The sequence below is a fragment of the Gobio gobio genome (genome assembly GCF_949357685.1).
Source record: "Gobio gobio genome assembly, chromosome: 7".
Classification (NCBI taxonomy): Eukaryota; Metazoa; Chordata; class Actinopteri; order Cypriniformes; family Gobionidae; genus Gobio; species Gobio gobio.
The window spans coordinates 32,216,095-32,288,183 of record NC_137103.1 but is presented as its reverse complement, the minus strand read 5'-3'; the positions used below and the strand labels follow the sequence as shown (position 1 = coordinate 32,288,183).

Genomic DNA, 72,089 nt, shown 5'->3' with positions numbered 1-72,089 from the left:
TCCCAGGCTGTAAACATGTTTTATTCTGCTGTTAAGTTGGGCATGTTAACATGGGGCTCAATGAGATTCTGCTCGTTATGGAGCATGTCCCTAGCGGCCAGTCGATGAACTGCTGTTTAATCCGCTTCCGTATCGTCTTCAAGAGAGATCGCGGGAGGAGCCGCTTGGGCAGGAGCAGCAGGGGCGCCGCTAGCAATTTTGGGCCCTATGAAAGAAAATGATGTTGGGCCCTCCACCACACCAACCTAGCTGTCCAAAATCTTTGTCTGCAATTTAATAATACTGACCAATTAAGCTCCGCTCGCTCAACCCAGAATGCCCCAATTGGCTGATGAAACATTGATTAAAATTAAGATACAATTGATCCAAAACAAAACTTAATGAAGTGGTCAATGAATCATGTCTGATCAACTCCATTCATCTTATGATGTGTCCTATCTCATGCTGTTCACTTTTCATAATCGACATAGATAGACATATCGACAACATAGACATAAAAAACCCACATTATAATATTTAAACATAAATATAAAAATAAATACCTTAATGGCTGCAACAATTATAGCACGTCATGTCGGAGTGGGATATGAGTGAACGTAGTTTTACCGGTGAGTGTGAGCGGTTCATGAGTGGAGCGTTTTGCTGGATTTTGCCGGAAATGCGGCATCATTTTTTTATATTTGTAAAGGCCTTTGCACACTGAGTCCGAAATTCGCATGCAAAATTTTCGCACGTCAAAAAATACATTCGCCCTCACGTTATAACGTCAATTACGCTTGCACACTGCCTCCGAAACTTTTGTCCGTCAAAAAAAAAAAACGGAACAGGTTCGATTTTCTGCGTTTTTCGCATCCGTTTTTCCATCTACAGTGCTGATGCCCAACCTAAAACTGCTGGCAATGGTGGTGAATGAATCGCCAGTGCTCAGATACCTATATAGGCTACAAATATTATTGTATCAAAAATACTACAAATATTATTATATCACAGCTATAATTATAGCACACCAAGTCCCTGTAAACCATTGTGTGTGTGTGTGTGTGTGTGTGCGCACGCGCGGATCCCTTTAGACATTGGCTGTCAGTCTCTGTTCAGGATAAATTGATTCACGGAAATTTGTGGTCTTCTTTTTAATATGTGGCTCCAGTATCGCTAGCAAAGCATCAAACGGAGCCACTGACATTCTAAAGTAAACTTTGAATCGGCCTGGATAATCCCGCAGCTCCTTGATAAGAGGAAACTCTCCTTCCTCTCTACGCGATCGCAGAAGTGGATGGACCCAATATTTCCTCTTTTTCATTTTTTAAGAGAGAGGACAAAAAAAATCATCCTCACTACTTGAAGACGGCATTTTGTGTTGTTTTGCGTTTTTTTCCGTTACGCATTCATTAATACACATCGGACTCAGTGTGCAAGGTCTGTGCGTGACGAATTTTTCGGATCACGAAAACGAAAAAACGCATGCGAAAATTTCGGACTCAGTGTGCAAAGGCCTTAACTCTTTGGTAGATTATACATTTATAATACATTACAACTAGTACTGTTACTACTAATAAAACCGATCTCTGGGGGCCCCAAAAGTGTGTGGGCCCTTAGAATCGTCCTAACTTTCCCCCCCTTAGCTACGCCCCTGAGGAGCAGTGTAGGGGGACAGAATGTACAGTATAAAAACCATTACGCCTATGGAGAGTCCCCACAAAGATAGTGAACCAGACACGTGTGTGTGTGTACGTATAACGTTATGGGGCGGGCAGACTATTTTAACCTCGAACCGCTGTGTGTGCTAGGGTGTTAGGGTTGTCTCTTTGACACACTTTCCATCCACAAACTTAAAAAATAAGGTTGAGATTTCACATTCTTCTTCCTTCTCTTTTCCAGAGATTTTGAACTCTGCAAGTCTCCTTCAACGGTGAGTTGTCCCCATACCTAAGCCAACCATATATTTGAATTTGAAAGCAACTGTAACCCTTAATTTTTTTTAACCATTTTTGTCAAATTTAAATACAGGTTGATGTGGAAGATATTATTTAACCCTTGTGCAGCCTTCAAATTCACTACCCTTTTGTTACCCTCGTGGCTGAAAACAGCCCCTAAATTAAACTGCTGTAAAAATTTATCAGATAAATATTTATTTCAATTTTTTGAAGGGTTAATGGTGCCACCTTGTTATCAACTGTAAAATTACAAATTTCATCTCTTCCCAACAGGGAAAACCCATGGGTTTCCCAAAAATGCATGGGTATATGGTAGGGATGGGCATGATTAATCGACGATCGATAATTGATCGTTAAGAATTTCGTCGATTACGTTAATTTGTTATCGATTAATCCAATGCATTTTTTTTATTTTATCTAATGCAGGTTGCGTTGCGTTGCGTAGTGTGAGTCAGCAATTAAATGAATTTCACTGTGTGGCAGCAATTAAACATTTTACCACTAGGGTGCAATACCACTCAATGCGAGGCTGGCATCGAAGCAGAACTTCAGAACTTTCTGAGGGAGACTTCCCCACCCCTGAACTGCACATCTACAGACTGGTGAAAAGTGAACGGAATAAGGTTGCCCGGGCTGGCCAAGTTAGCGCGGAGGTCTGTGCATCTCGGTAACGTCAGTCCCCTCAGAGCGGGTGTTTTCGGCGGCTGGACTGACTGTCACCAGGTTGCGGCCGGTCGCGTCTGACAGATCATGTCAACGTGCTTATATTTAGCACAAAACATGCGTGATGGTGGCATTTTTTTTTACCACAGCGGTGGCCTGGGTCTGTGCCGGTGAACGTGACATCCACTCCACTGCGGTGGTAGAGCTCCAACGCGGTGGCTGTGTAGCACCGGCGTTGGTCGGCCAAACAATAATTTTTTTTTGTATGTGAATGCTGTTTTACGTGAATATTATGACAGGAGTGGAGCACAATGCTTTATTTAAAAAATAAATAATAGGTTCGCAATTAAATATTACCTCGCAGCCATGGAAACATAACATTAACGTAGTTTAACTGTCTGCCACAAGTTGATCTTGTAATAAAGGTCTCATCGAGGAAAAACACAATGTATTTTTGTATTCATTGCAATTTTTTATTACAAAAGTTAAATAATTAATTTTACTATAAAAAATATTAATGATTAATCGATAGTCGATCGTTAATTCTCCCGACGATCGACTAAGAAAATTTAATCGAATGCCCATCCCTAGTATATGGTGTCATGGCGTTGCAATCAAAAAATGTGGTTATAATGGAAGTCAATGGGGCAAAAACAGCCACGAGGAGTAAAAGGGAGGAAAAAATTAATCTGATGCTGCACAAAAACTAACAATGCATCAAAGCCAATGTTGTTTCTGATCTTTGACATGTCCAAGACTGTGATAAGAGGTTAAAAAAAAAAAAATCCAGTCCACAATTACATTTTATATTGAAAATAAGTCATTTTTTGTGTGCTTTTTCCACCCAAATCAGTGACATCATTTATGAAAATGGCAATTAAAGAGTTAAAATCCAGATTTTTTTTATTTTTTAACATTTAGTAGTTTTGCTTAAGGCTGAGGTTGATTAATATATTTATGCAAAAAAAAAAAATGAAGGAAAAATTGATCCGATACATTTTTATAGCAGTTTACACAGTTTGACCACAGTGTATCGTTGAGTGTAACGAAAATTTTCAAAGCATTTTCCCAAAATATGTGTAAAAATAAGATTTGTCACCAAAAATCATTCCATTTGCTGAAACAGAGAAAGCTATGGCCAAAGTAAGACTAAAAAAAGACCCCATAGTGGATGAAAACGTCCCCAGGGACACATAAGGGTTAAAAAATGAGGCTACCACAGCCTACCTCATTTGATTGTATGTTTTTATGCCTTATTTTCAAATTGAATGATTTTCTTTATAAAACAGGCTTAAAATATTTAGTTTTTATTTTTAATCCCAGATGTATCACAAAAAATGGAGACGACAACATTCACAGTTACGCGCATTGATGGAATCTAGTGACTCAGATGAGAATCCAGGCCCCTCAAATGAGAATCCAGGCCCCTCAAATGAGAATCCAGGCCCCTCAAATGAGAATCCAGGCCCCTCAAATGAGAATCCAGGCCCCTCAAATGAGAATCCAGGCCCCTCTTTTGCTGATTGCCCGACAGACATACACACACAGGAGCAGTCTGATAAAGGAGAAGACGAGTATCAAGATGATCACCACCTGCCAGACAGTGATAGTGAAAGTGATTCAGAAATTGGAACTTTGTCCAAGGAGGAATCAAGTGATCTAAGAAGTGATTTGGCAAAATGGGCTGTAAAAAATAAGGCAACGCGCACATCGGTTGATGAGCTGCTCTTGGTGTTACGTAAGCATGGCCATCGGCTGCCGAAAGATGCCAGAACCCTGTTAGGAACTCCACCTCAAATAGAAGTCGAGGATCTATGTGGTGGCCAGTTCCTCTACTTCGGTGTGGAGACGGGACTTTTGAAAATATGCTCACAGTATCCCGATTTCTTTTCAACAGAAAATGAGATGCTGCTAAATTTCAGTGTAGATGGTGTGCCATTGTTTAAGTCATCCAATGTACAAATGTGGCCCATTCTTTGTAGTGTGAAAAAGTTTGAGCCATTTATCGTTGCACTATTTTGTGGAACTGCAAAGCCTAACAGCGTTACCGAGTACACATCAAGTTTTTTAACAGAAATGAAGGCACTCCAACAACATGGGGTTGAGTTCCAAAATGGAACATTAAATGTAAAAGTGAATGCTTTCATTTGTGATGCCCCAGCGAGAGCATTCCTAAAATGCATCAAGTCCCACAATGCCTACAGTAGCTGTGAGCGGTGCACCATTGAAGGACATTATGTAAGTCACAGGGTGGTATTCAACTACCAGTCACAGGAGAAGATTGATGCAAGAACAGAAGATGACTTCATTAAACAGGCATATCCCATCCACCAAACTGGTTGCTCACCCCTGATCGCTGCAGGCTTGCAGTGCATAAAACCGTTTGTGCTGGACTATATGCATGTTGTCTGCCTAGGGGTTGTCAGACGATTGCTGAACTTTCTAAAACAGGGACCTAGAGAGTGTAGGCTGTCCCCAAAGCAAATTGGAGAAATTTCAGCAAAACTCTTGTCCCTCAGTGGAAAGCTGCCAAGAGAATTTGCCCGACAGCCACGAAGTCTAACTGATCTAGACAGATGGAAAGCAACGGAATTCAGGCAATTTTTACTCTATACTGGACCTGTTGTTCTTCGAGGCATTCTGCAAGACAATTTTTACCATCACTTTTTGACACTGTCAGTTGCCATGTCTGTACTGTTGGACTCCAATGGCATTACACGGATGTCATCTATTGACTACGCTGAAGAGCTTCTAGTATATTTTTATAGAACATCTACCAAGCTCTACAGCCCAGTCTTTCCATCCTATAATGTCCATGCCCTGATCCACTTGGCTGAAGATGCAAGGCACTTTGAAACATCTTTGAATGACATCTCTGCCTTTAAGTTTGAAAACCACCTGCAAAAACTAAAAAAATGTGTCAGAAATGCAAAAAACCCAATTGCACAACTATCGAAGAGGATAGCAGAAATGGACAATGCAAAAATTCATGTCTCACCAGCAGTACTTGGGACATCACTGTCAACTAAGACAAAGGACTCCTGTTTCTTTTTGGGACATGCCTTTGCCTTGGTAAAGGAAAAAAGGCCAGAAAAGACATATGTGTGTGATGTGTACAGTCTCAAAGCTTTGGACAGTTTCTTCACCAGTCCATGTGACTCAAAACTGATTAACATTGCTGTACTGCGCAATGAAAGAGGGAACCAAAATCGACAGCTGATTGAGGAGAAAAATCTGAAGCACAAGGCAGTTTGTCTACCACACAAAAGTGGCTACGTATTTATGCCATTGCTTCATGGCAGTGAAAGGAACTAACCAGCCTAGGATAAGAGAAGTGAGAGAAGATGAGAGTAACTCCACTTATAGCTGTTAATCTTTTAATGTTAGAAGTTTTTTTGTTATAATGTAATGATGGTTATTCACTTTCTGTTGGATACCATTGTTTTGAGTTTTCTCATTTGTTTTTTCTATAGACCAGAACAATGTGGACCAGAGCGGTGTGGAGAGAGGAGACCATGGAGATGGAGGAAGTGATACCATCAAGATGGGTTAGGGATGGTGGTGTATTGTGGCCTACACAAGGAGTTGCAAAAGCGTTGAAGGCCTGCAAAGAACCAGAAGATTCATGGGCGAAATTCCCATTAATAAAAATTAAGTTTGAGTCAGGTATGTGTTTTGTTATGTCATATATGAATGTATTGCAAATTTCAAATCGTCAACACACACACACATTATATATATATATATGTGTGTGTGGACATTTCTTAATTTTTCTCTTTTACATTAACTTTTAAGTATCTCTATCTGTCTCTTATGTTTGGTAATTTCTACCCTGCTATAATGTCAGTTTTGCTTGTGTATGTATTTTGGGGAGACTGTCTTATTGTATGGTTTTATCTCAGACAACAACAAATAACCATACAATTAAAAAGTAACTAAATGTCAGAAGCACAACACAAACAGTCTCATTCAGAAAAAAAAAAAAAAAAAAATTTTATATATATATATATATATATATATTCATATTCATATTCATATTCATATTCATATTCATATTCGAGAGGGAACAGGAAGAAGTAAAAAGCTTATTTAGTCCTGCCCCTTCCTCACAAAATCATATATACAATAAAAATAATATTGTCCTTCAGTAGCCGTTTTATTGTTGACTGCTGGCATGCAAGATGATATCTGCTTATATAAAAATGAAACGAGTATTTTATAATAGGCAAACCTGCATTTTTACCCAGTTGCTGTTGTATATTAATACTTGCTCATTTGTATGCATTTTACCACTGCTGTATGTACTTTCAGATGACAAGAATGAATGCGAGAAGTATGATTTTACTACAACTGCTGAATTGAGTGGCTCAGAAGAGGAGATACCGACGAAGAGGAGGCCAAAAAAAAAAATTTACCCAGACTACCAAATGGGTATGTAGTGCACTTTTACTAATTTGATCATTTGTAAGACTTTTTCAATGTTGTAGAATATTACATTTGTAATTGTCTATCAAAGATTTATTGACTTTGCTTTTTTTAGGTGAACCATCTGTCAATGAAGACAATCAAAAAGAATCTTCTCCGGGTCTTATGAGAAAGAGTAAAGGTATGTAATAAATAAAACATTTTGGTTTTCACATTTATTTTCATACCTCTGTCACAACAATTATGTTGGAGTAGGGTTTTCTAACCTTTTTAAATTCAATCAATGTCAATTCTAAGACAGTCAACACAGGTATGCCTAATCATTTGAAAGATTACTACTGTCTTACAGAATGCTTATTACTAATTTTAGGTGAAACAGCTTCCAAGAAGATTCGAAAATTTATTCCTTGTGAAGGTATGTGCACTGAAGGAAATGTCTACATGGCCCCAAGGCCTACATCATTGTAACATTTTATTTTTAGAGTAAACCAACAAAATTATCTCTTTGTGCACAGCCAGTGTGATTGTCAGGTGCAGATTGGTAGCAGGAACATTTAAAGTAAAACAGTAAAATAGACCACCACATGTGAGCAAGCAACATGTTTAACCTGTAGCTCCCTCTGATTGTTGCTCACTCAGAACAAAGATGCAGTGAAGTTTTTCAGTGTCCGGTGGTCAAATTTACCAGGCTGTTTTGCTTTCATTGTATTTTTAGAGTTTATAATAACATAATAGCCTTTGTTGGAGCCACAATGGGTGCTTTTTGTTTTTGAACACTGGTTCATTTTGGGGTAACCACACCAAAAGGGGGCAGTGACTACTTGGGGGTGGGTCATGTCACACAATCATGTCATATGAAGACGGGGGTGGGCTCAGTATGTTTGAATTATAGGAGAGATGCAATGGTTCTTACTGCAAACTCACAACTAAGTCACACTTTTCGGTAAATAACACAATAAAAAGAAGCCCTGCAAATACAAGTACTGAGAATCAAGCCAAGAAAAGAATAACAAAAGTTATGCGCCTTAAGAACACATCATTGTAGCATTTCAATCACCACCGTGGCTATGTCAGTATTGGGCCAATAAGTCACTACAGTTTGGAAAGTACTTTTTTATTACTGTTTACTGACAGTGAACTATTTTTATTACTATTACTATTATTGACTATTTATTACAGATGACGTTGTTCTTCCAACTCCTCCCAAAATGACGAATGCACAGTCTGGTAAATATGGCACAACAACCAACACAATGAAAAGACACCGCTTTCTGCATCCTGCAAATACAACTAATGAGAATCAAGCCAAGAAAAGACTAACAAAAGGTATGCACATCCAGAACACATCATTGTAGCATTTGTGGCTATGTCAGTATCAGGCCAATTAGTCACGGCAGTTACTAGTTAAGTACTTCTTTTATGTCTGTCGCCTATTTAATACAGATGACTGTTTTGTTCCAACTCCTCCCAAAATGAAAGATACACAGTTTGGTAGGTGTTTGTGTGAAATCAGTTTTGTCTTTGATTCAGTATCAAATATTTTGTAGTTTAGTATGCCATACCAGAACTAAAAGGTTACAAATTGAATTGAATGCCACAAAATATATAACATAAATTGACTTTTATGTTAATGCAAACTGTTAATGTTGCTTATGTTGACTAACCAAATATGTGTAAAGTAATTTTGAATTATTGACATTCCCAGTGTCTAAACCCTTTAAAAACACAGAAAGAACCCAAATGGACATCCCCTCAGGCCCTCAATCTCGATCCTTGGCACACAGTCCTTCTGAGTCTCTTTCTAATGGTCGAAGGTATTTAATTTAAATATGATCACAAGTGCAATATTGCCAGTATAGATGAAGCACTATTGTTATTGTTATTGTTGTTATTATTATTATTATTATTATTATTAGATTTTATTTAGTATGGACATCACAATTACACTGGACAAACCAGATGCACTGATTGAGTGCTTTAGCAGATCCAGATGTAAGAAAATGTTTGATGTACTGACCCAGTAAAAATAGAAATTGCGAAAAAAAATGATGATTCCCACTACTTTGAATTATACTTAATTTGCAATACCTGCTGTACAAAATTCTTAATTCTTTATTTTTTATTTTATTTTTAAACCAGATCATTCAGCCCTGGCCAAGAGAGTCTGTCCAGATCCCTTTCTCAGAGACAGCGTGAGGGTTCCTCAGGGTCTTCCACTCATGGACGGAGGTATTAAATTTAAATATGATCAAAAGTACAATACTGTCACTATAAAAGAAGCACTGTAAAGCTGAAGAGTCTGAACTACACATCTTCCAGATGTAAGAAAATGTTTAATGTTCTGACCCAGTAAAAATAGAAAGTGTGACACAAAATGATAATTCCCACTACTTTGAATTATACTTCACTTGCTATACCTGCTGTAGAAAATTCTTTATTTTTTATTTTAAACCAGATCATCCAGCCCTGGCCAAGAGAGTCTGTCCAGATCCCTTTCTCAGAGACAGCGTGAGGGTTCCTCAGGGTCTTCCACTCATGGACGGAGGTATTAAATTTAAATATGATCAAAAGTACAATACTGTCACTATAAAGCTGCAGAGTCTGAACTTCCAGATCAAATCTTCCAGATGTACGAAAATGTTTGGCACAGACCTCAACAAATGTCACGTTCTTAATATTCCTTTTTTTTTCTTCTAGTAAAAATAGAAATTGTGACACAAAATGATAATTCCTACTACTTAGAATTGCAATACCTGCAGTAGCAATTTCCCTTCTTAATTTTATTTTTAAACCAGATCATTCAGCCCTGACCAAGAGAGTCTGCCCAGATCCCTTTCTCAGAGACAGCGTGAGGGTTCCTCAGGGTCTTCCACTCATGGACGGAGGTATTAAATTTAAATATGATCAAAAGTATAATACTGTCACTATAAAGCTGCAGAGTCTGAACTTCCAGATCAAATCTTCCAGATGTAAGAAAATGTTTGGCACAGACCTCAACAAATGTCACATGAGATATATTTTTTTAAATAAAACCTACAATGCAAAATGATCATTGCCACTAATTTGAGAATTTAGACTTCATTTGCAATAACGGTCATAGCAATATTTTTAATTTATGTATGTTTTTTATCCATATAATTAAGCCGAAGGAGTCGGTTCAAGTCACCTGTGCAGAAACGGTGGCGGAGTTCCTCAGAGTCCTTCTCAAGGTCTCAGAATGCTTCTGAACCCACAAGGAGCAGTAAGAGGTGAGGGTGTTGTTAGGAACATATTCTGGCATGTGGGGAAAAAAATACTGGATCTCTTTAAGATACTTGTACACTGCAAAAAATGCTCTTCTTACTTAATAGGTGCCCTTTAAATCAAGATGCATTTACTAGATAAGTAAAATGACATGATATTTTTTTTGTTTTCTTGAAAATAAAATCAAAATGGCAGATCATTTTGCTTGTTTTAAGCAAAAACTCACTTCATTTTGATTTTATTTTCAAGAAAACAAGAAAAAATATCATGTCATTTTACTTATCTAGTAAATGCATCTTGATTTAAGCATTTTTTTATTTATTTGGACTGGAAACAAGAATAAAATACTAAATAAGGAGCATTTTTTGCAGTGTATCTGTCTGGGGTGTGCTTGTACATGACCATTATGGGTTGCAACCCATAAAGTACACATTTTCTCCATCAGTGACACCCCAAGAACGACTATCGACCGAAGCCTTAGGCAGCCTCCTGAGAAGTCTATGAGAGCTGAAAGGGATCCCCCAAATGCAGCCAAGGCGATGTCGACGCATGCACACTCAAACAAGTTGAGGAAGGAAGACTTCCCGATGTCTGAAAAAAGTAATGTTATTCTTTTTTTTTGTGCTGATGAATAATTAGGAGTCTTCCAGTGTCCCTAATTGTCCCCAAAGTTTCAGTTAAATCAGACTCAATAGCAGTTCAATATGACACTGTACTGATTCTTCAAACTAACCTGATTTTTCAGATTGGCACATGGTAACACATGTAAGGTTTTTTGTAAATTATTATTACAAGCAAAAATAAATAAATTGCTCCACTGGCAGATTTGTATATTTATTTTAAGTGAAAATTTGCATGAAAAGTGAAAATTGTCTAAATACAAGTTGCTTTTTAGGTGTCTTGTGTATGATAGTGTATGAGATTTATTTTGAATAGAAATTAGACATTTGACTAGAAATATCACAAATATTCTTGATAAAATGTTGAGTTGTTGCAGTGCATTTTTATTGGGCATATGAAAAAATTATGATTATAAAAATAATAATCGGTCACTTCTTTTTTGGCTAGAATTCCAGAAGAGAGTTCTTCAGCTCCTTATCGAAATCAAGGATACAATTCACGTTGCCACCTCATCTGCTGGAACAAGTTATGAAGTGAAGCGGGCAAACACTGAAGAAGAGCTTGAAGCTTTAGAGAATCACCTGGAGGACAAGAATGAGGGAGCAAAACTGGTAAGTTTTAACCCTCAGGTGGTATTGGGGTCAAGTATCAGGCTAGTGAAACATGGTTTTACAACTCTAATGTACAGGGCTTAAAGTTCTCAAGCACCATTCCTGATTTCAGGCAAAGAGCACTTTTAAATTAATTCAATACATTGCACACTTCCTCCCTGACAACTTTTCAGGCCTCAAATATTTTCTTGCTTTAAGCCTTGAATTTCAATTCTAAAGATTTGTAGAGATATTCTTATGCCTCTCCCTGATTGAGTACAAGACACAAACACTCAAACTGATCTAAGTACAGCTTCATCAGGGTTCCTGGGGGTCTTAAAAAGCCTTAAAAGCATTTAATTTATTAATTTGGAAATAATACCTTAACGAGACTTTAAAAAGTCTTGAATTTTGATGTCTGGGTCTTAAAAATTGTGCTGTATGTAACTTCTCCGTATTGTATTTTTCCTCAAAAGTTTAATTTGTCAACCACGATTATTTTGATTAAATAATGTAGTACAAACAAAGAGTGGTGGAACCAATAATTGAGAACGCATCACAGCCCCGGGTCAGAGTACAAAATACTGCGAACACGTGATCTGATGCCTTCGGTAAATGAAGATCACGCGCTAAAGCACCACAACAATAGACTGCAACACAACTAGGGGTATGCACTATCGTCTGCAATAATATCGTAATTGTTGTTTTAATGATGTGCGATCTGACATTATTCGAGTATATCCCTCACACACACCCAGAGAGTGCACACACTGTAGTTCTGTTGATTAGACTAGTGTGGGTGCGCATTAGAGTACACTGCATGCTATATTTATATTATATAAGATCTCACACAAAGATTGTAGTTTTTCAAATGTGATCTTGATTTTATGCAAGTTTACTAAACAAAACGTTAATATTCCATATTGCCGTTTTTTGCTCTTTCGCCACCGAAATATAGTTGAAAACAAAGACACAGCACTGTATCTGCATCTCTGAGCAACACACAGCAGTGTTTTCATACTGAACGAATCAATGACTTAATGACTTAGATTACGTTAGCCTGGTGCCAGAGTGCTCGACTCCTAATTTTGCCTGGTTTCCAGCTTTACACTGGGAGGCCGAGTGATTGGCACGGCATAGTCGGTATTACGTTCCCCTAGTGTCGTCACGATGACAACGCAGTGCGAGTTCCCTCGAAAGGGAACGTCTCGGGTTACGTCTGTAACCCTTGTTCCCTGAGAAGGGAACGAGACACTGCATCTCGTAGCCACGCCGATCACATCAGAGCGCGCCGCTTCATCGTGGAAGGCTAATGCTACTATGTTCCGGCGTCCCTTCGTAGCTTCCGGGTATGCCGTCACATACTACGTCATGGCGTACACCAATAGGATTGGGCTGATTTCATTCACGGAACAAGGGTTACAGACGTAACCCGAGACGTTTTTCTTTGCTGGTTGGGACGTGAAATGGGTATTATTTTTTTATATAAAAAGGTCTTTAAAAGACTTGAATTTCACTTGAAGAAACCTGTAGGAACCCTGTTCATATGGGGCATTTCACATTTTGATCAGAGACAGACAAGATGAAGAGGTGTACATGTTTTATGGGCGCATGGGGCCTATAGAGCGTGCACAGTATGTTTTCATCTGGGTAATGTCTTTGATGCAGGAAGTGCCTTTTCCAGCTTCATGCAATTCTGAGGTGTGTGTGTTATGCTCGTAGTAGCTAATGTACCCCGGTAGACAACAAGTGCTATAAAAAAACGAAGACAACAAAAGGGTTAAGTAATTAATCTTGTAAAGTGCTGGCAAAGTTTCATTATGACAATTGGCTTGTTCACCTTGGTAACCACTACAAACTCCTTGTTCTCATCATGTGCCTGCTTTGTGGAGGTCTGGACTCTACTGACCACTTTTTCTGGTTATATTTTTAATTTCTTGTTGCTCGTTTTCAGAGTAAACATCTGAAGAGATTGGGAGGTGTTGATGCTGCAGACCATGTGAAAAAGTCAATGGCTGCGTAAGTAACTTTTTTTTTTTTGCATTAGTTTATAGTGATTGTTCCCTGTCATATACTGTCATGCACTCCCCCTACACACCCACTTGCTTGCTCTGCTACATTTTCATAATGAATTTGTTTGCAATATAATATTCTAATTTAAATATGTTTTACCACGGCAGAACTATGACAAATAAAATGATGGCCAAATTAAGCCTCAGAGGAAGAAGTGGGAAGGTTGCCTTCATGAAGACCCATCTCTATAAGATAATCTGTGGTGAGTTTGCTTTAAAATAGTAGTAACAATGTGTTAAATAATTGAATATAGAAAGCAGAATAATTCATTGAAAAAATAATTTTAGAGCATGCTCTAATATCACTCCATTCTGGGCTCAAGACTAACTTCTCTGCCAGCATGGCTGGTTACTACCAACTGCCTTTTGTTGCTCACCCAAGCACATGATTATCAATGACCTTGCATGTTGATTAATACTATATATACTTGGTACATTGGCAATGCCACAAAAGTTGATATTTGCAAAATATTTCAATTTGAGAGGTTAGAGTTTGCTAATACTGATCTGTTTTTTTGTTTTTGTTTTTTTTCTCATCAGATGCTGTCCTGAGTGTGTTTGACACTACAACAACAAAAATAGATATATATATAGCAAAATACCTCAAATATGCACCGGAGAGGATGGGTGGCGGTGGTAGAAAGAAGTAGAAGGGAAGATTTAAACAGCCAATGTTCAATGTTGCCCAATGTTTGGGCCGTTTTTCTAATGGTTGACACGTAAAATTGTTGTGTGAAATGTTGGCACATGCAGCCATGCAATAAAAATATGTTTCTTACGTCAGTGAAATGTCTTTATTAATCTTCTGGTCTTGCTTTGACCAAATGGCTTCTTCCTAGCTGACTGTGCATGTCCGCAAACTTAGTGTTTATGTATACATTTCAAGGTGTTTGGTGTACTGTTGAACACATCAATACTTTAGTGAAAACAGACAAAATAAACTGTTGAAAAGCAGGACTTTATAGTGACGTTGAAATTTCAACGTTGATTGGATTTGCAAAATCTAAACTAAAATCAATATTGATTCAATGTTGGCAAATTCACCTATGTTGAGAAACGTGACATTGGAATGACGTTGCTATTTCAACGTTGAATAGATTTGCAAAATCTAAACAAAATTCAACGGTTATCCAACACTGGCACCTGACATTGATTCAACAGTGACTAAACGTTAAAATGCCAGCTGGGGAGTTTCAGGGGTCGCAGACCCTTTTTGCTATTAATCATGAGTCTGCTGCTAAAAACAGAAACCTTATCTTGCACTTCTCATACCCATGTGCTTACGCGATCATAATACACTGCTGGATTTCATTCTGAAGGGGGGAAAATGCCCTGCTGGGGAAAAATATATTAAACTCTAGAGTGCTAGTCTTAACTAACCTCAGCATGACCAAGTGTCCGATATAGGTGGTCTCAAGCACACCATCAATTCTAAACAAAAGACCCAAAACTACACCAAGACGGGGAGACCAAAAAGTTTTTTCCCCCAGAAGAAAATTGCAGTCAAAATTACAACCTGGAAATTATAAAAATGTTCAAGAAAAACAGCTCATTAAACCGAGTCACCCAATTCATTTTTGTATATTTAATCATTAGCCTATATTTTATTTTTATCATTATGTATTTTATTTGTATGGCTGTATAGACATCTATAGCTCCAGTTGCTGGTGCATGTTGACATCTTGTGGTAAAGGTAAACTTACCAGTCATATAGCAAGTTGTTTATTTATCTGTTTTTTTAAATTATTATTATTGATCATTGATATCGCTTTCAATCCAGTTAAAAATCACTTTTGTTGAACTTTGTTTCATAATAATAATAACAACATATATATATATATATATATATATATATATATATATATATATATATATATATATATTATTATTTATTTTATTTTTTTGGGGGTGGCCTGCCAGCACTAATTGACTAGTGAACTCAGCTGTGCACAGGTAGGCCTAATTGTGTGGTCTTAAAAGAAGCTCACAAAGCTGTTGGTGTTTAGTAGATGCTTTGAGACCTGTGGGTGAAAAAAAAAAAACATGGGTAGGTTACATTCTTTTGTTGCAATTTTTACGTGTTTGTTTATTTATCTTCTGAATTTTTTTCAGCCGCAAAGACAGTGTTGATCGTGTACGCCCACCAGAGTGCTGGATCTTTCAATGCGGCCGCTAAAGATGCTGCCGTTGATGTGCTGAAGAAACAGGGCTGCAATGTGTTTGTGTCTGACCTGTATGAAATGAAATTCAAGGCCACAGCAACTGAGGAGGATATTACTGGTGTGGAGGCAGTATGATGTTTTTTTGGAAAATATTAAACTTCACTTGTGCCCTTATCAGAGCATAATGGAGATTATTGCACAACTTTCTGTTCAGGAGCAGTGAAGGACCCAGAACATTTTTGCTATGGAAAGGAGACCATGCTGGCTTGGCAGGAGGGACGACTAGCTTCTGACATTGTAGAGGAGCACAAGAAACTAAAAGAAGCAGATATTGTTATTTTTCAGGTATAACTTTTATATATCAGAAGTTCCTTTATTTGGGGTAATTGGTTCTTTACTAAGTTTTATTGTCTTTTTGTTGCAGTTTCCCATGTACTGGTTCTCTGTTCCTGCCATCATGAAAGGCTGGATGGATCGCATTCTTACCCTTGGTTTTGCTTACACCTTGGAAAAGCGCTACAGTGAGGGCATCTTCAGGGTGAGGCCTGAGGAAAAACAAATGTTTCCTTTGCATGCACCGCAATAATAAATGTTGTTGGAGTTTTTTTTTTAGCAAAGAGTGGGTGGTGAATATTGGCATAATTTGAATTTAATTCATGTCAGGAAAAGAGAGCCATGTTGTCCTTCACCACTGGTTCCCATGAGACTATGTTCAGCTCCAATGGGATCAATGGAGATATGAATGTTACTCTGTGGCCAGTTCAGGTAAGAAACGTCATCCCTAGGCTTATTACCTCAACTAGGCATAATTTTGCACTTTTTGCGTTTGCATGTAAGCCTAACCTGAAACCGCTGTGCTGATGTTTTCTCTTTTTTAGAATGGTGTCCTCAACTACTGTGGCTTCCAGGTCCTCGCACCACAGATCTTCTGGGCACCCACGCATCTCTCTTCTGAGGCTCGTGACGGCCTGTTGGAAGGCTGGCGTACTCGTCTTCAAGGTCTCTTAAGTGAAGCGCCTCTCACCTTTCCACCCATAGACAGTTTTGACGCGGGGAAAGGCTTTCAGCTGAAGCCTGAAGTCCAGGAGAAGCAGGCTGATTCCCCCTTCGGTCTCACTGTCGGTCACCACCTGGAGAAACCTCTGCCACCGCACAGCCAGATGAAAGCTGGGGTGTGAGATGGAGCAACACTGTCCCCATGTGGCCATGTCACGAGGCTTAATCTTTTAAATAAATGGTTCGTTTTGAGTATTGGAATTCATTGCAAGTCATGTGGAACCCACAACTACTCATTGGCTGTATCTTAAAGTTGATGCCAGAATGGGGCATTTAGAAACCAAAATGCACAGATTTGTGCTCCCTAGTCAAATATTTCCCTACTTTCTCTTTTGTTGCTGGTCTAGTGGTCTTGACAGTGAAAAGTCTGAATTTCACATATTTAATGGCAGGTACACGGGCAGCTCCAAATAATTCACATGGTTACATGGTCCAAATATTAATTATTTTCAGAATAAGCAGCACCTTAATTTTGTGCACTTCTGTGCCCATAAATTTGATTAATTTACACTCTGGAAGGTATCTGTCCTAGATGTGCAAAGCTTCACCATTTCCTGTGTAAATTCCTTTACATGTCCTTTTTTGCAGCAAAGTATCTTGCAGATGTCTAAAAATAACGCTTTGAATTGCATTTGGATTCTTATACTGTAAATCTAAAACAAAAATACTAAAAGGTTATCGCTGCTAGAACCTGGAGTTGCAGTATCAAATTTGGAATATATTGCACACTTTTATTTCTATATAATATGGGTGTGAGCTCCACTTTTGCTTTCTGTGTGACTGAACCAAATTGGGGGGAAAAAATTATATTTAAATGGAAGTTAATAAATTGGATGCAAACTAGAGTTTGAGGTAATGAACTTGACACCAATGTAGCATATTGCTTTTTTAAATCGTGTGCTGTTTGAAATGTTGATGTATACAGCATTGTAAGCAGATCATCTCAAGAGAAGTGCTGCACGGAGTGTGAATTCCTTATGTCGATGCTCTTTGGATGTAAGGGATGTTTCAACTCAAAAATTAAAGAATTTCCAAGGCACTCTGTGTAGAAAAAGTTAAAAAGCTTTTAATTCATCATGGCTTATTCTTTTAAAAACAGGGGACAAGTACACCTGTGTTGTGGCTTACAAGCCTTCATCAGGGTGTAGGAACTGCTCAGACCTGCATAGATATTTGAGTATATGCTCAAACACCCAAGTGTGCCAGGTTTAACTGGTTTAACCCCTGGTGGTGCAGGAAGTAAGTATCGGCTTACATCCTGCTGCATCCCAATTCCCATACTATCCATCGTAAATAGTATTCAAAATGAGAAATTTTTCCAAAATCATATTCGTATCACGGTTTTGGAGCCTCGGTTTGGTTCTTTTTGCTGTGGAGGCAGGGTTCATGGCAGGGCACAAGCAATAATAACACTAGATTCATTTTTAACTTAACAATTTAACTTATTAACTTTATACGTTGGCTTCACATTTTCTTTAGAGCATTTAGCATCCAATGTGCTGTGGCGTGCACGGAGTGGGAGGGGGTGTCATGGAGCAAGGACTCAAATGCAGATCGGAATGAGTATTTATTGTAAATAATAAAAATAAACATAACTTGAAACATAAACTTAAAATAAACTAAATACAAGGAGCAGGAAACAGATGACATAAGACACACCATGACAATGAACCAGCACAGGACTGTAGACACAATGAGATAAAGGGTGACAAATCAAGCAGGAAATGAAGGAGAACAGTTGGGGCAAATAAACCAATAATGAGATAACAAGAAGGGCGGGGTGACAAGGGACCAGAGACATGACATGACATCAAAACATGACAAAACCACCACATGTGCTGCACAGACCAAGACAGACATTTGACAGGGGGGGCTTGAGCCCCTGCCCCTTTCGCGGAAGTGTGAAAGTGCCCTTTTTCGATCGCACCGCAGTGCCCCTGCTAACGCAATTCATACCGAGGGGGAGGTCTGTGCACGCCACTGCCGGGTGGTCTACTTCTTCTGTCATAGTATGTTGAAATGAGTATTCCAAAGATACACCGGTGGTCTACTTTTTCCAGGTAGAATCCGAAGTGCAGATATGTGCACATTATATAAAAAAAGCACAGAAATCTCAAATTTGTGTGGTTGTTTCTATCTTCATTTTACAGTGCATTCAGAAAGTATTCACAACGCTTCACTTATTCCAAATTTTATGTTACAGCCTTATTCCAAAATGGATTAAATTCATTATTTTCCTCAATTCTACAAACAATAAACATACAAACATAATGACAACGTGAATGAAGTTCACAATCTTTGCAAATGTATTAAATAAAAAAACGAAGAAAATCACATATAGGCCTACATAAATATTCACAGCCTCAATACTTTGTTGAAGCCCCTTTAGCATCACTTACAGCCTCATGTATTTTTGAGTATAATGCTACAAGCTCGGCACACCTATTTTTGGGCAGTTTCTCCCATTCTTCTTTGCAGGACCTCTCAAGCTCCATCAGCTTGTATGGGGAGCGGCGGTGCACAGCCATTTTCAGATCTCAAGTCGGGTTCAAGTATGGGCCACTCAAGGACATTCAGAGTTGTCCCATAGCCACTCCTTTGTTATAGGCTGTGTGCTTGGGGTCGTTGTCCTGTTGGAAGATGAACCTTCACCCCAGTCTGAGGTCCAGAGCGCTCTGGAGCAGGTTGTCATCAAGGATGCCTCTGTATATTGTTGCATTCATCTTTCCCTCGGTCCTGACTAGTCTCCCAGTTCCTGCCGCTGAAAAGCATCTCCACAGCATGATGCTGACACCACCATGCTTCACTTTAGGGATGGTATTGGCCAGGTGAAGCGCTGTGCCTGGTTTCCTCCAGACATGACGCTTGCCATTCAGGCCAAAGAGTTCAATCTTTGTTTCATCAGACTAGAGATTTTTGTTTTGGAGGAGACCCCTTCAGGTGCCTTTTGGCAAACTCCAGATGGGCTGTCATGTGCCTTTTACAGAGGAGTGGCTTCCGTCTGCCACTCTATACAGGCCTGATTGGTGGAGTGATGCCGAGATGGTTGTTCTTTGATCAGAGAAAACAGGATGCACCAGAGCTCAATTGAGTGTCGTGGCAAAGGCTGTGAATACTCATGTACAAGGTTTTTTTTTTATTTTTATTTTTTTATAAATTTGCAAAGATTTCAAACAAACGTCTTTCACGTTGTCATTATGGTGTATTGTTTGTAGAATTGAGAAATACATTTAATACATTTTTGAGTAAGCCTGTAACATTACACAATGTGAAAAAAGAGAAGCACTGTGAATACTTTCAGGATGCACTGTAGTAGCTACTGCGCGCCTCTGATCTGCATGCGCGGGTCCGTGTAATTCAAAAATGAAAGGTAATTTCGTTTTACTGGCTGACTAATATTCATTTATCTCTTATTTACTTACTTTCGCTGTAATAATTATAATTAATATAGATATGAGAGTATGATTTCGGAGAGTTTTACACGCCTAATTGGAGAGTAAATCACAAAGGTTTTGTTTAGGAACCGAAAGAATGTCCCGCTAAACTACAATTCAGTGGTAAAAAATAAATGTAGCTACCTTCGGATAATTTGTTTTCTCATTTTGTCAGAAAAACAAAGAAACAGTTCATTATCAAGCATTCAACCCTATTCATGAACATATAAACTAATCTCATGTGGGTTTTTTAATAAAAAATATATATATATATTTTCGTTTTCATTGCACTTGTTCTAAGTCGCCAAATGGAAACACAATAAAACTAAAATGAATAAACAGCTTGAATATTCTCTACATGGGTGGGAAATGAGAATTTTAGAATAACGTTACGGCAATTTTAGAATGACATTAGAATAACGTGGTGTTTGCCTACAAGACAACCACTGGCTCTGCACCAATATACCTAAACTTGCTTGTTCAGACTTATGTGTCGTCAAGAAGCTTGCGTTCTGCAAATGAACAACGTACGCCTCGTGGTGCCATCCAAAAGAGGCACAAAATCGCTCTCACAGACCTTTTCCTGGACCGCTCCCACCAAGTGGAACGACCTGCCAATCTCAATTCGAGTAGCCGAGTCTAGCCATTTTCAGAAAATGTCTAAAGACACATCTTTTCCAGCAACACCTGGCCTGGCCATTTAAGACTAGCACTTACCTAATCTATTTGTTTTTCTTTTATTAAAAAAACCCAAAACAAAATCCTTGAGTGTACTGTGCTAGACTAATTGAGACTTGCACTTCATGCTGTTGCCCCTTCATTGTCTTTTTTTGCACTCTTCCTAGTGTAGTACTGTGAAAGACTGAAGAGTCACCGGTGTAGAGAGCACAAACGCCTTTTCATGACACACGTGTCGCCTCTGAGGAGCTGACAAAAGCAGCCAAAGCTGCCAGCACTAATTGAATAGTGAAATGACTCAGCTGTGCACAGGTAGGCCTAATTGTGTGGTCTTAAAAGAAGCTCACAAAGCTGTTGGTGTTTAGTAGATGCTTTGACTTGAGACCTGTGGGTGGAAAAACATGGGTAGGTTACATTCTTTTGTTGCAATTTTTATGTGTTTGTTTGTTTATTTATCTTCTGAATTTTTTCAGCTGCAAAGACAGTGTTGATTGTGTACGCCCACCAGAGTGCTGGATCTTTCAATGCGGCCGCTAAAGATGCTGCCGTTGATGTGCTGAAAAAACAGGGCTGCAATGTGTTTGTGTCTGACCTATATGAAATGAAATTCAAGGCCACAGCAACCGAGAAGGATATTACTGGTGTGGAGGCAGTATGATGTTTTTTTTGGAAAATATTAAACTTCACTTGTGCCTTTTATCAGCGTTATTGCACAACTTTCTGTTCAGGAGCAGTGAAGGACCCAGAACACTTTTGCTATGGAAAGGAGACCATGCTGGCTTGGCAGGAGGGACGACTAGCTTCTGACATTGTAGAGGAGCACAAGAAACTAAAAGAAGCAGATATTGTTATTTTTCAGGTATGATTTTTTTTTTTTATATATATCAGAAGTTACTTATTTGGGCTAATTGGTTCTTTACTAAGTTTTATTGTCTTTTTGTTGCAGTTTCCCATGTACTGGTTCTCTGTTCCTGCCATCATGAAAGGCTGGATGGATCGCATTCTTACCCTTGGTTTTGCTTACACCTTGGAAAAGCGCTACAGTGAGGGCATCTTCAGGGTGAGGCCTGAGGAAAAACAAATTTTTCCTTTGTATGCTCCGCAATAAATGTTGTTGGGTGTGTGTGTTTTTTTTTGGAAAAAGTGGGTGGTTAAAATTGGCATAATTTGACTTTAATTCATGTCAGGAAAAGAAAGCCATGTTGTCCTTCACCACTGGTTCCCATGAGACTATGTTCAGCTCCAATGGGATCAATGGAGATATGAATGTTACTCTGTGGCCAGTTCAGGTAAGAAACATCATCCCTTTTACCTCAACTAGGCTTAATTTTGCACTTTTTGCGTTTGCATGTAAGCCTAACCTGAAACCGCTGTGCTGATGTTTTCTCTTTTGTAGAATGGTGTCCTCAACTACTGTGGCTTCAAGGTCCTCGCACCACAGATCTTCTGGGCACCCACGCATCTCTCTTCTGAGGCTCGTGACGGACTGTTGGAAGGCTGGCGTACTCGTCTTCAAGGTCTCTTAAGTGAAGCGCCTCTCACCTTTCCACCCATAGACAGTTTTGACGCGGGGAAAGGCTTTCAGCTGAAGCCTGAAGTCCAGGAGAAGCAGGCTAATTCCCCCTTCGGTCTCACTGTCGGTCACCACCTGGAGAAACCTCTGCCACCGCACAGCCAGATGAAAGCTGGGGTGTGAGATGGAGCAACACTGTCCCCATGTGGCCATGTCACGAGGCTTAATCTTTGTGAAATAAATGTTTGTTTTGAGTATTGGAATTCATTGCAAGTCATGTGGAACCCACAACTACTCATTGGCAGTATCTTAAAGTTGATGCCAGATTGGGGCATTTCAAAACCAAAATGCACAGTAGATTTGTGTTCCCTAGTCAAATATTTCCCTACTTTCTCTTTTGTTGCTGGTCTAGTGGTCTTGACAGTGAACGCCTTGACAGGCCGCTCCAAATAATTCAAATGTTACATGGTCCAAATATGATTTATTTTCAGAACAATCAGCACCTTAATTTTGCTCACTTCTGTGCCCATAAATTGGACTGATTTACTCTCTGGAAGGTATTTGTCCTAGATGTCCTTAGCTTCCCCATTTCCTGTGTAAATTTCTTGACTTGTCAGGTTTTTTTGTTTTGCAGCAAAGGGTTTTGCAGATGTCTAAAGATAACGCTTAGAATTGCATTTGGATTCTTATACTGTAAATCTAAAACAAATCCAAAAAGGTTATCACTGGTAATCTAGAAACCAGTAGACTTTTAGTCTCAAATTTGGAATATATTGCAAATTTCTATATAATATGGGTGTGAGCTCCACTTCTGCTTTCTGTGTGAATGAGCCAAATTGGGGAAAAAAGTGATATTTATTTAAATGGAAGTTAATAAATTGGATGCAAACTAGAGTTTGAGGTAATGAGCTTGACACCAACGTAGCATATTGATTTTAAATCGTGTGCTGTTTGAAATGTTGATGTATACAGCACTTTAAGCAAATCATCTCAAGAGAAGTGCTGCACGGAGTGTGAATTCATTTCGGTGCTCTTTGGATGTAAGGGATATTTCAACTCGAAAATTAAAGAATTTCCTAGGCACTCGGTGTAGAAAAAGTTAAAAAGCTTTTAATTCATCATGGCTTATTCTTTTAAAAACAGGTGACAAGTATACCTGTGTTGTGGCTTACAAGCCTTCATCAGGGTGTAGGAACTGCTCAGACCTGCATAGATATTTAAGTGTGCCAGGTTTAACTGGTTATAGCATGGTCTTTAACCCCTGGTGGTGCAGAAAGTAACTTTAGGCTTACATCAAGCTGCATCCCAATTCCCATACTATCCATCCTAAATAGTATTCAAAATGAGAAATTTGTCCAAAATCATAGTATGTTGAAATTAGGGGTGTAAGGATGGACCTATGCCACGGTTTGGTTCATATCATGGTTTTGGAGCCTCGGTTTGGTTCTTTTTGCTGTGGAGGCAGGGTTCATGGCAGGGCACAAGCAATAAAAACACTAGATTCACTTTTAACTTAACAATTTAACTTATTAACTTTATACGTTGGCTTCACATTTTCTTTAGAGCAGTTAGCATCCAATGTGCTGTGGCGTGCACGGAGTGGGAGGGGGTGTCATGGAGCAAGGACTCAAATGCAGATAGGAATGAGTATTTATTGTAAATAATAAAAATAATCATAGCTTGAAACATAAACTTAAAATAAACTAAATACAAGGAGCAGGAACACGGCAGGAAACAGATGACATAAGACATACGTAAATGCAATATTTGGCAATACACAGATGTTTCAGAGACATACTTTATGTACTGCTTAATACAGCGTGTGTTTGTACAAGAATAAAGTTCAACATATAAGCCTACACTATCAATGAAGTAGGGTCTACGTTTTTAATCAGTTTTATTTTGATAAACATGACAATATAACATCGTGACTACACTCTAAAAAAAAAGGCTCGTAATCATAGGGGAACCTTTTTTAGTGCTATATAGCACCAATTTTGGTGCTTCAGTGGTTCTTCAGCGGTTCTTCAGAGGTGCTATATAGCACCTTAGTCAAAGAACCGGTGAAGAACCTCTGAAGAACCGCTGAAGAACCACTGAAGCACCAAAATTGGTGCTATATAGCACTAAAAAAGTTCCCCTATGATTACGAGCCAAGAACCATTTTTGGTGCAATATAGAACCTTTTTTTTTTTAGAGTGTACATGAAAGGAGGTTTTACTGTTATAAAAAACAGATTTGTGCGTTTTAGTGGAACTGAACGTTTTAGAATAAACACGAAACACACATGATCGCTGTCATGCGGTGAATCTGGCCAATCGTGGAACAGCTGTGTCGTCATCAGAGTCCGTGCAGCCTCGTGCAGCCGCTCTGGAGAAACTGCACAGGCTGTATTAGCCGACTGCTCTCGAATCGCTCTCGCGGCACTTTGTTGACATACATCACTGTCACGTGGCGTCAGCGCTGCCTCAAGTTGGACAAAATTTCTAACCGGCATGCATTGCTTCAAGTCAGCCGCCGATCGGTCTGCGCATCGCTGGGTGAAGTCGAACAAGCCTAAAACCACAACTTGTGCTGCACAGGACAAGACAGACATGTGACATTACCCCCTCCTTAAGGAGCGGCTACCAGAGACGCTCCCCTAGGGGACAATGGAGGGACGAGAGGAGGGGACCAGGGAGGGACGGGAGGGGGGGGACCAGGGAGGGACACAGACCAGGGAGGGATGGGAGGGACAGACCAGTGCGGGATGGGAGGGACAGACCAGGGCGGGACGGGACGGGAGGGACAGCCCTGTGCTCCTCCCAAGCACATAGGACTGCCCACAAATAAAACCCCAGCACAGCCCTCCTGGCTCGGGACTCGGGACCACCGGACCTGGAACCACCGGACTCGGGACCACCAGACTCTGGCCCTATGAGGGCGAGGCGATATGGAGCCTACCGCTTCAGGGGAAGCTGCCACCCCTTTAGCCACCTCTGGGTAGGTAAATGGACTGTATTTATATAGCGCTTTCAACAGACCCATGGCCATCCAAAGCACTTTACATATTGCCTCACATTCCCCCATTCACTCATTCACAGACGGCGGTGTCAGCCATGCAAGGCGCCATCCAGCTCGTCGGGAGCAGCTAGGGTTAGGTGTCTTGCTCATGGACACCTCAACACTTGGTCAGGTGGAACCGGGGATTGAACCACCAACCTTCCGGTTTGTATACAACCTACGTGAACCACTGAGCCACTGCCGTCCCAGGTGGCTCTGTTTTTCCTCCTCCCTCTCCCCGAAGGGGTCATCGGTGGACTGGGGACTTGGCAGTCTGTGAGGACAAGTGGGGGAGGACCAAGAGGTGGAAGGCCACTCTCCCATCCACAAACTGAGTTTAAAGGCTGTTTAACAACATTAAGGCTGTTGTTAAAAATGTCCTTGAGCACTGCATTACTGATGTTGAGCCCTTCTGCTGCAAACACGAACTGATGAGCAAACTCCCTCACGCTGGCTCCCTCCTGCCGAAGAGAGAGGAGCTTGCTGTGTCGATCTGCCATCTGTGCAGTGGAAGGGCAGGGAGATGGGAAAAGGAAGATACCCATTACTCTGCTGAGTCCTCAAGAGGCTGGTTCATTCTGTCACGTAGCGATAGGGAAAAATGGAGCGAGGACTCAAATGCAGATAGGAATGAGTATTTATTGTAAATAATAAAAATAAACACAAAACAAAAACCCACAACGGGTAAAATCAAACTTAAAATAAACAAAATACAAGGAGCAGGAACACGGAAAGAAACAGACGACATAAGACATAACACGACAATGAACCAGCACAGGACTGAAGACACAAGGAGATAATAAAGGGTGACAAATCAAGCAGGAAATGAGTGAGAACAGTTGGGGCAAATAAACCAATAATGAGAATCACATATAGGCCTACATTAATATTCAAAGCCTCTATACTTTGTTTAGCACCTTTAGCATCACTTACAGCCTTGTGTATTTTTGTGTAAAATGCTACAAGCTTGGTACACCTATATTTGGGCAGTTTCTCCCATTCTTCTTTGCAGGACCTCTCAAGCTCCATCAGTTTGGATGGGGAACGTCGGTGCACAGCCATTTTCAGAACTAAAGTCTGGGCCTCACAGACATTCAGAGTTGTCCCATAGCCACTCCTTTGTTATCTAGGCTGTGTGCTTGGGGTCGTTGTCCTGTTGGAAGATGAACCTTCGCCCCAGTCTGAGGTCCAGAGCGCTCTGGAGCAGGTTGTCATCAAGGATGCCTCTGTAAATTGCTGCATTCATCTTTCCCTCGATCCTGACTAGTCTCCCAGTTCCTTCCGCTGAAAAACATCCCCACAGCATGATATATAGTACTGCGCGCCTCTGATCTGTACGCGCGTTCTCTGTTTCCCTGCTAGCAGTAGGTCCACGTAATTGAAAAATGAAAGGTAATTTCGTTTTACTGGCTGACTAATATTCATTTATCTCTTTTATTTACTTAATTTTGCTGTAATAATTATAATTAATATAGATATGAGAGTATGATTTCAGGGAGATTTTACATGGTTTTATTTTTTGATCAGCTGTTTGTGTGCTTCCACACCGAACACGAATGTGCTGCGGCGAAAAAACTGTTTATTTTTTTCCGTTTCGATACCGATTTTTTTAAAACTCTAGCAGGGGCAGAAAAGGCTTCAACCAATCACATATAAGGAAACAAAGGTCACAAAATGTCCAGTTGATGTCATTAGCCATTCAGTCAACATTAACCTTTTCCAGGTATTGCATTTCTCATGAGATTACAGCTGTAGTTTTAGTTACAGCTGTACAGAAGCGCTGTATCCCCACTATAGGCTACAGACAACGACAACATAACCTTTTGAATTAAAACTCACTCTTTCTAAACCTAATTGTGTCCATGACTATGGAAAGTGAATGTGTATCCGTCAGTACGACTGTGGCACTTAAATGTTTACACTGTGACTCAACTGGAAACTTTATCATGGCCGGTTCCGTATGGGGTTACGTTTCTGCCACATTTCTGCGCATGCAAGATCATATTTTGAGCGCGCAAGATCATATTTTGAGTATGCAAAAGGGCATTTATATACCTATACACCAATATACCTAAACTTGCTTGTTCAGACTTATGCGCCGTCGAGAAGCTTGCGTTCTGCAAATGAACAACGTACGCCTCGTGGTGCCATCCAAAAGAGGCACAAAATCACTGACCTTTTCCTGGACCGCTCCCACCAGGTTGAACGACCTGCCAATCTCAATTCGAGCAGGCGAGTCTAGCCATTTTCAGAAAATGTCTAAAGACACATCTTTTCCAGCAACACCTGGCCTGGCCATTTAAGACTAGCACTTACCTAATCTATTCGTTTTTCTTTTATTGAAAAAAAAAACAAAAACTTGAGAGTACTGTGCTAGACTAACTGAGACTTGCACTTCATGCTGTTGCCCTTTCATTGTGTCTTTTTTTGTTGTTGCACACTTATAGTACTGAACTGTGAAAGACTGAAGAGTCACTGGTGTAGAGAGCGCAAACGCCTTTTCATGACACACGTGTCGCCTCTGAGGAGCTGCCAAAATGGCTGTAAATGATCTAGACTCGTTTGTTTGCGCAGAGTTGAGTTCTTTAACAGTGTTATTGTCAGTATAACCGCTGGGTTAAAAGTGTTCTTCTCTTGCTTTAGTTCATTATTGTTGCGCGGGTGGACTGTGAGCGTGTTGGGGTAGTTTCAGGACTCGCAGACCCTCTTTGCTATTTTTAATCATGGGAGTCTGCTGCTAAAAACAGAAACTTCTCTTGCACTTCTCATACGCATGTGCTTACGCACTTTTCGCGATCATAATAAACTGCTGGAGTTCATTCTGAAGGGGGGAAAAAATGCCCTGCTGGGGGAAAATATATTAAACTCTAGAGTGCTAGTCTTAACTAACCTCAGCATGTCCAAGTGTCCGATATAGGTGGTCTCAAGCACACCACCATCCTAAACAGTTAAAATACCCAAAACTACAGTTTTTTCCCCCAGCTGAAAATTGTAGTCAAAATTATAACCTGGCCATGGTACAACAAAGTCACCCAATTCATTTTTGTATCTTTAATCATTATTTTATCTTTATCATATGTATTTTATTTGTATGGCTGTAAAGACATCTGTAGCTCCAGCTGGTGGTGAATGTTGACATCTAGTGGTAAAGGTAAACTAAGTCATAATGCAATTCTAGTTTATCCAGTTTTTTAATTATTAATAGATGTCGCTTTCAAGAAAAAAAATATCCAGTTAAAAATCACTTTTGTTTACCTTTTTTTAATAATAATAATAATAATAATAATTATATATATATATATATATATATAATATTTTTTTATTATTATTATTAAATAGTTCACTGTTCAATTATTATATATAATTAAATGTTTTTATTATTTTTTTAATTATTATTATTAAATAAAGTTCACTGTTCAATTAGTGGTGGTCTGGTAGCACTAATTGACTAGTGAACTCAGCTGTGCACAGGTAGGCCTAATTGTGTGGTCTTAAAAGAAGCTCACAAAGCTGTTGGTGTTTAGTAGATGCTTTGATTTGAGATCTGTGGGTGGAAAAACATGGGTAAGTTATATTCTTTTGTTGCAAATTTTATTTGTTAGTTTGTTTGTTTATTTATCTTCAGATTTTTTGTTTTCAGCCGCAAAGACAGTGTTGATCGTGTACGCCCACCAGAGTGCTGGATCTTTCAATGCGGCCGCTAAAGATGCTGCCGTTGATGTGCTGAAGAAACAGGGCTGCAATGTGTTTGTGTCTGACCTGTATGAAATGAAATTCAAGGCCACAGCAACTGAGGAGGATATTACTGGTGCGGAGACCGTATGATGGTTTTGGAAAATATTAAACTTCACTTGTGCCTTTTTATTAGCGTTATTGCCCAACTTTCTGTTCAGGAGCCGTGAAGGACCCAGAACATTTTTGCTATGGAAAGGAGACCATGCTGGCTTGGCAGGAGGGACGACTAGCTTCTGACATCGTAGAGGAGCACAAGAAACTAAAAGAAGCAGATCTTGTTATTTTTCAGGTATGACTTTTATATCAGAAGTTCCTTTATTTGGGGTAATTGGTTCTTTACTAAGTTTTATTGTCTTTTTGTTGCAGTTTCCCATGTACTGGTTCTCTGTTCCTGCCATCATGAAAGGCTGGATGGATCGCATTCTTACCCTTGGTTTTGCTTACACCTTGGAAAAGCGCTACAGTGAGGGCATCTTCAGGGTGAGGTCTGAGGAAAAACAAATGTTTCCTTTGCATGCACCGCAATAATAAATGTTGGAGGTTTTTTTTAGCAAAGAGTGGGTGGTTAATGTTGGCGTAATTGGAATTTAATTAATGTCAGGAAAAGAAAGCCATGTTGTCCTTCACCACTGGTTCCCATGAGACTATGTTCAGCTCCAATGGGATCAATGGAGATATGAATGTTACTCTGTGGCCAGTTCAGGTAAGAAACGTCATCCCTAGGCTTATTACCTCAACATAATTTTGCACTTTGCGTTTGCATGTAAGCCTAACCTAAAACCGCTGTGCTGATGTTTTCTCTTTTGTAGAATGGTGTCCTCAACTACTGTGGCTTCCAGGTCCTCGCACCACAGATCTTCTGGGCACCCACGCATCTCTCTTCTGAGGCTCGTGACGGCCTGTTGGAAGGCTGGCGTACTCGTCTTCAAGGTCTCTTAAGTGAAGCGCCTCTCACCTTTCCACCCATAGACAGTTTTGACGCGGGGAAAGGCTTTCAGCTGAAGCCTGAAGTCCAGGAGAAGCAGGCTGATTCCCCCTTCGGTCTCACTGTCGGTCACCACCTGGAGAAACCTCTGCCACCGCACAGCCAGATGAAAGCTGGGGTGTGAGATGGAGCAACACTGTCCCCATGTGGCCATGTCACGAGGCTTAATCTTTTAAATAAATGGTTCGTTTTGAGTATTGGAATTCATTGCAAGTCATGTGGAACCCACAACTACTCATTGGCTGTATCTTAAAGTTGATGCCAGAATGGGGCATTTAGAAACCAAAATGCACAGATTTGTGCTCCCTAGTCAAATATTTCCCTACTTTCTCTTTTGTTGCTGGTCTAGTGGTCTTGACAGTGAAAAGTCTGAATTTCACATATTTAATGGCAGGTACACGGGCAGCTCCAAATAATTCACATGGTTACATGGTCCAAATATTAATTATTTTCAGAATAAGCAGCACCTTAATTTTGTGCACTTCTGTGCCCATAAATTTGATTAATTTACACTCTGGAAGGTATCTGTCCTAGATGTGCAAAGCTTCACCATTTCCTGTGTAAATTCCTTTACATGTCCTTTTTTGCAGCAAAGTATCTTGCAGATGTCTAAAAATAACGCTTTGAATTGCATTTGGATTCTTATACTGTAAATCTAAAACAAAAATACTAAAAGGTTATCGCTGCTAGAACCTGGAGTTGCAGTATCAAATTTGGAATATATTGCACACTTTTATTTCTATATAATATGGGTGTGAGCTCCACTTTTGCTTTCTGTGTGACTGAACCAAATTGGGGGGGAAAAATTATATTTAAATGGAAGTTAATAAATTGGATGCAAACTAGAGTTTGAGGTAATGAACTTGACACCAATGTAACATATTGCTTTTTTAAATCGTGTGCTGTTTGAAATGTTGATGTATACAGCATTGTAAGCAGATCATCTCAAGAGAAGTGCTGCACGGAGTGTGAATTCCTTATGTCGATGCTCTTTGGATGTAAGGGATGTTTCAACTCAAAAATTAAAGAATTTCCAAGGCACTCTGTGTAGAAAAAGTTAAAAAGCTTTTAATTCATCATGGCTTATTCTTTTAAAAACAGGGGACAAGTACACCTGTGTTGTGGCTTACAAGCCTTCATCAGGGTGTAGGAACTGCTCAGACCTGCATAGATATTTGAGTATATGCTCAAACACCCAAGTGTGCCAGGTTTAACTGGTTTAACCCCTGGTGGTGCAGGAAGTAAGTATCGGCTTACATCCTGCTGCATCCCAATTCCCATACTATCCATCGTAAATAGTATTCAAAATGAGAAATTTTTCCAAAATCATATTCGTATCACGGTTTTGGAGCCTCGGTTTGGTTCTTTTTGCTGTGGAGGCAGGGTTCATGGCAGGGCACAAGCAATAATAACACTAGATTCATTTTTAACTTAACAATTTAACTTATTAACTTTATACGTTGGCTTCACATTTTCTTTAGAGCATTTAGCATCCAATGTGCTGTGGCGTGCACGGAGTGGGAGGGGGTGTCATGGAGCAAGGACTCAAATGCAGATCGGAATGAGTATTTATTGTAAATAATAAAAATAAACATAACTTGAAACATAAACTTAAAATAAACTAAATACAAGGAGCAGGAAACAGATGACATAAGACACACCATGACAATGAACCAGCACAGGACTGTAGACACAATGAGATAAAGGGTGACAAATCAAGCAGGAAATGAAGGAGAACAGTTGGGGCAAATAAACCAATAATGAGATAACAAGAAGGGCGGGGTGACAAGGGACCAGAGACATGACATGACATCAAAACATGACAAAACCACCACATGTGCTGCACAGACCAAGACAGACATTTGACAGGGGGGGCTTGAGCCCCTGCCCCTTTCGCGGAAGTGTGAAAGTGCCCTTTTTCGATCGCACCGCAGTGCCCCTGCTAACGCAATTCATACCGAGGGGGAGGTCTGTGCACGCCACTGCCGGGTGGTCTACTTTTTCTGTCATAGTATGTTGAAATGAGTATTCCAAAGATACACCGGTGGTCTACTTTTTCCAGGTAGAATCCGAAGTGCAGATATGTGCACATTATATAAAAAAAGCACAGAAATCTCAAATTTGTGTGGTTGTTTCTATCTTCATTTTACAGTGCATTCGGAAAGTATTCACAACGCTTCACTTATTCCACATTTTATGTTACAGCCTTATTCCAAAATGGATTAAATTCATTATTTTCCTCAATTCTACAAACAATAAACATACAAACATAATGACAACGTGAATGAAGTTCACAATCTTTGCAAATGTATTAAATAAAAAAACGAAGAAAATCACATATAGGCCTACATAAATATTCACAGCCTCAATACTTTGTTGAAGCCCCTTTAGCATCACTTACAGCCTCATGTATTTTTGAGTATAATGCTACAAGCTCGGCACACCTATTTTTGGGCAGTTTCTCCCATTCTTCTTTGCAGGACCTCTCAAGCTCCATCAGCTTGTATGGGGAGCGGCGGTGCACAGCCATTTACAGATCTCAAGTCGGGTTCAAGTATGGGCCACTCAAGGACATTCAGAGTTGTCCCATAGCCACTCCTTTGTTATAGGCTGTGTGCTTGGGGTCGTTGTCCTGTTGGAAGATGAACCTTCACCCCAGTCTGAGGTCCAGAGCGCTCTGGAGCAGGTTGTCATCAAGGATGCCTCTGTATATTGTTGCATTCATCTTTCCCTCGGTCCTGACTAGTCTCCCAGTTCCTGCCGCTGAAAAGCATCTCCACAGCATGATGCTGACACCACCATGCTTCACTTTAGGGATGGTATTGGCCAGGTGAAGCGCTGTGCCTGGTTTCCTCCAGACATGACGCTTGCCATTCAGGCCAAAGAGTTCAATCTTTGTTTCATCAGACTAGAGATTTTTGTTTTGGAGGAGACCCCTTCAGGTGCCTTTTGGCAAACTCCAGATGGGCTGTCATGTGCCTTTTACAGAGGAGTGGCTTCCGTCTGCCACTCTATACAGGCCTGATTGGTGGAGTGATGCCGAGATGGTTGTTCTTTGATCAGAGAAAACAGGATGCACCAGAGCTCAATTGAGTGTCGTGGCAAAGGCTGTGAATACTCATGTACAAGGTTTTTTTTTTTATTTTATTTTTTTATAAATTTGCAAAGATTTCAAACGAACGTCTTTCACGTTGTCATTATGGTGTATTGTTTGTAGAATTGAGAAATACATTTAATACATTTTTGAGTAAGCCTGTAACATTACACAATGTGAAAAAAGAGAAGCACTGTGAATACTTTCAGGATGCACTGTAGTAGCTACTGCGCGCCTCTGATCTGCATGCGCGGGTCCGTGTAATTCAAAAATGAAAGGTAATTTCGTTTTACTGGCTGACTAATATTCATTTATCTCTTATTTACTTACTTTCGCTGTAATAATTATAATTAATATAGATATGAGAGTATGATTTCGGAGAGTTTTACACGCCTAATTGGAGAGTAAATCACGAAGGTTTTGTTTAGGAACCGAAAGAATGTCCCGCTAAACTACAATTCAGTGGTAAAAAATAAATGTAGCTACCTTCGGATAATTTGTTTTCTCATTTTGTCAGAAAAACAAAGAAACAGTTCATTATCAAGCATTCAACCCTATTCATGAACATATAAACTAATCTCATGTGGGTTTTTTAATAAAAAATATATATATATATTTTCGTTTTCATTGCACTTGTTCTAAGTCGCCAAATGGAAACACAATAAAACTAAAATGAATAAACAGCTTGAATATTCTCTACATGGGTGGGAAATGAGAATTTTAGAATAACGTTACGGCAATTTTAGAATGACATTAGAATAACGTGGTGTTTGCCTACAAGACAACCACTGGCTCTGCACCAATATACCTAAACTTGCTTGTTCAGACTTATGTGTCGTCAAGAAGCTTGCGTTCTGCAAATGAACAACGTACGCCTCGTGGTGCCATCCAAAAGAGGCACAAAATCGCTCTCACAGACCTTTTCCTGGACCGCTCCCACCAGGTGGAACGACCTGCCAATCTCAATTCGAGTAGCCGAGTCTAGCCATTTTCAGAAAATGTCTAAAGACACATCTTTTCCAGCAACACCTGGCCTGGCCATTTAAGACTAGCACTTACCTAATCTATTTGTTTTTCTTTTATTAAAAAAACCCAAAACAAAATCCTTGAGTGTACTGTGCTAGACTAATTGAGACTTGCACTTCATGCTGTTGCCCCTTCATTGTCTTTTTTTGCACTCTTCCTAGTGTAGTACTGTGAAAGACTGAAGAGTCACCGGTGTAGAGAGCACAAACGCCTTTTCATGACACACGTGTCGCCTCTGAGGAGCTGCCAAAAGCAGCCAAAGCTGCCAGCACTAATTGAATAGTGAAATGACTCAGCTGTGCACAGGTAGGCCTAATTGTGTGGTCTTAAAAGAAGCTCACAAAGCTGTTGGTGTTTAGTAGATGCTTTGACTTGAGACCTGTGGGTGGAAAAACATGGGTAGGTTACATTCTTTTGTTGCAATTTTTATGTGTTTGTTTGTTTATTTATCTTCTGAATTTTTTTCAGCTGCAAAGACAGTGTTGATTGTGTACGCCCACCAGAGTGCTGGATCTTTCAATGCGGCCGCTAAAGATGCTGCCGTTGATGTGCTGAAAAAACAGGGCTGCAATGTGTTTGTGTCTGACCTATATGAAATGAAATTCAAGGCCACAGCAACCGAGAAGGATATTACTGGTGTGGAGGCAGTATGATGTTTTTTTTGGAAAATATTAAACTTCACTTGTGCCTTTTATCAGCGTTATTGCACAACTTTCTGTTCAGGAGCAGTGAAGGACCCAGAACACTTTTGCTATGGAAAGGAGACCATGCTGGCTTGGCAGGAGGGACGACTAGCTTCTGACATTGTAGAGGAGCACAAGAAACTAAAAGAAGCAGATATTGTTATTTTTCAGGTATGATTTTTTTTTTATATATATCAGAAGTTACTTATTTGGGCTAATTGGTTCTTTACTAAGTTTTATTGTCTTTTTGTTGCAGTTTCCCATGTACTGGTTCTCTGTTCCTGCCATCATGAAAGGCTGGATGGATCGCATTCTTACCCTTGGTTTTGCATACACCTTGGAAAAGCGCTACAGTGAGGGCATCTTCAGGGTGAGGCCTGAGGAAAAACAAATTTTTCCTTTGTATGCTCCGCAATAAATGTTGTTGGGTGTTTTTTTGTTTTGTTTTTTTTTTTGAAAAAGTGGGTGGTTAAAATTGGCATAATTTGACTTCAATTCATGTCAGGAAAAGAAAGCCATGTTGTCCTTCACCACTGGTTCCCATGAGACTATGTTCAGCTCCAATGGGATCAATGGAGATATGAATGTTACTCTGTGGCCAGTTCAGGTAAGAAACATCATCCCTTTTACCTCAACTAGGCTTAATTTTGCACTTTTTGCGTTTGCATGTAAGCCTAACCTGAAACCGCTGTGCTGATGTTTTCTCTTTTGTAGAATGGTGTCCTCAACTACTGTGGCTTCAAGGTCCTCGCACCACAGATCTTCTGGGCACCCACGCATCTCTCTTCTGAGGCTCGTGACGGCCTGTTGGAAGGCTGGCGTACTCGTCTTCAAGGTCTCTTAAGTGAAGCGCCTCTCACCTTTCCACCCATAGACAGTTTTGACGCGGGGAAAGGCTTTCAGCTGAAGCCTGAAGTCCAGGAGAAGCAGGCTAATTCCCCCTTCGGTCTCACTGTCGGTCACCACCTGGAGAAACCTCTGCCACCGCACAGCCAGATGAAAGCTGGGGTGTGAGATGGAGCAACACTGTCCCCATGTGGCCATGTCACGAGGCTTAATCTTTGTGAAATAAATGTTTGTTTTGAGTATTGGAATTCATTGCAAGTCATGTGGAACCCACAACTACTCATTGGCAGTATCTTAAAGTTGATGCCAGATTGGGGCATTTCAAAACCAAAATGCACAGTAGATTTGTGTTCCCTAGTCAAATATTTCCCTACTTTCTCTTTTGTTGCTGGTCTAGTGGTCTTGACAGTGAACGCCTTGACAGGCCGCTCCAAATAATTCAAATGTTACATGGTCCAAATATGATTTATTTTCAGAACAATCAGCACCTTAATTTTGCTCACTTCTGTGCCCATAAATTGGACTGATTTACTCTCTGGAAGGTATTTGTCCTAGATGTCCTTAGCTTCCCCATTTCCTGTGTAAATTTCTTGACTTGTCAGGTTTTTTTGTTTTGCAGCAAAGGGTTTTGCAGATGTCTAAAGATAACGCTTAGAATTGCATTTGGATTCTTATACTGTAAATCTAAAACAAATCCAAAAAGGTTATCACTGGTAATCTAGAAACCAGTAGACTTTTAGTCTCAAATTTGGAATATATTGCAAATTTCTATATAATATGGGTGTGAGCTCCACTTCTGCTTTCTGTGTGAATGAGCCAAATTGGGGAAAAAAGTGATATTTATTTAAATGGAAGTTAATAAATTGGATGCAAACTAGAGTTTGAGGTAATGAGCTTGACACCAACGTAGCATATTGATTTTAAATCGTGTGCTGTTTGAAATGTTGATGTATACAGCACTTTAAGCAAATCATCTCAAGAGAAGTGCTGTACGGAGTGTGAATTCATTTCGGTGCTCTTTGGATGTAAGGGATATTTCAACTCGAAAATTAAAGAATTTCCAAGGCACTCGGTGTAGAAAAAGTTAAAAAGCTTTTAATTCATCATGGCTTATTCTTTTAAAAACAGGTGACAAGTATACCTGTGTTGTGGCTTACAAGCCTTCATCAGGGTGTAGGAACTGCTCAGACCTGCATAGATATTTAAGTGTGCCAGGTTTAACTGGTTATAGCATGGTCTTTAACCCCTGGTGGTGCAGAAAGTAACTTTAGGCTTACATCAAGCTGCATCCCAATTCCCATACTATCCATCCTAAATAGTATTCAAAATGAGAAATTTGTCCAAAATCATAGTATGTTGAAATTAGGGGTGTAAGGATGGACCTATGCCACGGTTTGGTTCATATCATGGTTTTGGAGCCTCGGTTTGGTTCTTTTTGCTGTGGAGGCAGGGTTCATGGCAGGGCACAAGCAATAAAAACACTAGATTCACTTTTAACTTAACAATTTAACTTATTAACTTTATACGTTGGCTTCACATTTTCTTCAGAGCAGTTAGCATCCAATGTGCTGTGGCGTGCACAGGGAGTGGGAGGGGGTGTCATGGAGCAAGGACTCAAATGCAGATAGGAATGAGTATTTATTGTAAATAATAACAATAATCATAGCTTGAAACATAAACTTAAAATAAACTAAATACAAGGAGCAGGAACACGGCAGGAAACAGATGACATAAGACATACGTAAATGCAATATTTGGCAATACACAGATGTTTCAGAGACATACTTTATGTACTGCTTAATACAGCGTGTGTTTGTACAAGAATAAAGTTCAACATATAAGCCTACACTATCAATGAAGTAGGGTCTACGTTTTTAATCAGTTTTATTTTGATGAACATGACAATATAACATCGTGACTACACTCTAAAAAAAAAGGCTCGTAATCATAGGGGAACCTTTTTTAGTGCTATATAGCACCAATTTTGGTGCTTCAGTGGTTCTTCAGCGGTTCTTCAGAGGTGCTATATAGCACCTTAGTCAAAGAACCGGTGAAGAACCTCTGAAGAACCGCTGAAGAACCACTGAAGAACCACTGAAGCACCAAAATTGGTGCTATATAGCACTAAAAAAGTTCCCCTATGATTACGAGCCAAGAACCATTTTTGGTGCAATATAGAACCTTTTTTTTTTTAGAGTGTACATGAAAGGAGGTTTTACTGTTATAAAAAACAGATTTGTGCGTTTTAGTGGAACTGAACGTTTTAGAATAAACACGAAACACACATGATCGCTGTCATGCGGTGAATCTGGCCAATCGTGGAACAGCTGTGTCGTCATCAGAGTCCGTGCAGCCTCGTGCAGCCGCTCTGGAGAAACTGCACAGGCTGTATTAGCCGACTGCTCTCGAATCGCTCTCGCGGCACTTTGTTGACATACATCACTGTCACGTGGCGTCGGCGCTGCCTCAAGTTGGACAAAATTTCTAACCGGCATGCATTGCTTCAAGTCAGCCGCCGATCGGTCTGCGCATCGCTGGGTGAAGTTGAACAAGCCTAAAACCACAACTTGTGCTGCACAGGACAAGACAGACATGTGACATTACCCCCTCCTTAAGGAGCGGCTACCAGAGACGCTCCCCTAGGGGACAATGGAGGGACGAGAGGAGGGGACCAGGGAGGGACGGGAGGGGGGGGGCAGGGAGGGACACAGACCAGGGAGGGATGGGAGGGACAGACCAGGGCGGGATGGGAGGGACAGACCAGGGCGGGACGGGACGGGAGGGACAGCCCTGTGCTCCTCCCAAGCACATAGGACTGCCCACAAATAAAACCCCAGCACAGCCCTCCTGGCTCGGGACTCGGGACCACCGGACCTGGAACCACCGGACTCGGGACCACCAGACTCTGGCCCTATGAGGGCGAGGCGATATGGAGCCTACCGCTTCAGGGGAAGCTGCCACCCCTTTAGCCACCTCTGGGTAGGTAAATGGACTGTATTTATATAGCGCTTTCAACAGACCCATGGCCATCCAAAGCACTTTACATATTGCCTCACATTCCCCCATTCACTCATTCACAGACGGCGGTGTCAGCCATGCAAGGCGCCATCCAGCTCGTCGGGAGCAGCTAGGGTTAGGTGTCTTGCTCATGGACACCTCAACACTTGGTCAGGTGGAACCGGGGATTGAACCACCAACCTTCCGGTTTGTATACAACCTACGTGAACCACTGAGCCACTGCCGCCCCAGGTGGCTCTGTTTTTCCTCCTCCCTCTCCCCGAAGGGGTCATCGGTGGACTGGGGACTTGGCAGTCTGTGAGGACAAGTGGGGGAGGACCAAGAGGTGGAAGGCCACTCTCCCATCCACAAACTGAGTTTAAAGGCTGTTTAACAACATTAAGGCTGTTGTTAAAAATGTCCTTGAGCACTGCATTACTGATGTTGAGCCCTTCTGCTGCAAACACGAACTGATGAGCAAACTCCCTCACGCTGGCTCCCTCCTGCCGAAGAGAGAGGAGCTTGCTGTGTCGATCTGCCATCTGTGCAGTGGAAGGGCAGGGAGATGGGAAAAGGAAGATACCCATTACTCTGCTGAGTCCTCAAGAGGCTGGTTCATTCTGTCACGTAGCGATAGGGAAAAATGGAGCGAGGACTCAAATGCAGATAGGAATGAGTATTTATTGTAAATAATAAAAATAAACACAAAACAAAAACCCACAACGGATAAAATCAAACTTAAAATAAACAAAATACAAGGAGCAGGAACACGGAAAGAAACAGACGACATAAGACATAACACGACAATGAACCAGCACAGGACTGAAGACACAAGGAGATAATAAAGGGTGACAAATCAAGCAGGAAATGAGTGAGAACAGTTGGGGCAAATAAACCAATAATGAGAATCACATATAGGCCTACATTAATATTCAAAGCCTCTATACTTTGTTTAGCACCTTTAGCATCACTTACAGCCTTGTGTATTTTTGTGTAAAATGCTACAAGCTTGGTACACCTATATTTGGGCAGTTTCTCCCATTCTTCTTTGCAGGACCTCTCAAGCTCCATCAGTTTGGATGGGGAACGTCGGTGCACAGCCATTTTCAGATCTAAAGTCTGGGCCTCACAGACATTCAGAGTTGTCCCATAGCCACTCCTTTGTTATCTAGGCTGTGTGCTTGGGGTCGTTGTCCTGTTGGAAGATGAACCTTCGCCCCAGTCTGAGGTCCAGAGCGCTCTGGAGCAGGTTGTCATCAAGGATGCCTCTGTAAATTGCTGCATTCATCTTTCCCTCGATCCTGACTAGTCTCCCAGTTCCTGCCGCTGAAAAACATCCCCACAGCATGATATATAGTACTGCGCGCCTCTGATCTGTACGCGCGTTCTCTGTTTCCCTGCTAGCAGTAGGTCCACGTAATTGAAAAATGAAAGGTAATTTCGTTTTACTGGCTGACTAATATTCATTTATCTCTTTTATTTACTTAATTTTGCTGTAATAATTATAATTAATATAGATATGAGAGTATGATTTCAGGGAGATTTTACATGGTTTTATTTTTTGATCAGCTGTTTGTGTGCTTCCACACCGAACACGAATGTGCTGCGGCGAAAAAACTGTTTATTTTTTTCCGTTTCGATACCGATTTTTTTAAAACTCTAGCAGGGGCAGAAAAGGCTTCAACCAATCACATATAAGGAAACAAAGGTCACAAAATGTCCAGTTGATGTCATTAGCCATTCAGTCAACATTAACCTTTTCCAGGTATTGCATTTCTCATGAGATTACAGCTGTAGTTTTAGTTACAGCTGTACAGAAGCGCTGTATCCCCACTATAGGCTACAGACAACGACAACATAACCTTTTGAATTAAAACTCACTCTTTCTAAACCTAATTGTGTCCATGACTATGGAAAGTGAATGTGTATCCGTCAGTACGACTGTGGCACTTAAATGTTTACACTGTGACTCAACTGGAAACTTTATCATGGCCGGTTCCGTATGGGGTTATGTTTCTGCCACATTTCTGCGCATGTAAGATCATATTTTGAGCGCGCAAGATCATATTTTGAGTATGCAAAAGGGCATTTATATACCTATACACCAATATACCTAAACTTGCTTGTTCAGACTTATGCGCCGTCGAGAAGCTTGCGTTCTGCAAATGAACAACGTACGCTTCGTGGTGCCATCCAAAAGAGGCACAAAATCACTGACCTTTTCCTGGACCGCTCCCACCAGGTTGAACGACCTGCCAATCTCAATTCGAGCAGGCGAGTCTAGCCATTTTCAGAAAATGTCTAAAGACACATCTTTTCCAGCAACACCTGGCCTGGCCATTTAAGACTAGCACTTACCTAATCTATTCGTTTTTCTTTTATTGAAAAAAAAAACAAAAACTTGAGAGTACTGTGCTAGACTAACTGAGACTTGCACTTCATGCTGTTGCCCTTTCATTGTGTCTTTTTTTGTTGTTGCACACTTATAGTACTGAACTGTGAAAGACTGAAGAGTCACTGGTGTAGAGAGCGCAAACGCCTTTTCATGACACACGTGTCGCCTCTGAGGAGCTGCCAAAATGGCTGTAAATGATCTAGACTCGTTTGTTTGCGCAGAGTTGAGTTCTTTAACAGTGTTATTGTCAGTATAACCGCTGGGTTAAAAGTGTTCTTCTCTTGCTTTAGTTCATTATTGTTGCGCGGGTGGACTGTGAGCGTGTTGGGGTAGTTTCAGGACTCGCAGACCCTCTTTGCTATTTTTAATCATGGGAGTCTGCTGCTAAAAACAGAAACTTCTCTTGCACTTCTCATACGCATGTGCTTACGCACTTTTCGCGATCATAATAAACTGCTGGAGTTCATTCTGAAGGGGGGAAAAAATGCCCTGCTGGGGGAAAATATATTAAACTCTAGAGTGCTAGTCTTAACTAACCTCAGCATGTCCAAGTGTCCGATATAGGTGGTCTCAAGCACACCACCATCCTAAACAGTTAAAATACCCAAAACTACAGTTTTTTCCCCCAGCTGAAAATTGTAGTCAAAATTATAACCTGGCCATGGTACAACAAAGTCACCCAATTCATTTTTGTATCTTTAATCATTATTTTATCTTTATCATATGTATTTTATTTGTATGGCTGTAAAGACATCTGTAGCTCCAGCTGGTGGTGAATGTTGACATCTAGTGGTAAAGGTAAACTAAGTCATAATGCAATTCTAGTTTATCCAGTTTTTTAATTATTAATAGATGTCGCTTTCAAGAAAAAAAATATCCAGTTAAAAATCACTTTTGTTTACCTTTTTTTAATAATAATAATAATAATAATAATTATATATATATATATATATATATATATATATATATATAATATTTTTTTATTATTATTATTAAATAGTTCACTGTTCAATTATTATATATAATTAAATGTTTTTATTATTTTTTTAATTATTATTATTAAATAAAGTTCACTGTTCAATTAGTGGTGGTCTGGTAGCACTAATTGACTAGTGAACTCAGCTGTGCACAGGTAGGCCTAATTGTGTGGTCTTAAAAGAAGCTCACAAAGCTGTTGGTGTTTAGTAGATGCTTTGATTTGAGATCTGTGGGTGGAAAAACATGGGTAAGTTATATTCTTTTGTTGCAAATTTTATTTGTTAGTTTGTTTGTTTATTTATCTTCAGATTTTTTGTTTTCAGCCGCAAAGACAGTGTTGATCGTGTACGCCCACCAGAGTGCTGGATCTTTCAATGCGGCCGCTAAAGATGCTGCCGTTGATGTGCTGAAGAAACAGGGCTGCAATGTGTTTGTGTCTGACCTGTATGAAATGAAATTCAAGGCCACAGCAACTGAGGAGGATATTACTGGTGCGGAGACCGTATGATGGTTTTGGAAAATATTAAACTTCACTTGTGCCTTTTTATTAGCGTTATTGCCCAACTTTCTGTTCAGGAGCCGTGAAGGACCCAGAACATTTTTGCTATGGAAAGGAGACCATGCTGGCTTGGCAGGAGGGACGACTAGCTTCTGACATCGTAGAGGAGCACAAGAAACTAAAAGAAGCAGATCTTGTTATTTTTCAGGTATGACTTTTATATCAGAAGTTCCTTTATTTGGGGTAATTGGTTCTTTACTAAGTTTTATTGTCTTTTTGTTGCAGTTTCCCATGTACTGGTTCTCTGTTCCTGCCATCATGAAAGGCTGGATGGATCGCATTCTTACCCTTGGTTTTGCTTACACCTTGGAAAAGCGCTACAGTGAGGGCATCTTCAGGGTGAGGTCTGAGGAAAAACAAATGTTTCCTTTGCATGCACCGCAATAATAAATGTTGGAGGTTTTTTTTAGCAAAGAGTGGGTGGTTAATGTTGGCGTAATTGGAATTTAATTAATGTCAGGAAAAGAAAGCCATGTTGTCCTTCACCACTGGTTCCCATGAGACTATGTTCAGCTCCAATGGGATCAATGGAGATATGAATGTTACTCTGTGGCCAGTTCAGGTAAGAAACGTCATCCCTAGGCTTATTACCTCAACATAATTTTGCACTTTGCGTTTGCATGTAAGCCTAACCTAAAACCGCTGTGCTGATGTTTTCTCTTTTGTAGAATGGTGTCCTCAACTACTGTGGCTTCCAGGTCCTCGCACCACAGATCTTCTGGGCACCCACGCATCTCTCTTCTGAGGCTCGTGACGGCCTGTTGGAAGGCTGGCGTACTCGTCTTCAAGGTCTCTTAAGTGAAGCGCCTCTCACCTTTCCACCCATAGACAGTTTTGACGCGGGGAAAGGCTTTCAGCTGAAGCCTGAAGTCCAGGAGAAGCAGGCTAATTCCCCCTTCGGTCTCACTGTTGGTCACCACCTGGAGAAACCTCTGCCACCGCACAGCCAGATGAAAGCTGGGGTGTGAGATGGAGCAACACTGTCCCCATGTGGCCATGTCACGAGGCTTAATCTTTAGAGGTGAATAAATTTGTTCGTTTTGAGTTTGACTACTGTAATTCATTTAATCATGTGGAACCCACAACTACTCATTGGCTGTATCTTAAAGTTGATGCCAGATTGGAGCATTTAGAAACCAAAAAACAACAGTTGTAGATTTGTGCTCCCTAGTCAAGTATTTCCTTACTTTCTCCATTTTGTTGCTGGTTTAGCGGTCTTGTAACTCTTTACCCCAATAAGATGGAATCCGTGCTTGACAGTGAAAAGTCTGAATTTCACACATTTTAATGGCAGGTACACGGGTAGCTCTAAATGATACAAATGGTTCCATGATCCAAATACCAAGTGTTTGTTTCAGAACAAGCAGCACCTTAATATGGCACATTTATTCTGTGCACATTAATGGGATTAATTTGCTCTCGGGGAAGGTATTTGTCCTAGCCTGACGTCGTCATACTCAATTCTAGTCAGAATATGAGTCTGATACTGCTCCGTTGGGCTGTGATTATGGGGCGTGTTTCAACCGAACCAGGAAAGACCTCAATTGGATAGACCTACAACCAATCAGAGCAACGGAGCGACGCATAATGTTAGTTGTCAAAAGTCAACAGAACTCAACTGCACTGTTGCCTAGTCCGCGGGTTGTAGCGACCCCCCCCCCCCAAATTATGTGATATTCAAACCCAGGAAATTTTTTTTTTTTTTTTTTTTTAATAGCTACCAGCCCTTCCAAAATAACACATATTTTATCCCCAAATGCCCCCCCCGGAAAGCTATTGGGCTTGTTTATGGCTAGTTTTGAGGAACGTTAGCAATTGGGCGGGTTGTTGTAAAAACTTGGCAACCCTGTCTGCACGCACGCTGGAATAAGTAGCCTAACGTTAGAAGAAAAAGATGAGTGTAAACGATCTTTGCCGGTGTTGTAAAAAAGAATTTAAGGATACACAGAGTTTCTGAGAGAAATAGTAAAGGTGAATGCATATACGAACAAGTTCTCTGTTTAGGATTAGAACAAATTCAACCCAAGCGGCTTTTGATGACGTGGATGATTACGTTTATGTTGATCATCTGTCCATCATCGTCTAAAGCCCGCCCTGACAATTTCATTGGTCCGAACAGTTTCTGTTCGGGCATAATTACTTCTCTACTGATCAATTCCAGACCGACCTGCCCGAGTAAAAATGTTGTGGGCGGGGCTAAGTTCGGCTGGCATCCAGGCTATTTGTCCTATAGATGTGCACAGCTTTCCCATTTCCTGTGGAAATTCCTTTTTGAGGCATGTCCATTTCTACAGCAAAGTGCTTTGCAGATGTCTGAAGATGATGAATTGCATTTGGATTCTTCTACTGTAATCTAAACCGCATCCTAAAAGGTGCTCAAATTACCCCATCTAGTTAGAATCCGTGTACATTACATTAAAAAAAGTGCAAAAAATCTCCTTTGGGTTGTTTCTATCTTCATTTTACAGTGCATCCGGAAAGTATTCACGACGCTTCACTTTTTCCACATTTTATGTTCCAGCTTTATTTCCTCACTTCTACAAACATAATGACAACGTGAATTAAGTTCACAATCTTTGCAAATGTATTAAGAAAAAATTAATCACATGTACATAAGAATTCACAGCCTTTTCTCAATACTTTGTTGAAGCACCTTTGGCATCGCTTACAGCCTCATGTCTTTTGAGTATGACACTACAAGCTCGGCACACCTATTTGTGGGCAGTTTCTCCCATTCTTCTTTGCAGGACGTCTCACGCTCCTTCAGTTTGGCTGGGGAGCGTCGGTGCACAGCCATTTTCAGATCTCTCCAGAGATGCTCTGGCTGATCCACTCAAGGACATTCAGTTGTCCCATAGCCACTCCTTCGTTATCTAGGCTGTGTGCTTGGGGTCGTTGTCCTGTTGGAAGATGAACCTTCTCCCCAGTCTGAGGTCCAGAGCGCTCTGGAGCAGGTTGTCATCAAGGATGCCTCTGTAAATTGCTGCATTCATCTTTCCCTCGATCCTGACTATTCTCCCAGTTCCTGCCGCTGAAAAGCATCTCCACAGCATGATGCTGACACCACCATGCTTCACTTTAGGGATGGTATTGGCCAGGTGAAGCGCGGCACCTGGTTTCCTCCAGACATGACGCCTGCCATTCAGGCCAAAGAGTTCAATCTTTGTTTTATCAGACTAGAGATTTTTGTTTTGGAGACCTCTTCAGATGCCTTTTGGCAAACTCCAGATGGGTTGTCATGTCTTTTACTGAGGAGTGGCTTCCATCCGGCCACTCTATACAGACCTGATTGGTGGAGTGATGCCGAGATGGTTGTTCTTTGATCACTGGAAACCGGATTTTTGTCTCAATTGAGTGTCATGGCAAAGGCTGTGAATCCTTGTACGTGTCTTTAAAAAAAAAAAAAATACATTTTGCAAATATTTCCAACAAACTTTCACTTTGTTACTATGGTGTATTTTTTTTGTAGAATAGAGAAATGACTTTAATCCATTTGAGTAAGGCTGTAACATAGCACAATGTGGAAAAAGTGAAACGCTGTGAATACTCTCTGGATACACTGTACTGCGCCTTCTGTCTTCCTGCTAGCAGGACGTCTGTGTAATTTTCCATCTCTACACGGGCAGGAAATAAATGCCCCTTTCCACTGTTATGAGCATTCTAATAACGTTAACGTTATGGGAACGTTAGAATAATGTTACAGGAATATTATAATTACTTTGAAGAATGTTAGATGGACGTTAGAATAAGGTTATGGGAACGTTAGAATAACATTATTGGAACGTTAGAGTAACATTATGGGAACATTAGAATAACATTATTTGTACATTCAAATAAGATTACATGGATTTTAGAATAAGGTTATGGGAACGTTAGAATAATGTTAGATGGATGTTAGAATAAGGTTATGGGAATGTTAGAATAACATGGGAACGTTAGAATAATGTTTTGGGAACATTAGATGGACGTTAGAATAACATTATGGGAACGTTAGATGGACATTAAAATAAAGTTTATGGAATGTTAAAATAACGTTAGTTGGACATTAGAATAATGTTATTGGAATGTTAGATGGATGTAAGAATAAGGGCTTTATTTCTTCTCGATAGGCGAGTAACACTGATTTTGTTTTGTTTCACAGAACTAATATATGTTGGCTTTTGTTTGAAAATGCTCATATGTCATGTTCACTTGTTTGTCCATTTGCGATCATATTGTCATTCACTTCAGTGATGATAAATACCCATTCATTTCGTTAACCGATAAGCCTGGAGTGTCTCCTCCTCGCTGTCTGTTTCAAGCATCATTCACTCCCAATGTGTGTCCGGCAAGTAAGTTGACAAACTCCTAATATATGTTTGTTTACTTTGGTTCCTCTTTTCATGATCGATATAACCCTCTAATCTTGTCTTAATTGTAATATGTTCATTAGTTGGACTGCCGTGCTCCTGCTATCGAGTTGTTCATGAGAACTGTGTTTGTGTTTTTGCAATCGAAGGGATGACTTTTTCACTGAACATTCATCCTGGATTACCATAGTAACACACATTGCTTTCACTTATTGATGATACCTAGGCCACAGCAGATTCCGCCATAGTCATTGCCTGGGTTACGTATGTGTGGGGTGGAGCTATCAAAATAGGGGCTTGTTTGTTTTTGGTGATTTGAAATCAGCATCGGTTACCAGAAAGCACTTACCCCACCTTTAAAACATCACAACCAGAGCCTACAACATATTTAAAGGAATACATAACACACACACTAACCATAAAAGTTAAACTCAGGTAACCTGACAAGGCATTTTGGCTATTTATAAAATAATTATACAATATTTTATTAAACAAATTAAATATAAAAACAAATAAAGTAAAATAAAATAAATTGGAAGTAAAAACCTCACAGATATAACAGGTGTTTATGTAGCCCAGCTGATTAACAAATGGCACAAATAAAATAAATCATGCCTTCTAAAAACATTAAACATAATTTAATAATGAATCACAAAGCCTGCTATAGAGGAAGAGAATGTACAGATCGACTCCATTTGTTGACTCTTTTCTTTTTACACGGCAAATCATGGGGTGGGGGACCTTTTGTTTAAAAGGACTTCAACTTTATAGAACAATATAAACATGACAAACAAAATTGGCCTGGTACAAAATATGAAATGTCTTAATCAGACAACAGACAAGCATCATAACATAAGTGACCAGACCACTATGGATGACCAGGAGTGACACTTAAAAATAAAATGAAGAATCAATTTATCAATTTAATAATTCAAACATAAAAATCAACAAGATTTTTCATTTTATTTTTAAGTGTCACTCCTGGTCCTCCATACCATACCCTAGAGGGCTGCATTGGGATTGGGACCCAACAAAAATCTCACGCGCGTGGTTGCTGCGGGTAGGAGTGGGCGGTCTGCCCTCTAGGGCTATAATGCCACCCGAAACATTTTGGAAAGAAATGCACTCTCTCTCACACACACACACACATGAAAAATATATACTGTATTTATTTTTCTTCTGTGCATTTGTCCTCCACTCTAGCTTGATACTCTAGTTTTTTTAATAAACTTGGCATTGCATACTACAAATATTATTGGCTCTGTGACGAATTGCTTTGTTTTTCTATTGTAAATTGCTTTGGGTAAAAGCATCATCCGATTTAGGATCCAATTTCGAGTAGATTATAAATCAATGCATTTCTGACACATGCTGGAATGCATAGCTAAACTTTGATGGCTCTGCTGACTTATGGATAAAACAAATCATATTCTGGCCCTGTTTCACAAGGTGGTTTGTTTTAATATGTCAAATTATGTGGAAAACCACACCCACCCCAAAGACAAAACTAAATTTATTTTGGAAGAGGTCTCTCTCTAAACAATGGTCATAGACTTAAAGATGGACAAACTTGGTGCACACTTCAAAATCTTAATCTTTAGTGTTGTTGCATGACAAAATGCAACATTTATATTTTCAAAGGACAGAGAAGCAGTTGACAATCTTATTCAGTCAGTCAAGACGGTTATGTGGCTCTGCAAGGGAAGCATTTGCGGTTTAGGTGACAGTCTTGATGTGCAGTCTTCTAGGCGTAGTGCAGTGTTCGCATTCACCACACCTTTCCTGACGTGCCATTCCATAACAGACACTCTCAGCACTGTAAAATGAAAACCACAAGCAAGTCTAGCATTTAAATGCACAGGACGTTTTCAGAGACAACATGTGTAATACTAATAATAAATACTGAAAGTGACAGTTGAAGGCTTGTAGCTACAATGCTTATAGAAAGACAGATAAGATAATTGTTAACCCTAAATTTAGCCTTCAACCTAAATTCTCAAGATGCACCTGAATGTGAAGCTTTTTGCAAGCTTTGCAATGACCAATTTTTTTTTAAAACCATGACAATCAGTTTTTCATGAGACCACTAATCGAATTGAACTTATTGTCAAAATTGATCAATTATTTGGTGCTTGACAATGGATGAATTACATCTTTGATTTAGATGTAAAGCACATGACGGGATTGTTCTGTTTTGTTTTTTTAGTGTCCAACCCATAAGGAATCGCTTATATCATGTTTCCATTACCCAAAACAGGGAGCCAATTAGAGACTTCAAAACGGCACACAGTATTCTGCCATGTGCTTGCGGTATATCAAAGGAGCTTCCTCAGTAAAGAGACTGTCTTTCTGGGAAAAACGTGAAAGCTTGACGTGATTTCGGGTTCTGTCCTCAGAGTTATTAGATGAAGTCATTTAAACACACAGCCTTTAATTCAGTAGACCCTGATAGTGATTTTTGAACATTGAGAAAGTCAAGTGACAACAGGCATACCAAATTTGTAATTTGGATTATTTAAAATACAAAAGATTAGAACATTTTCGACAAATAATGAAAGCTTTTCTCTCTAAATATTAGCATTGTTTTCACGTACTTCAGTTCTTCATTATTTTCAATAAAGCGATAGATGTTTCCTTTTTTTTGTCGTTTTTGTTCATACAATGAAAGTCACTGGGGACCAAAAAAAAAAACATTGGACCCTATCGACTTTCATTATATTGCCCAAAAGAGGTCAAAAGATGAAGATGAGTGAACGATTAAAGAATTTTTCATTTTTGTGTGTAAACTATCCCTTCAATATCTTGTCTACAGTCATAAAAAGGTTTCACCTTTAGTATACTCAAAGTTTCGTTGCTCTGTGGTCACAGCTGTTTTGCTAACACAACTTTCATCTTAAAATTTCAGAGTGAACATAAATGTTTAATTACAGCGCAAGGCTTTTTGAAGCAGGACAGAACAGAATGAGTCGGTTTTATATTATTAACACCAATAAGGATGGAGTTTTCCCATTAATAGCACAGACTGGGAGTCACATACTGTAGATTCCCATCTCCAATAAACTATCATTCCGTTAACACAACTAACACATGAGCTCCTGATGTCAGATGGAGTGCTGGTCCATCCCCCACACTGCTTTCAGCCCTGCATGGCACTGAGAATGCACACTAGGGAGGCTTGAAACTGGAACCACCTGGAACACAATAGCGTGGCCTGGAGTCTGTTTTCCTCACACGATGGCACTCACCACATGTGCATATTTCACAGCAGTGCTTCTTTCTGCAGGCTAAAGATATTTTTTTTTTTTTATGTATGCCCCTTCTGCGTGATCTTTGTTAATTTATGGAACAGCAACTCAGCTGCTGTAGTGTGCTGAAATACAGAATATTATTTCTTTACTGAGTGAAGAGATTAAGCTAATAACCTCCATTTGTGCACATGCAACACTAATATGTGAAGCTTGTACACTATCATTAAAAAATACAGTAAAAACAGTAATATTGTGAAATATTATTTACTATATAAAATAACCGTTTTCAGCATCATTACTCCAGTCTTCGGTGTCACATGATGCTTCAGAAACCATTCTAATAGGCTGATTTGGTGATCAAGTCAATGATCAATGTTGAAACTAGTTGTGTTGCTAAATATTTTTGTGGAAACTGATTTTTTTTTAATGAATAGTGTTTCCTCAATTTCCAAATTGAGAGTATACAGACTTTTTCTGGTCCTGTTCATCACTCATCACACAAGGAAGTGTGAGCGGTGTATTCGGTGTTTGTGAGAAAAGCAGTATGCCTGTATAACCAAATACCAAATGGCTGCCATGGGAGCTGCTATTGGTTACACTATATAACTGCCCAAATTTACCAGCTGAGCTGTTTTTCAACCAATTAGTGAGAGTGAGCTGTTGAGGGTCTGGGAGCTGTAAAATAACTGAAACTGGCCAGACAGAAACTGATCAATCAAACCACTGTAAACGTCTCCTGCTTTCCTAAAAGTAGCAATACCATAATGGAATGATGCTGGTTTAATGTAGGAAAACTGCAAAGGTCACTAGTTCACATTTTTACAATACCCATAATGTGTATGACCAATAACTGTGGAATTTAAATGAGGATTTTTCAAATATCCCTTAAAAGTTATATCATTAATTGTTTTTGATTTTCCTCTTTTCAGTCTCTGAAAAGTCTCAGATATTAAAGCCAAATGAATACCCCTTAAAGTCTGTTATGTACATGAAAAATGATTTTACACCTCATAAAAGCATAATCCACTTTACTACATTCCCTACCAGCTTACAGGACTAATTATAATGTACTTAGAAATATTAAATAGATTATATGAAATGCATATTAGGCTAGATGTAAAGTACTAAATACACAAAGGATGAAAAGAAAAGGGACTTTTAGGTGTCCCTAATATTCCTGGGGGAAAAATACAAAGACATAAACAGAGAAATAAGAGTCTTTTTCTGTTATGTTTCACTTAACGTTCACCTAACTCTTAGAAAGGGAATCAACTTCAGAAAGAAAACCCTTCGAAGTAAGTTCATGGGAAGAACTTACATATTTGCATGAGTTATCTGCTCTCTTTGCTGTTCTTCAGAGAGTCGATGTGATCTCCAGTTCCTGGCCTTGACCCTAAAACAGAAGAGGGCATGACCCAAGTGACAAAGTTGGACAAGTTTACCCAGAGCAGTTCAACCTTCAGCTGTCACCACCAGTCTTCCATGTTTATTGAGACATCTTTGGAAGCTTTGGTCCAGTTACAATGTTGCAAAATTATAGTTTTCTTGAACATGAACTAAAATAAACAAATTAATCCTCCACTGCAGGAAGTTATTTAAAGGTCCTTTGTTCTCACGCACAGAGTCACTCATTTTACAACAGTTGTTGCTTAGCAATGGAGGGAAAGTGTGTGTTTGAAAAGTAGAGAGATTTTGTGCTCTTTCTGTTCTAGCAGCTTTGGACCCCTGCTCTCTTCCCTCCAAATTCACATCATTCAATCTCTGTTTCAAAGCCTCCACCAAAAGGAGACAAAAGGTCTCTCCCCTCCTCTGTATAGAAGAAAGCTCAGATAAAGAAGCTGGCACAAGTGTTAAGGAGAACCAGGATGCTTATCAGTGACTTTTTGAAATGTGCTCTGATACTTTTGATAGCTGGGGACAATGGATATCCGTGCATGCTGAGGCTGCCCTTTCATGCAGGTTATCATGATGGAAACAATCACTCCCTCATCGATTCATGTCCTTCATGAGGTCAGACCTTTTCTCTGTCAGATGAAGAAGAAAACCATTACATATTCGTCTGTACATGACCTTGCCATAACAAGATATGATGTTTTATTTCCATCGCATTAGTGGTAGCCTTTGCTTTGAGGTTTCGCAGATCATACTCTTCCTGCTACCATGGTGGTGATTGTAGTCTACATATTTTTCTCAAGATCGCAGATTGTCGTTTTGGGTGTTGGTTGTTTCATAATGTATAATCAGGCATGCATGAAATGAGTAGGCTACTCTGAGGTGTCAGGCATGGCACTCCACAAAGTTGCATTCGTGATTAACTATCCTCATGTTATAATTTTTTTTTTTAATAAAGAACGGATTTTTAGAATCTTGTTTGAAATATAAAACTTATTTTTCACTTTTCCTATAGCTCAAACTGTGCATGACGCGCAACGCCATGGACATGGGTTCGATTCTTTGGGAAAGCAAGGACTGACAATTAAGTGACACACATACCCTTTGTAAAAGCGCCTGCCAAATGTGTGTATAATAAATATGTATTAGGCCTATGTATGGTTTTAATCATAAAAAAATAATAACATCTAAATGGGGGCTCTACGTTATAATTCGATTCGGGGCATTCATTTGGCGAGCAGCGTGGTCACCAGTGTAATCCATGAGCATGTTCAGACTGAGGTAGCGCAGCTCTGCTCTCGGAGCCGCTATTGTCAGGAGCAGATGGGCGTCACCACTTTCATTCACTCTATTTAAACAACCTGCAGCAGAAGCGCCAACGGGATAGCTACATCATCGGCTGGTAACGAAACCGTGGATTAATTTTGCGCGCTGACCAAGCATTGAAGGCAAAATGACAGAGGTGAGCAATATCGTTTTGTCCTAAAGAACGAGCAAAAAACTCGAGACAAGACTTTTTGAAGGCTATATTAGCCTACTATTAGTTTCACTACTGCCTGCTTTAGACACCTGCACTGCACTAGACAATCTGTTAACAGCTCCGCAAGGGTGACGTTATACAGTTGGGAGTTTCAACTATGAAAGCAGATCTTTATCCTGGATATGCCTCTTTTGTCAGTGTAATAGTGTAATAGGGGTTCGTGATAAAGTTGCAAGCGTATATGAAATAGTTAATGTCTCAACAAAACTAACTTGTGCTGAGTATAAATTACTAACAGCGTGTGTTTAAGCGCAAAATAAACGGCTGCAGAAGTAGGCTAATTGAGGACGTAACCATGGCAACTCTATGCTTGCGCTTTTTCTGTTTGTAATATATTGACAACATACAAATGCTGAAAACGTTAAACACTTTATGATATATTCATATGTCTCACAAATTTAAGTATCGTTGACTATTGGCTATAACTGTGGTTCACATACAGTATTTGGGTTTTACGCGAAAAATCAGACACGGTCACAATTCAATTCTACAAAGCTCCACAGTTAGAGTAGATTTTGCTTTTGAAACAAAACTCACATGTGTTAAGCATTTTCATCATATTTCATTATGTCCATGAATTGGCTCTCTGCGTTTCAGTCTAACATAATCAGTTCAGAGCTTTACTCAATGTCGTTCTATTACAGTGTTTACATTTGTCGACATCCATAACCTCAAAATAAATCAATTCATTCGAAACAGAAGATTAGCTTGGGAAGCAGGAACAAGAATGCACTTCATTTTAATTGAAAAAAAGAGAAACATTTGCTCTGTTCATGGAGAGTTTGCACTGCACCATGTACACACTGATTAGCAGACACTAAAGAGGCACTGCATCATGAATTTGATTTTTAGTATGTCCATTATTCTTTCAAAGATGATTCAATGTGCAAATCAAGGTTTATTTAAACATCCTGCCAGCAAGAGCAGTAACAGGTTCAAGGCCCTTAAGGTAGTTATAAAGTATTTGACCTTTGACACGCCAGTGTCCTTGCTGCTAACCAATGTGAACTGCTGGGAGCCAAAGGAACATTTAAATGTCTATCAGAGTTTACATGGTGATCTGCAGAGCTGGAACAGTGGACCATCTTTTAGTCTTGAGTATTTTTATGCATAAATAAATAACTAAATATAATTACAAACAAAAGAGAGACAATAAGACAAGAGAAGGCAAAGAGTGTTTGCATGTGTATCTCCACGTGTTACAGTCCTTAAATGATTCATCAATTACATTTTGTGCTATGAACTTCCTAAACTGTTTCCTCTTAGGGCTAAAGCATATAAACCATTCTTAAACAAACAAACATAAAAGCTTTTATCAAACAGCACTATTGTGTACTTACTAAATGTAAAACAATTAGATTTAACTTTGTAATGGACTTCAAACTGAATACAGGTGGAGCAACAGGAAATTTCCTTTTGTAATGGAACTTTATGTGTAATTCAAGACCCCAATTATAACATTTTAGTGGATAAACATAATCACACGCTCTTTATGTTATGATAAGTCTTGCAACACAACACGAGGCAGGCTTATTTGATATTTTTATAGATTTACACTAATTCAGAAATGCATTATACTAACATTCAACATCCACTGTTGCAGCTCTGCTCATGGAAAGGTTCCACTAAAAAAGGATTTAGTGACCAGAGAAAAATGAAGGGTCAAGGGTCTGTGACCTCACCAACTACATAGCAACATGTCTTTGAGAAAAGACCACTTAGATGTTTAAGATGGCGTGACAAAATCCCTAAAATGAAATTACTTTGCTCATAGAAATCACTGTGAAGTCACTTTGATTTTTGAAAAGCAGAACCAGCTTAAAGGGTACTTCAGCATGACTGGCTTGAAGCCAAACAGCTTTGTGCTTTTGAAGTAGTGTCAACTTTCGAACCGAGCTGAACCATGAAATAATAATAGGATGCTTTGACAATTTCACAAATATGAAAGGCTCTAGTGCCGTGTTTTGTATTGCATGATTGGAAGGTCTTATGTCAAATAAAAAATGTAAAAAAATGGTTCTTAAATGTTCTTTTACAGATCGCACTTTTGATCTTAGTGAGAAAAAAACAGTATATAGCAATACTTTAGTTAGTTGCTCGTTTTTGGAACTGACAATTGCTCTTAAATCCTATTATGGGATTTATAATCACATCTAAGGCAAGTCTGGTGAATGAAACCTGTCAAGCACAGAGGCAGGTCATATCTCACCGCACAATCAAAAGATGAAAATAAGAAAATGACTGTTTTTGTGGGAATGCGGTTAATGCTTAATGAAGTTTATTTATGCAAATATACTACAGTTCAAATGTTGGGGTTTTGTTTAATATTTTCAAAAGAAAGGCTTTTGTTCATCAAGCCATTTATTTGATCTTGATTAACTTATTTATATGATGGAAAAATACAGTAAAACAGCTGAAAACAAATGTTTTCTATTTTTATATTTAAATGCATTTTCAGTCTTTAGACTTACATGATCCTTCAGAAATCTTTCTGTGGAACAGCGGTGGGAAGCATTATACTTTATACTTATTTTCAGAATTCTTTGATGAATTGCATGCTAAAAAGCATTTATTTGAAATATATATTTTTGTAACAATGTTAATGTAAATGTAAATGTCACTTGACTTTCAACATCTTACTGACCATAAACTTTTGAATTCACAAATATTTAACCTTAATATAAAACATTAATAAATAAAAAAGTATGAATATTGATTTAGCTAAATATTATAAATATCTAGAATTATATTAATAAAACAAAAAAACAAACATCCTTTTAGACCCTTTAGACCTTTCGGTAATCATGACAGACTCAGTAAACTTTACTTCATCTTGATGTGTGTTTTACTTCTGTTTCCTTCCCCTTCCACAGTTGCAGTCTCCACTACCAGACGAAAAGATCAGTCTAAGTGGCAGCGAAGTGACTGAATTCTTCGCCATGTTGGAAAATTTGAACTTCACAGACGCCAATGACAACAGCTCATGGGTGAAATCGCAAATCTGCCCCACCTCCTTCAACCTTTCTGCTCTCCTCAATGCCATGTGCACCCTCTATGCCTTAATTTTTGTTGTGGGCCTGGCCGCCAATGCGCTAGTAGTGTGGGTCAACTTGCGCTCGGAGAGACATTACCACGAGACACACTTGTACATATTAAACCTAGCGGTGGCTGACCTGTGTGTGGTCGCTACTCTCCCAGTGTGGGTGAGCTCGCTGGCACAGGGTGGTCACTGGTCGTTTGGCCAGGCGGCTTGTAAGCTCACACATCTTCTCTTCAGCGTCAACCTTTTCGCCAGCATCTTCTTCCTGGCCTGCATGAGCGTGGACCGGTATCTCTCGGTGGTACGCTCGGAGAATATTTCTCCCAGACGAGGGCGACAAATACGCCGTTTAGTGTGTGCAGTAACATGGCTGCTTGCTTTATTCGCCTCAGTACCTGACACATACTTCCTGCAGTCCGTAAAGTCACTACACAGTCCTGTGACCTTGTGTCATCCTGTATATCCAGAGGACAACCCTTTGCAGTGGATGGTGGGCATTCAACTGAGTTTTGTGGTTCTTGGTTTTGTCATTCCCTTCCCCATTATAGCAGTGTCCTATGCACTGTTGGCAAAAGCTCTGGCTTCCTCTTCCTCTCATTCCTCTTTAAATGGTGACCAGGATCGCAGCGTGAGCAGGAAAGTCATCCTCACGTACATAGTGGTTTTCATAGCTTGCTGGGCACCATATCATGCTGTGCTGTTAGCCGACGCTCTAGCCATGCTAGGTGTACTCCCACTGGGCTGTGGTTCAAAGAACGGCCTTTTTGTGCTGCTACACCTCACGCAATGCCTGTCGCTGCTTCACTGCTGCGTGAACCCTGTCGTCTACAGCTTTGCTCACCGTCACTACCGCTATGACCTCATGAAAGCCTTCATCTTCAAATACTCCACCCGTACGGGGCTGGCACAACTCATGGAGGGCTCTCAGGGCACCGAGACAGAATACGCAATGGTGGAGAACAACCCTATGGCTGTGAGTTAGGACCCTTGAGACGTCGCCCTCAACCAAAGTTCTGCACTGCTTCAAAACAGGAACTCCTCTGACATGCACTCTAAAAAAAAAAAGGTTCTATATTGCACCAAAAATGGCTCTTGGCTCGTAATCATAGGGGAACCTTTTTTAGTGCTATATAGCACCAATTTTGGTGCTTCAGTGGTTCTTCAGCGGTTCTTCAGAGGTTCTTCAGCGGTTCTTCAGAGGTTCTTCACCGGTTCTTTGACTAAGGTGCTATATAGCACCTCTGAAGAACCGCTGAAGAACCACTGAAGCACCAAAATTGGTGCTATATAGCACTAAAAAAGGTTCCCCTATGATTACGAGCCTTTTTTTTAGAGTGTGTTTTTCCTGAAATTCAGATAAACAAAACTGAATTTGAGCATGTTTTCCATCAAAATAGCAGCAAATGCTCAACAGTGATCCCAAAGATACTGAATAATTCATTTGAAGTGTGCCAAAGACTGGTGAGATCAGAAACACTCTGACATGTTTTCCTAAATTCAGACAAGTAAAACTGAATTTTAACGTTTTACGTCAAAATTGCAGCAAATGCTCAACAGTGACCCCAAAGATACTGAATAATTCATTTGAAATGTGCTAAAAACGAATGGGATTTTATTGTAAAATCAGAACCATGAAGAATTGATTCCAAACTGACTAGCAGGCAAAATTGTATAATTTCAATCCACTTTAGAGAGACATGTATGCTACAGCTTGGTGCTGTATCATTCAAGAAACAAAATCTCTATAATTGTGTCCAATAATCACTCAGAAATCTGTGATGGCTTTCAGTCATCATAATAATTAATAATGCACAATATACAAGAATTCAAGCAAGGGGAAGGTCAACAAACCATTTAAAAGTTGATAAAGTTTATTAAACAAAAAATAAATGATATTTTTTTTATTTTTACAACACTCCTGTCATTGTAAGTAACGTACTGTAAGTGATGTAGTGATGTAGTTCTAGTTCTCTTCTTAATTGTGTTAATATTTAGATGTGGCTCAATTGCTACTGACTGAATTGTTTAGAGCACTTTCTTTGATGAAATAGGGGCTTTTACATCTGTGGCAAGAGAATTGGCATTACTTTTGTATTTTGAGCAGTGTTCTCTACAACAGCACATTCCAACATGTTTGAAGAACAGAACAAGTTAGAACAAACTTATTTTCAACTGGATTTGAATGTGCAACTGTGTTTGTACTTCATTTTGTTTGTGTGTGTACAGTATATGATGTTTTATGACTTGCTGTCATTTTGTAACAGAGCCTTGTGTGTACTTGGAAGGGAAATGCCTTTATAATTTTTTTATGCCTTTAATTACTTTATGTTGTCTTTGACAGATGTGTATATTTCAGTTATCTAAAAAGTAAGTTAAGTATGTTGTTATATTTATCTTTGACATACTGTATATATATATTTTTAGTATATATAGTTCTGTTGGAATGCTGAATATTTAAATGTGCTTGGAAATAAATAATTTGATTCATTGTGTCAATTATAAAATCTAATCTCAGTTTAATGTGAAAAATAATTAAACATCAATTGTCTTTGTTTAAAATATCTCACACTTGCATATATAGCTTCTGATGGAAAATGCATGGTTAGGATTAACCCATACTTGAGCTGGAAGAGCTGAAAGATGCCTTTCATGTTTGATTATTAAAATCAACACTGTATTACTGGTTCACCATCTGTTCAACAATGGTGGCCTTTTTTATTTACACCCTAAAGGCATAATAAAAACTTAAAGGTAATGACTAGTACAACAATGCAAGTTTTTGTGGTGATGGAAGTTTTAAATACTGTCTCAAGATGGCCATAACAGATTTAACCACATTCTGTGCATTCAATGTAGCTAAAATATGTTTAAAATGTTGAAACTGGGATGGAACTTGAAATACACAAATTCCATTAAGTGTCTCACGCTGACCTATAAACTCAAAGAAGCTTACTAAAATTTTTACTATAAAAACAAGAGTACAATTCTCAAGATGAACTTATAATAAAAGATTTCTGACTGAGTCCTTTTTTATATTGATTTTTCAGGGTAAATGTCAAAATAATTAGCTAAGTATCTCACAAGCATATCTTCACAGCTATAATTCAGCCAGGTAATTTATTAAAAATAAATTCATATAACTTACAATTAGACCCAATTGACAGTTATTTTGTTTTTGCCACGTCAAAGACATTCCTTTTCGATACCCACACTTGGAGGATAGTGTTTCGTGCCTGCAAGAATCAATGTTTTTGAACTAATCGGCTGAGCTGAGTTAATGATTCAGTGACTCACTCAATAACTTTTTCAAACCCTTGTTTTGTTGCTGAATGTAATCCATCAGTTTTAAAAAAAATCGACTGAATAAATAGCCTAGAAATCTAGACGCACCCTAGCGGCAGAAAATGTATTTTGCCGCGAGTGTAGTCTAGCAACTCTCGGTAGACCTGAGAGCTGGAAAAACCAAACTCTGGTCAGGCCAATCACAGCGTGTGTAGAGTCGGTGGGCGGGCTCAACATAATGACGGCACATCACGGCAGAGTTGCGGTGGTTCTGCGTGCTACTCGTAAACATAGAAGCTGACGAACAGCGGTCTTTTGAATCGGCTTTGGCCACGACTCTGGAAGACTTGGAGTTAAGTTTTTTCTTTGAGAAAAGAACAAAGAACGGCACTGAAGTCATTCTCAAGAAAAGAAGATATGTTCGAAGTTTTGCCGACCGGATATGGCGAAAGTCTATCAACTGACCTTAGCTCGGCTTCACCTTCTTCTTTGCTCTGGTTGGTTATGGCGCTCATGGCGCTATCCAATTGCGTGGAGAGGTAATTTGAAAGACAACCGTTTATCCCGCCCCTCGGATTGAGCGCTGTCAATGGTGAGTTTCCAGACCCAACATCTTGATGTGGGTCTGGCTTGTCAGGCTACTGAATAAATGATTCAATGCTACATTCATAAAGACCATAATTTGTGGCCACCTACTGGCTAGTCAATGTAATCTCACATTAATTTTAATGGGCCAAACGAGATGTGTTCAGGCGCATTGTTGGCGTGTTGCTATTTTGAGGCAACTGAAAACAACTGCACCATTGACCAACAAAAACCTGGTTTAAAGCGCAATATTTTTTTTGTTATTTAAAGAGCATATTAGTAATATGCGCCTATAGGCGGGTCCACAACGCGCGTACACTCTGCTTAATACACATACAGGGATGCGCAGCAGCATTTTTATTGTGTACATAAATATAAATGTGCCTACATGTCATAATGGATAGTCATTGCATGTATCAGAATAATAACCTATTTGCAGTAATGAAATTAGCTAATTATTTGACCAAACGTGGCAATACACACATATTTTAACTGACTCGTCAGGTTGAGGGGGTCTATATTCCGCCATCTAAATAGCGAATCCGCTATGGCGCATGTGCAACTGGCTTTTAAAGGGAATGGGAGATGATTGGTTTATTACATGTTATGCCCTAAACACATCCCTTACTCATTAAGAGAGTAGGGACAACCCTTTTATACCATGCGCCTGACGCGCCAACCATTTTTCCTGTCATTAAACTAGCAAAAGTGGATTTGGACACGCCCAAAGTGCAATTGCGCTGTGCGCTTTAGACAGTGCACTTAGATCGTTAAAATAGGGCCCTTTATTGTATTAGCACAATCAAATACATACAGTGACTTTACAACTTACTGTGCATGTTGTATTTTAGGAAACTTTATAAAACTCTGATGCCTGTTAACTTTTGCAGGTTTCCATATAATACATTTCAATTAATTCATTGGTTTAAACTCTTTAAACATTTAGCTCTCAGAGGCGCCAAAACCAAGCTTTAATGGTACAGCATATTCACTTCTCAGTATACCCTTTTACCTTGCATTTTTTTTCATCATAGTCAGCTAATGCTGAGCAGCATTTCCACATCAAACAGATGCAGGGGCAGAACAAGGACACATTAGAGTCTGATTTACGCTGATCTGAACTCCAAGTGCAACCAATGTCAGGTCTATAATACTTAAAACACTTTCCTGTATTTAGACACTTTCAAGGCCTGAGCAAAACCGCTTAAGGTTGCATTAGCGGCTGGATTAAAAGACAACCAGTCTGTTCATCAACTGCCTTTTTATTCAACATCTTTTGATGTTTTTTTTTTGTTGACAAACTCAAGGTCTCTTTTATTTCTTAAAAAAACCCCACTACATAATATGAACAAATGACTGGTTGCAAAATAAAAGTTAAAAGAAATTCATTGGTGCAATATCTTTTTGTCTCAGTCAAGTTTGTAAACTTATGGATCAAACTAAATCAAACTAACTAATTCAGTATGCTCCACACTTTTGAGCATCAAAGAAGATTATTGTTGTATAACTGAAGAGTTTTCCCATAATTAACTGTTTGGTTGATTGACCCCTCTTGAACTCATCTGGTTTCAATTGGTCTCTAATCTGTTAATTCCTTTTCACACTAATCATGGTGTGACATATTTTTCATCACTAAACATCCCCTGTGTCTTTCTCGGCAACTATTAATTTATTTTGTCATGCTCAAAGTTTTCATGTCTGGAAAAAACACCACAACACAACAAAACTGTCAGACACTTCAAAAACTTTAAACAGCTTCATAAAAATGTATTCTTTCAAACACAACATTGTCCTGAATGTAGGCTGTGACCGTGTTAAACTCACACAGGGACAGAAAAGAGACCAACGGATTAAAACAGGTCATGACAGTTTTGTTTCTGTTATAGGGCCTTAATTTACAGGCACACCAACAGCAAAGACAGTGTCTGATTTTAACAGTGCTGACTGTAAGACAGTATGTTGTGTCAAATTACATTTATATAATATAATATATATTTAATATATTTTAATATGAATCTAAAATGTAATTCAGTATTAACTTCTTGTATGACAACAGTATTTCACTTGCAATCCTGCTGTTAGTCTGAATATTCAATGTGAAACTTGATTATGTTCATAGCCTAATGATATAATTTGTCATGTAGGACCCTGCTATTTCAATTTAGCCCTTCATTGCATTTTTGCTTGTGCAGAATCAAGTCTTCAGAAGACAAATGATGTCTTTAATTTCAGTCTTCTCTTGTGGTTTGGCTGGTGCTCCAAAAGGGATTCGTGAACAAGGCAAAGGGCCATTGGTTCAGCCCAGAATGAATGAACAGCCCGGGATGGCGTGTAATGTGAACAGCCGGTATTCCTGTATGTTAGTTTTACAACAAAGCTATGGATTTGTCTGTGATTCAGCTAATACTGTTTGTGGAATTTGCATCCATGATTACTAGAGTTGCTAAGGATCTGTAATGAGAGTGATCCTGTAAAACATGAACATGAAACATGATCAAGAAGATTTTTTCCCCTGCAAACAAACTTCATCAAAACATCAGAAAACTCTAGCACATACACCCCCAAGCATGCACGTTATATGGCACCTGCTAAAATATCCATCATTAACAGAGTGTTTGTGTTTGTATTTCTCAGTCAGGACCAGAAAGAGTTTATTTCTCCTTTTGTACAGCTTGTGTAACAGCCCTGGAAGCCTCAGATAAAGTATCTCTTCACAAAAACACAATATGACTTTAATATCATTATGATAAAGAGTCTTCATGCTGTCTAATAATGAACTATTAAGTGTTGTTGGATTGCAGTTCTTAGACTTTTTAATGATATTAAATACATTTATTTTAATCAACTACTGATTAGATGCACTCATAGTTTGTAAAGTCCCCCAACAAATGGCAATTGTTTGGAATATATTTTGTGTGTATGGCAGACTTAAGTGTGTTTACATTTCATTTAACATTGTTGATGCAATTTGTGATGTTCCCACAGGAACTTCGAATGGGTTTTTATTATGTCTGTCACGCATGCAAACTCACATGTGGTAGTTGTAGTGTTAGCAACTTACAAGCACACAATGGTTTCAAAATTCACATCGGAGGTATGATTGTAACTTATGTTGTAATTCTATGATTACGACGAAGAACCACTTTTAGTGCCATATAGAACCTTTCTTTTAGAGTGTAAAGTCTTTATCTTTGTTCAAATCTTTGTCAGTATCCTATTTTGAATCTGTGACCATTTGCAAGCATAATGTTTGGCCTAACACCTCATTAATTGCAGCTTGATAACCATAGATAGATAACCAAAGATAACCACATCTTAACATGTTCTGTATATGGTAGTGGTGCTATAGCACCTTAGTCAGTGGTGCTATATAGCACCTTAGCAAAAGAACCGCTGAAGAACCGATGAAGAACCACTGAAGCACCAAAATTGGTGCTATAAAGCACTTAAAAAGGTTCCCCTATGATTACGAGCCAAGAACCAATTTTAGTGCCATATAGAACCTTTTTTTTTTAGAGTTTATAAATTAACAGTATTAATGCTGATAGCTTTGAGATTTTGAATATAACTTTCTTAAAATGATCAACAATGGCCTATACCTAATGTTGAAGCCAGAGTTCTGAAGTGTTATTCTTTCTTTTCATGTTGCTTTACAAATATTGATGTCTCACATTCCCTTAGTGAGTTATTGATGAAATTCACTCCCTGGACTCAGCCATTTTTTGCTCTATAGTGTATAAAGTTGGTCACTTAGCCTACTATACACTTAGACAGATCATCTCTTTCTCAAATTGTGCTGATTTGTGTAGACAGAACCTGAGAATTTTACTTGCCTATTTCTGATTTAGACAAAAAAAATTCAATGGCGGTTCTCAGACTGCCATTATGAGTAATATGTCATTGTTTTGTGAATAATACATTCTGTCTATTCTCTCTCTTTTAATTGGCTGGTGACACAGTTGAATCTCTGGGCTGGTCCTAAGTTTAAACCCTGGAAGGGGAGTGATGTATGAAATGGAGAGTTTTCAGTTCTTCCATCATTATTGTGACCTTGAGCAAGACACTTTTTTGGACAAAAAGCATTCATTAAGTGATGAATAACCAAAGCCACAGTCAAGGAGAAGTCAGTGAGAGTCAAGTTACCTCTCTAGGGGTAGACAAGTGTGTGTGGATGGGCACAGAGTCTTGTTTTCACATCCCTGAAATGTCAGTGTTTCTCCTAGACCCAGTATAAATTCCCACGGGAACCTCTGGTCTGCTTTGGTAAAGGGAGCAGAACAATCCTCTGCCCCTTTTCATATTCACCACAAACATCAGCCCATACAATATGCTGAATCAAATATGTATAGGATTGAGTTTCACATGGAAACTGTAGCTTGATTAGTAAACCAGGGAAGCAGGTTTTTTCCCACCTACTATTCTTTCTATTCATCCACATGTCCCAAACTGGATCCCTGAGTCAGACAAAGACTCCATGGCATCTCTGTTACTCAGCAAAATGAAAAAGAGATTAGGGTTATTCCACGATGGGAAACTATCAATCCCCCTTTTATTTACATAAAATAGCCTACTCATTACAGCCGAATAACCGTGTGACCCTGCAAATATATATATATATTGCTTCTGTAGCAGCTAAAGCTGTGTAAAACCAGACTGTATGTTATACCTGTATTTACAGATGTGCTATGATAAAAACCCGGAAGATTTCCATGCTGACACAAACCAGGGTTAAAGGTACACATCAATAGAATGCTAGAGGCTCAGATTGAAGAAAAAAAAAATTTGTCGAAAAATGTAAAGAAATGCACATGTTTTAACTAAGGATTTGGTCTCAGTTCCGTCTCGTTTTAAACCTTAAAGACCCTTGTACTACAGCACCCATTTTTTGCATTGCACCATTCCCACATTCCTTGATGGATGGGGCCTTTAATTTTGGCAGGAACATGGCTTAGTTACGGTTGGCCAACAATACATAGACAACAATTTTGCATCCTTCACTCAACTTCAAGAAAAATTCAAGACCTTCAAGACCTTGCCAACTCCCATTTATTTTGATATTTTCAGATACAGAATTTTATTCATTAGCAGTTTTCTAACTTTCCTATTTTGAATGAATTAGAGCGGAGACTGCGAGCCAGGCCTTCTCGTCCACCATCAGTGCCTTACCTCACAAATGTGCTACCAGAAGAATGGTCAAAAATTTCCATAAACACAAAACCTTGTGGAAAGCTTTCCCAGAAGAGTTGAAGCTGTTATAGCTGCAAAGGGTGGCCCAAATATAAAGTTCAGTCATGAAACTCTATTAATCGCTGATTGGTTCTTTCAGTTACACTACGACACCAACCAATCAGAGGTACTTCCTCATTTATGTGGCTTTATTTACCGTATCCTAGCCGTTATCAGCAAGCAACACAATATGAGAACTCCTATAATCCGACCTCCTCCCCAGCACCACCTGTAGAGATCTGCTACGGGGGTTATATACAGGGGCAGCAGCAGCGTAGCATATCTCGTCCGCCAAAATCAAGCCTCCTATGTACATTCTATGCTCTATGCTAATAAAATGTTGGTTGAATCTATTCACACCGAGAGTTGTCATGATTGAATTCCATATTAAACCCTACGGATTAAGAATGGGATGTCATTAAAGTTCATGTGCATATAAAGGCAGACATACTAAAACTTTGGGCAATATAGTGTATACATTTAACCAACTTAGTCCTTGTATCCACAGTTTGGTACAAACTGGGTATGCATATTTTTTTCTTCATAAATAAATCAGTTTGTTGTTTGCTAATACTTTTTTAATGGCAATTCACATTGCTTGACGAAGAACTTTGACTGGAACGTTGCCACTTTTAATCTTTTCTAAATAAAGGGAGAATAGCAGTGTGCATATATTTTTTTTGTATTATCTTGGTTGGTCATTTCCTACCAAAACATTGACTGTTTCATTTGGCCTGTTCTGTGCCCAGCTCCATTTACACCGATAAACAAACAGGTGACTCCAGACTCCCTGAAGACACCATTCATCACTGCGGCATAGCATGACAGGTAAACTCACCAAGAGGAACATGATCCAAACCACAGCACCACAATACAAACCAAACAGAAAGTCTGCCTAGTCTGATTTGCAACAAGAGAAGATTGTTCAGAATATCTCAATAAGCTTATAATACTTTTTTATTAATTCACCAATATCTCTAACTATGATACAGATTATGATGATAGCATGTAAATTGAATATTAAGAATATCATAAATATACGTATTCACCTTGGGAAAATAATCGTAAGAAACATAGGCACATATGGAAATGTTATGTTACACTGTATCTGCCAAATAGCAAAAATATATGTGTGCTTGACCCCTGTCTCTGTCATCTAATAAACATTCTGGTTTGTTGTGTTAATACCGCAGGAATGTGAGACTGAGAAAACTGAATTGTTCTATACAGGCATTAGCAGCTGACAATTGAACAAGATTAGGGAATATGTGAATTTCCTTCATTTTTTTAAAGATGATGTTTGAAGCAAAAACGAATGTAACTTTGTAAATCCATCCTACATTCTCATTTTCACCATCTGTTTCTGCTGTTGGCTCCGAGATCGAACCCCTGCAGAACTACTGTTGTCCTCTAATGTGAGGAATCAGAGGAACGCAGCTGAGACACTGCTTCTCACGTCAGAGCCATTAGGAATGAGGTAGGAGAAGCCAAGACTATTCCCAGAAGCAATGTGCACCATCATTCCCATGCAGACACACAACGGAAACCCTTGTTAAAAGATTTCAGATGGGTCTCGCCAAGAAAAAATCAACATTATGCGCTGCACAGAATTATTGTATTTCAATGAGGTCAAACAAGCAGATTTTCTCCTGTCTATGGCAGAGGTGCCCAAACTTTTTATTATGAAGGGCCAAAAATCAAACTTGATTGAGGGCCATGGTCCAAATGTTATGTTAAAATGTATTGAATTTTTTTTAGAAAAAAATCCAATTCACTTATATTCTCTACATTTCATAAAAGAAACACCCCCCATTCTCTTATGATTTGGCATGGCAGTGCAAATCAAAGGTCATCACAGGCCTACTTTGATAAGATGCTTATTCCTTTTAATGATATTTATATTTTTGCACATTGCATAGTCAATTTTCCACCACATATGGAACTTTTATAGCCTATATAAATTTGTGGTTGTGCTTAGGCCTACATGAGATGCTAACTGTTACATACTGTAGTACATTTCTTTGTTTAGGGAAGAAGGAGGCGGGAACCGGTGAACGTGCAATCACTTTAATAAATAAATAAACACAAACTGAATGTAAAAACGTCAGCCTCCTCACGGACGACTGCCGTGCACACACATAATAAAACATAAACAAAACATAAAGTCCACTCTCATGGCTCTCGGCTGCTCTTTCACGGCTCTCACTCGCTCTGCTTGTCACACATACAAATACTAACTTTTCTGGCATAAAAACGTTTCTAAAATAAATATTGGAAATGCAGTGTTTGGTTGTGTATCTCTTAATATTTACTGAAAGCCCACCTTTCTGCTTTGTGCTTTCTGTCCTGTTTATTTTGTGCAGATGCTTTTGTGTCTCAAATCAAGTATAGCGTCAGTTCCTGCAGGTCACGTAGTCAAGCTTGCATCAGCTGACTGTCAGCTGAGGTCTATCTAAAGGGATACGACCACAGCAAGCTCCTTCAGTACTATCAGCAGCTATCGCTCATTTACCCCTCTCCATCCCCAGCTCCTCTTCTCGTCCAGTCAGGATTTGGTAGTATTATTCCCCTCGAATCAGACTAAATTCCCGAATTATTTTGTTCATTAAATATTGACATAAATTATATCTGCAATGCATTATGTTGGTTCTGTTCTGTTTACCCTAAGGGGGGTTATCGCTGCTCTCCCTGCTCTTATCCATGCTATGCCAGAACAGAACCAAATACCGCCAATCCAAACTGTATGCTAATTGTCAATCATCTTTGACGATAGTGATCCTGATAGAAATGTAGATTCAGATATTCCCATTTTATACGCTCAAAAGCTGCAGATGTTTTCTTTTGAATATATGATCTGTTTCAGCTCATAAATGAAAAAAAAGGTGAAATGCTTCATGAGCGCCATTGGATTAATTACTCTCTATACTAAACAGCATCCTGACCCAAGGACAAAAAACTGTTCAGGAAGACAAACAATTCTGTAGACAATTGAAGCTGTTTACTCCTGCGGAGATGGAAGGACGGTGGAGGAGGAGATGGGAAAAGGACATATCCGTCACAGGCCTAGTTATCAGCCGGACTCAAAGGATCGGAAAGGAGAGGCTTTCAGGATGTTATATTGTAAACAGTCAAGCTCATCAGAGCCACTGTACATCAGTGAAAGCTGTAATTAATATAAGCATAAATCAAACCTTAACATTAAAGGGGGAGCCTATAACTCCTGGTTCATCTTCTGTGGTAAATATTTGTTTTATCACTCTACAATAATTTACATAAACATGAACATGAAAGCATCTGTAGATAGGGGAAAAAAAGTTTGGTAAAAATGAGCCATGACCATGAGTCATGTTGATAATATTATGAAACCTGTTTGTGTTCACTATACATTTAACAACCCATCATCAAAACATCGCAACATTCTTTTTCAATATTTCAAAGATCTGTTGAAATTTCAAGCTACTTGCAGATCACCTGTGGTGAATTCTAAACTCCTTTGAGGACACGCATATCTTTTAAATATGCTTATGCATATGTTTTTTTTTATGTTTTAACAAGCAAACAAACTATTGACATTTTGTTTTTACATTATTATAATTCTTTTTTAAATTACATAAATATTTTAGAAATAATTTAGAAAGACCTTTATTTTCCAGGCGTGCTTCCACACACAAGGGCCCGGTTTTACAGACATGTTTTAGATTACTATACCACTAAATATGAATTGTTAGGTACATAACAAAGCTGTCTTAAGAAAGGTGTCTTAAACCTTTACAGACCATCAATTTTGCAATTAGGTATTATTATTTCTATTCAAAATATATAGCAGTGGATTCCCACATTTTTCGACGAGTAAAATATATATAATCATAAATGTCAATTTTTTTTAATATTTATTTATTTAATGTTTAATGTTTGATTTTTTTTTATTTTATTCAAAGAACAATAACATATAATGGATCAAGAAACAGTAGAAAAATACAAATATATAAATAAATAAAACAATTTACAATTTACAATAAATAAAACAGTTGCCAGGGGGGAAAAATTCAGAGCAAAAACAGAAAATGCATACAAATGCATACATCTAGATAAAAATCAAATAAATGTATTATAAAGTTTGCAAGCTTTCAAAGTTCTTAAAGCTTTCTTTTTCTTTATTGGTAAATTTACACTATATGAATGTGAAATTTGGCTAATAATATAACGACGTTAAGTAAAAGTAGGCTAATGTTCTTCTTGATCAGAATAGCCTGTAAATCCAAAGAGTATTTATTAATATATCCGAATATTTTTTGTTGATTTTTTTTAACCTTACACCAAGGTGTAAGTATCTACAGTGCCAAAATAAGTGCAAGGCGGTTTCCTCATATCTGTCACATACAATCAAATCACATTTATTCCTTTTTTTAATTCTTTGTAAATAATGATTTGCTTATAAAATCTAAAACCAATGTAATATTTCAATTTCAATGAATACGACAGATATTAGATGGTTTCTTTTTCCAATCGCGCCATCTCCTGACGGTAATGGAAAAACACATGACTTTTGTTTTGAAATGCGTCTGTGAATAGCGGAAGTCTGCAGCAGAGCAGAAGCAGCATGGCGTACACGGCGAAAATCGGACCGTCTATTTTGAGCAGCGATCTGTCACAGCTCGGGAGGGAATGTGAGCGAATGATGGAGTGCGGTGCTGATTATCTGCACCTTGACGTTATGGATGGGTGAGGAGGAGTAAAGTTTGCATTTCTTCGTGTAACTAACTTTCTCATCTCACCTAATGTTGACCTGCAGGTAGTTACAGCGATCGAATGGCCCAGAGAACTAAGGTCATTTTAATAACCAAAAACATAATATTTAGTTGTCCCACATTCTGGCACAGGAATGATATCACATGAACTCACACACAATTACAAAATTAAAACATTCCTCAAAACTGTGACACAAGAAGGCATGCACAGCTTAGTTGGTGAAGTGCAGCATTGCAGGGTGACAAGGAAATTATTATTTTTTTTTAACTCAATTAACTTTTTTTACATAAAGTTAATTAACTACGTCTGGCAGGCAAGCTAATTTTTGGTTCTCTTATGCTCTTTAAAACTCCATTAAAAATACAGTCGAAAGTAAGGATGTGTAATAATATTACTGTTTATAATTACTTTTTTTTAATTTTCAGCATAATTTCTCCAGTCTTCATTGTCACATGATCCTTCAGAAATCATTCTGAAATGCTGATTTGGTGATCAAGATAGATACTTTTGTTGTTATTGTCAGTAAAAACAGCTGAGCTGCTTAATATGTTTGTGGAAATTGTCAGGATTTTCTGAGGATTAAAAAGTTCAAAAGAACAATCTTTATAGTTCATACTGTCAATTTTGGTACATTTAATGCACCCTTGCTGAATAAAAGCATTAATTTCTTACAAACAAAAAAAACGTACTGGTCTCAAACTTTTGAACGCGAGTGTATATATTCATTCATTTATTCATGACAAATGTGAATCATGTCATACAAGACAAACTATTTGGCCCCAAACTAGTTTGCCCCATACTGTGATAGGTTATTTGGCTATAACTCGTTCTGCCATGATGTCCATTTACTTTGAGTTTCAGGCTCTATTTTGTACCCTATTCATGGAGAGTGCCACATATAATATAATTTATATTATAAAATAAAAAATAATAATTAATCATGTGTCAGAAGTTAAGACATCTAATTCTGCCTCCCTGGACTCTTTCCTTCATCTTTGCATCTAAAGGCATTTTGTTCCAAACATCACATTTGGGCATCCTATGGTGGAATGTTTACGAAGCTGTATCGGACCAGATCCGTTTTTTGGTGGGTTCCAGTCTTTGCAAAATTTCATCTACTCTTGTTTTTAATGCATTTGAGCTACACACATTCTGTCCCTCTTCTTTTGGACAGTTTTGTTAATAATCTGCTAAAGTGGGTTCTTGTAATGTTTTCACTCTCTCTCTCTCTGTATTGCTAAATAAGCATTGCTTGTAGGATAAACCATTGCAGTGTTTGGAGGGTTTGCTTACTCTTTGCTTTATTACAGACATGCATATGATGGTGTCCAGGCCAGAGCAATGGGTGAAACCCATGGCAGCAGCTGGAGCCAATCAGTACACTTTCCATCTAGAAGCCACAACCAATCCTGGCAACCTCATCAAGGAAATCAGAGAGAATGGCATGAAGGTCTGTGCAAAATGGAGGAACAACCAGTGTGTATCTCAAATTTTATATCTTAAAAAGACCATGGCTGATGATTAATAACTTATATATATATACTATAGGCAGATGCTACAGTATGCTGCTTTGACTGTGGTGGCACTGATTTTTTAGATTTTAGGCGCACTTTATTTATTATTTAAGGCATTTAAGTTGCACAACAAAAAAATAGGCTTGAATTAGACTTGTAAGAATTTGACTTGAAATGTGAGACTTTGGAACAGAAGTAATTTAACTGGTTTAAATGAGGTGTCAGTAAACCCAGATTTTGATGTATACAACTGACTAGAAGTGGAGAAAATGTATTTTTTTTTGTTGTTGACACCAAGTGCTAATCATATTAAAAGATGTTACAACCGTCTTATGATTTTTAATTTTGATGCAGGTTGGTCTTGCCATCAAACCTGGAACAACTGTTGAGGAATTGGCTCCATGGGCTGGACAGATCGATATGGCTCTCGTCA

General features: G+C 39.1%; 6 protein-coding genes across 6 annotated transcripts in view; all 6 read left to right on the top strand.

Annotated features, from left to right (window-relative positions):
• Nucleotides 1-21,171: 21,171 nt before the first annotated feature.
• On the top strand, nt 21,172-22,574 carry LOC307128745 (ribosyldihydronicotinamide dehydrogenase [quinone]-like; the record flags this gene model as incomplete). The annotated part of the gene is made up of 6 exons (XM_079820688.1): nt 21,172-21,190; nt 21,352-21,519; nt 21,607-21,737; nt 21,825-21,938; nt 22,066-22,167; nt 22,275-22,574. The coding sequence occupies 6 exons, from the start codon at nt 21,172-21,174 to the stop codon at nt 22,572-22,574; spliced, it is 834 nt and encodes a 277-aa protein (XP_079676814.1).
• Nucleotides 22,575-28,993: 6,419 nt separating this feature from the next.
• On the top strand, nt 28,994-30,277 carry LOC307128744 (NAD(P)H dehydrogenase [quinone] 1-like; the record flags this gene model as incomplete). Its single annotated transcript, XM_079820687.1, has 6 exons — nt 28,994-28,997; nt 29,074-29,241; nt 29,327-29,457; nt 29,535-29,648; nt 29,770-29,871; nt 29,978-30,277. The coding sequence occupies 6 exons, from the start codon at nt 28,994-28,996 to the stop codon at nt 30,275-30,277; spliced, it is 819 nt and encodes a 272-aa protein (XP_079676813.1).
• A 4,283-nt stretch (nt 30,278-34,560) lies between these two features.
• On the top strand, nt 34,561-35,970 carry LOC307128743 (ribosyldihydronicotinamide dehydrogenase [quinone]-like; the record flags this gene model as incomplete). Its single annotated transcript, XM_079820686.1, has 6 exons — nt 34,561-34,579; nt 34,742-34,909; nt 34,997-35,127; nt 35,213-35,326; nt 35,462-35,563; nt 35,671-35,970. The coding sequence occupies 6 exons, from the start codon at nt 34,561-34,563 to the stop codon at nt 35,968-35,970; spliced, it is 834 nt and encodes a 277-aa protein (XP_079676812.1).
• A 6,445-nt stretch (nt 35,971-42,415) lies between these two features.
• LOC307128742 (NAD(P)H dehydrogenase [quinone] 1-like) lies at nt 42,416-43,699 on the top strand (the record flags this gene model as incomplete). Its single annotated transcript, XM_079820685.1, has 6 exons — nt 42,416-42,419; nt 42,496-42,663; nt 42,749-42,879; nt 42,957-43,070; nt 43,192-43,293; nt 43,400-43,699. 6 exons carry the CDS (start codon nt 42,416-42,418, stop codon nt 43,697-43,699), a joined length of 819 nt encoding a protein of 272 aa, XP_079676811.1.
• Nucleotides 43,700-53,100: 9,401 nt separating this feature from the next.
• Nucleotides 53,101-57,347, top strand: ackr3a (atypical chemokine receptor 3a). The gene is made up of 2 exons (XM_079822595.1): nt 53,101-53,182; nt 56,134-57,347. Exons 1-2 carry the CDS (start codon nt 53,174-53,176, stop codon nt 57,280-57,282), a joined length of 1,158 nt encoding a protein of 385 aa, XP_079678721.1. The 5' UTR covers nt 53,101-53,173; the 3' UTR covers nt 57,283-57,347.
• A 12,618-nt stretch (nt 57,348-69,965) lies between these two features.
• Nucleotides 69,966-72,089, top strand: part of rpe (ribulose-5-phosphate-3-epimerase) — a 4,006-nt gene continuing 1,882 nt past the window's right edge. Inside the window, exons 1-4 of the mRNA XM_079821535.1 lie at nt 69,966-70,115; nt 71,150-71,229; nt 71,453-71,592; nt 72,011-72,089. The exon at nt 72,011-72,089 is cut by the window's right edge and continues 56 nt beyond it. Coding sequence (XP_079677661.1) covers nt 69,994-70,115; nt 71,150-71,229; nt 71,453-71,592; nt 72,011-72,089 — 421 coding nt within the window. The 5' untranslated portion in view covers nt 69,966-69,993. The remainder of the gene's footprint in view (nt 70,116-71,149; nt 71,230-71,452; nt 71,593-72,010) is intronic.